The sequence below is a fragment of the Protomyctophum parallelum genome, assembly GCF_964188405.1.
Source record: "Protomyctophum parallelum genome assembly, chromosome: 9".
In the NCBI taxonomy this organism is placed as follows: Eukaryota; Metazoa; Chordata; class Actinopteri; order Myctophiformes; family Myctophidae; genus Protomyctophum; species Protomyctophum parallelum.
Genome location: NC_139706.1, coordinates 2,577,993 through 2,644,516, shown reverse-complemented (window position 1 = coordinate 2,644,516; position 66,524 = coordinate 2,577,993). Strand labels below are relative to the sequence as shown.

Genomic DNA, 66,524 nt, shown 5'->3' with positions numbered 1-66,524 from the left:
TTGAGTCTGGCTTATTATATTAGCCAGGCTAATCAGTCACTGCCTCATCACTGCCTGAGTGATGAGGCAGTGGGATTACACCACCTCTGTGTCTGTCAACAAGGCAGTAGAACAGATTCATGTTCCAGGCTGTGGAGTGACAACATGGCAAAAGGAAGAAAAAGAGAATGATTTAAAGGGGATTAGACTAGTCAGAAAGTTTGGCTTGTATTTAATTTGATTATTTATTTATTCATTTTGGGGAGAGGCGTCCCAATGTCACAGGAAGAGCATTTGGACATTACACAACAAATCTTCAATAGTCTGGCTAATGCATAGCAAGAATTAAAAAAAATGCACCTACGCGTTGTGGCAACAATGCCTTCATCAGGGTGACTATACTATATCATGCACAGGAGAAAAGGGAAACTTGGTAAGAGTATGACGACACCACTCCATGAATTACCAGCAGAGACACAGAGAGATCCCAAAAGAAGTCATTTTGAAACTTGGTAAGAGTATGACGACACCACTCCATGAATTACCAGCAGAGACACAGAGAGATCCCAAAAGAAGTCATTTTGAGTCTTATTGTGATTTTTGTCTTAAAATAAAAAACATTTGATAACAAAAAAAAAGAAGTCATTTTGAAACTGGGCAAGAGTAAGAAATATTCTTCTGCAGACTTGTGTAGCAGATAGTGTGTCGGAGAGAATTAAGTGACTTGAGAAAACATGTACAAAAGAGAAACGATGATGGATGTAAGGAGTGAGTGAGGTAGGCCCTCCCTCGGATCAATGTTGCTTTGCTGGTTTGCAGTGGTGGATGTACAATTACTTAGTTATTACTGTACTTACAGTATGTTCAATTTTGAGGTATCTGTACTTACTTAGTACTATATCTGTACTAAGTAATTCTAATTTTGAATACTTTTACTTCTACTCCACTACATCTCAGAGGCAGACATTGTATTTTTACTTCACTACAATTATTTTGAAAACTTGAAACTTGTTTTTTTTTTTCTTTTTCTTTTTTTTTCTTTTTTTCCCACCACTGCTGGTTTGCATATCCAAGAGAATCTGCAGATTATGTCAACGGTCTATGACTGTACTGCATACGGTACTGTATGTGTGTGGAAATGAATGCATATAGTTTTATATAGTTTTACAGAGCTCTAGACCGGATTGGTACTGGTTAAAAATGGAAATGAAAGCCAGGCTTTCCACGGGTGCTGTGTTGTAACGCCTGGTGATGCAATAAGGCCAGAGGAAACCACAGCCACTTTTAAATAAACTACAGCGCGGTCACGTGGCTCGCTATGAGGACGTCAAACCGTCAGAGAGAGAGATTACATCATTCAGAACAGGGTGCCAAAAACACAGGGCATGTCATGATCTTAAAGTTTTTACAGTGATTTAATACTTTTGTTTTCTAAGAATGGGGGTTCAGGGTTCAAATACCCTGCAGGTTCATGAGGCATGTGGTTTACAACCACCAGGGTGTCAAGAATGCACTTGAGAGCGTACGAGTATGCAGTGGGTGGGTACGGGTAGGGTACACGTGCCTGGCTGTAGCCGGACACTGGACACACACAACCTACAACATGTGTCTGTCTCATAGTAGTTTGTCTAGAGAGAGAGGGGGGCTGTGCTGACGGACAGGACGGACAGACAGACAGACAGACAGACAGACAGACAGACAGACAGACAGACAGACAGACAGACAGACAGACAGGCAGGCAGAGATAGCGCGAGGAAAGGAGCAGCTGCTGTAATGTATGCCTTTCTCACAGAGTATCTTCTACTGTTCACATAATAATAAACAAACACACCCCAAAGCGTTCAAAGGGGCTTTTTAGTTGTTGTTCCATTCTGCCCTCTGGTGGCTGAGAATGGTGACATCATATCAGAGCTGCCGTGGAGGAAGGTGGATGACAACAACGTTACAGATAACTGACTATGTGTCCTTGAGACTCGTCCACCATTTCATCCTGTTCAGACTGGCTGTGTTCCAGCACTGCATGGTCTCTCTCAGGCAGTCTCAACAACCGGTAGTTGGAAGGAAATGTGATCCTTTTTGCCAAGGCTACACAGATTCACTCATGGGGACACGTGACTCATAGAACAGGTGTTAATTGGGCCTACATCTCCCTATAATTATGAATAATAATAAGGCCTACATCTCTCTATAATTATGAATAATAATAACTAGAAGCTCGACCCGCCTGTGGAGGGTCTCGCGTCTAGCGGCCAGCACAACTGAGACGCAATGCACCTCAGTCAGTCAGTCAGTCAGTCAGTCAGTCAGTCAGTCAGTCAGTCAGTCAGTCAGTCAGTCAGTCAGTCTGTCAGTCAGGTACTGTACATGCATGCATATGCACACACACACACACAGCACCGCTGCTACGTATGCGCAATACGCACTGCACGTAGGGCAACACGCCGAGGGGCGGAGGGGCGGGGCAACAAAATGTGCCAAAAAGTGCAAAGCCGACACTCAAAATAATAATTTTCTCTGCGTAATAATGCACGCCCTGCATGTGTGTGCATCCAGGGAGTGTGTGTGTGCAAAGTTTGGCCTCGACCGGGTTAACGGTGCCGGAGATTAGAAACATACTCTCTCCCGATGCCTTCGGCCTGGTGGAGACAATAAGAAGAAATACTCTGTTAATTTTGTTGATTATAAGATTAAAATCGACTAAAATCTTAGGGCTCCATTTTCGTCACCGCTAAACCCCTTATCCCTAAACTTCTTTACCTTTTTTTTCACTATTTAATTTATTTATTCAAAAATGTTTTGCAAAATATAGTAAAACTAGACAAAGTGCCAATCGGCACAGGTCTCCACCAGGGCAGGTCAGGTTGTGGCCTCATGGTGGCGCTATAACAGGCTGTTGAGGAAGATTTGGGCCGGAGGTTCGTGTTGGAGGGATGCAGGTACAATGTTTTTCCATGTGTGCATACATACGTTGTATACAGATCGATGCAGTTATAGCTAAAAACAGGAATTGGCCTGTTATAGCGCCACCGTGAGGCTGATTTTGAGGAAAAAATTGTGGCATGTCGTCCTCGGCCTAGTGAAAATGTGCGTGTATAATTTAACGGAAATTGCACACTGTGTTTGTGATTTGTGGCGTTTTTTCGAAATGGACGAATCGTGTGAGCTTTGGAAGCCAATCTTAGCCAATCAGGATGGAAAATGGGAAATGGTGGCGCTCCGTGTTGATCACATGACTATGGAGATCATGTGTACCGATTTGCGTGAAATTTGGATCAAATCTGAAGGAGTAATAATAGAAAATGTGTTTTACATATGTCGGCCTCCTGGTGGCGCTATAAAGAGCAGATGTGAAAAATTCCAGGCAAAGGTTTTTCCTTGGCCTCTAGGGAGTTGGCATACAAAGTTATCCACAGATCCGTGCAGTTAGAGGTAAAAACACTTTTCGGCCAGTTATAGCGCCACCTTGAGTCTGAGTTGAAATTGTTCATGTGGCATTTCGTCCTCGGCCTAGTGGGAATGTGGGTGCACAATTTCACGGAAATCACGCGATGTGTTCATGATTTGCAGCATTTTGTTTGAAACTGAGCACTCCTGTGAACTTTGGAAGCCAATCTTAACCAATCAGGATGGAGTGTGAGAAATCTGAAAGACCGGTTTCGTTGAATGGCTCTAGAGAGACTGTGTACCAATTTGCGTGATGTTTGGACAAAGTCTGTAGGTGTACTGTGCAAAAACTTGTTTTGCACAAAGCGGCCTCCTGGTGGCGCTATAACAGGCCGTTCTGGAAAGTTTGGGGCAGAGGTTCATCGTTGGCATCCAGGGAGTGTGTGTGCAAAATGTGGCATCGACCGGGTTAACGGTGGCCGAGATTAGCTGCTCACGGACACACGGACGGACGGACGGACACACGGACGGACGGACGGACACACGGACGGACGGACGGACGGACGGAGTGCAAAACATACTCTCCCCACATGCCTTCGGCCTGGTGGAGACAAAAAGGCAAAGAAGTGTAGGGATAAGGGGTTTAGCGGTGACGAAAATGGAGCCCTAAGATTTTAGTCGACTAAGACTATAGACAAAGACTAAACAATTTCAGATGACTAAAATAGGACTAAAACGAAATGGTGTTACTCAGACTAAATCAGAATTTGCTGTCAAAATGAACACTGATGTATCTGTACATAAGAGTGAAGACATAACAATAAAGATCACCTTGAACCTTGAATCTGAGATGATAAAGTCTAGACTCTAAACTAAAGGGATGACCACTAGAGGGCAGTCTTAGAAAGGAGCGACTTGGACAGTCACAGGCCAGTATCTCCATATAACTAAACCTGCTCCCCATTTGAGAGCTTTAAAGGGACACTTCACCCTTTTTGCCAAAAAGATATATATGTTAAAGCGCAAATAACATGCATTTTGAAACTGCTTTTAATATTTAATATCATATTGTCTATGTCCATCAAAGTTATTTCTAATGGTTTGAGCCTCAATCACCACCCTGATATAACCAGGCCTTGTCATTTCTTTCTGGACTTTGAAAGCAGTTTTAGCTGCAGTACCACAATGTCCTGAGGTGGAGAGGGTGCTGATATGCAGATTATTTAATATTTGAGTCATTATAATACTGATGCTAGATAAAACCAGGCTTGTTTCCATTCCATGCCAGCTTGGAAAATCAACAATGGTGGACATTGTAAACAAAGTGGAAATGCAAATTTGAAACTGAAGACTGAAGAAGTTGGAAATATACAAAGTAGTGTGACATTGATGACATCACGATGAGACCAAAATCAGTTGAGCTGTTCCTGAGAGCAATTTCCATTAAAGCACCTATATGATATGAAAGCCTGATTGTTCAAAATTGGTTATTTGTGGGGATATAAAACACATATGGGATCCCCAAAAACACAAAAGAAATTGAAAAAGTTGAATTTTATGTTATTGGTCCTTTAATGTCGTTTAGAAGATTTAATAGAACACTTTCCTAGGGGTCTTGATGTGTGTAATATGTGATTTAAGATAATTTTGATTTTAGCAGTGAGCCCAGTGTCTCTGATGTCATGGACACTGGGCTCACTTCCTTCCTGGACTACAAGTCCCATAATGCTTTGGTGCACTGCTCCTCCTTGTGGATAGGGGGAGGGCTGTCTTACAGAGACGACATGTAGTTCAGGCAGTAAGTGAGCCCCAGTGTCCATGACACCAGAGACACTGGGCTCACTGCTAAAATCTAAAATATCTAAAACCACACTTGACATTTTCCTGCACTACTAGGATGTGCATCTTGCCCATTAGACTGACATAATGCTTGTGAAGATAACTGCTGAGAGACTATAGAATATATTTATTCATACTTTATTCTAGGGATGCACCGAAACTAGGGAAATTCTTGGCCGAAAACCGAATACCGAATATGATTTATATTATATATCTTTTTTCCTACCATTGCTGTCATGGCCGTACCTTAAAGCCATACCTGATTTATGGCAAAATAAATGGTTATGGCAAAACTTAACTTAAATAATAATCACTATTATGGGTCCATAAAACATTTATTCAGCTCTTTTGAATTGCATACACTATTGGGTGATATATTGTCTGCCTGAATAGGCCGAATATTCAGTGCATTCATTCAGAGATAATTAAGACTGGATTTGTTTGTAACCCATTTTTCACCCGGTGCCATTATTGCCTAAAGCTGTAATCCTGGGCGCTACTACTCTCCCTCTGCCAACCCTCTGCCCCGAACTGAGCTCATGGGTGCATCAGGGGTGAGCAGGGCGCTTCCTATCACCCGACAGGGGGGAGTTTGCCTGGTAGGAAAGGAAAGGAAAGGTACTATGTTTACCCAGGGTAACTGGACTAAGCTCAATAACTTGTTTACAGCCAGGCCCTGCTCATAGAACATTTCATGGTAGGGGGTTCAATGCCTTGTCCAAGGGCACAACAGTGGTAATTCTAACGTGCCGGTCCGGGGATACGAACTAGCGACCTTCCGATATCAAGACCGCTCCGCAAACCGTTCGGCCACCGCTGCCCCTAAACGTAGAACGTAGCGCGTGGAAGGAACACGTTATTCCAACCAGTTCCTTTCCCCTCGAGCTGCGTGTGTGTGTGTGTGTGTGTGTGTGTGTGTGTGCGCGCGCACACACACACACACACAAGAATCCACAAACTCTTCATGTACAAAAACAGGCAAGTTTTAATTAAATACTGCAAGAAAATCAAAAGAATTAGGCAAACAATTTCTGTTCTATTTCTATTACATTTGAAAGACTGTTTTTATGCACAGCCATTCGCCATAAAAAGCATTAGACAAAATTTGTAGTTATAATTCTTTCCTCATTCCATCATTCACACATTCACATAATAAAGTGCTTTTCCCCCCCCTCTCTTGTTAAGATAACCTTTCGTAACACACTGAAACACTAGCCTGGCTAATAAGCCAGACTCAAATCACACTGTCGTGTGGTATTTGAGTCTGGAGATGCTGTGTATGGATCTTGTTTCCCGGGGGGGGGGGGGGCGGGTTCAAACATTTTCTCTTTGACGCAATTGGTCAGAGCTACTGTCAGTCAAAGGTCTCAAGCATTGAACGTCACTGTACCAAAGCCCGCCCATATTGCATACCGTCGTGTCCCGATTGGCCACACCAGTTCTCTGGTGTAGGAAATGGGCGTATACAATTGAGCCTCTCCAGACCGTAATCCGCCGGCAGGCATTTATTTTTTGCCAACGGCTGATTGGGTCTGGCTTATTAGCCAGGCTACTGAAATACCACCTTCAGGGTTCTGGAGGATGGAGACCTTATGGACCAGCGTTTCCCAGACAGTGGGTCGGGGACCCATTTGTGGGTCACAGAGCAAGGTTTTATGGGTTACGACACGAGCGGAAAAAATCCCACTTTCTCTCTTTTCCTACATTTAAAAATATATATTTTAGATCTGCTATTTTTCAATAGCTAAAGTATAACATAATGCTTAAAAACAACCAAAAGGGTACTCCCCGTCCTGAATGGGTTATACACAGTTTTAGAATCTATAGCTATGGCTATTGCTTGCTTTATGTTTAATTTATAGAGGTGTGCGTTAATTGGCACCGCCCTCACAATCCAATTGGATCACGATTCACCCGGTAGCGATTCGACTCTACGATGCATTGCAATCCATCACACTTTTCTACATTACCGCACAATGTGGCAATCTTTTCATCAGTCAATACAAGCAGTCAGATATACCGATTTTTTTTTTTTTAGAATTAAATTATAATGTACCGTATTATCATTATAATTATATATTATATATATATTTATTTAGGCTTCGATTGATTGATTATGTCACATTGCTGCACGGTCGAATGCGATGCATTGCCGAATCGATTATGCGTTGCATGCAAGCAACGCATTATCATCTTGTAGATCGGTTCTTTTTAGCAAGTGACACCGTTGTATGACCGAGTAGCACCGAAGTCTGACGTCAATATCGGCAGAGGGCGCAAATCCACAGGTTCATGTACTTTTTATTTGCATTGTAATCCCCATAGGGGGGATTTTAGATCACCTCATATAAGAACTGTGTTTGAAAAATAAACCTTTCATCCCGGCCGCTTCACTCGTATGGATATTCAGAATCAACTGACTGAGAGAAAACGCTAATGTTACTGCTACTGAATTAGTAACATTTTCGCTAGAAGCAGACTGTATCATATAATGAGTGACTGACTGTCGCAAACGATACAGAGACACCTCCCCGACAATAACGCAGAGACAGCTTGTTTATTGTTGGACCACAACGCTTATAGTAGACGATATTAAGATCACCCCATGTTATTCTCCATAGAGAAATTACTTCCGCGAACCAGGGGAATCGTCGGGATGAGCGAGTTACGTCAGGACTTCGGTGCTCTATAGTATTAGGGATTACGCACCACCGGATTCCTTCTAGCACACGTTATGAAATATGTTATGGGACTCGCCTTCCACTATAGACCGATTCAGAAACATCATACTTTAATGCTTAGTATGAGGTAAGTACAGCAGCCTTGTACAAAGATTGGGTATTGGGTAAGACTTATGTATCTTTCAGGACCTTTCACTGCTTTGTCTCAAACATTACTCTATGGCTCTGGTCTCAGCCACCGTGGTAGATATTTTGACATTCGTTCATTTTTTGGGGGGGGAATGTTGCCACTACTGTTGGAGCAGCCATAAACTACACAGGTTCATCTCTACTGTTGGAGCAGCCATAAACTACACAGGTTCATCTCTACTGTTGGAGCAGCCATAAACTACACAGGTTCATCTCTACTGTTGGAGCAGCCATAAACTACACAGGTTCATCTCTACTGTTGGAGCAGCCATAAACTACACAGGTTCATCTCTACTGTTGGAGCAGCCATAAACTACACAGGTTCATCTCTACTGTTGGAGCAGCCATAAACTACACAGGTTCATCTCTACTGTTGGAGCAGCCATAAAGTACACAGTTTCATCCCGATGTTCTGGGCATCTTTGTAATGTCAGTGTTAATAAAAAGCAGGTAAAAGAGTAACGTTTGAGGCAGACTAACATCAGTCACTTTTCCATTCACTGTAGTAGAAGAGGTGCGGATTTGAACCGCAGCTATGTCGTCTCCGCCTACAGGAAATACGTTGCCTGCGACCATGAGACCCGTTTCTGAATCGGTCTCTAGTTGCCCCCGGGTTGTTTTAGTGTCAACTTCAGGGGTTGCCACCACGTAAGTCGAAAGTTGGCGCTTCCCTGGCATGCCCTTTAATAGTTATGATACCATGGCCCTCAGTGATAAATAAATCTAATAGACTTTGCTGGGGAAAGGTGAAATTAAGTAGGTTTGGGGCATGTACGTCAATATTTGACATCTCTTTTTTTTTAATGGGCAAAATGAGGCTGGAGCAGAGAGAAACAATGATTTCTGATTACATCACCACACAACAGTACTGCATGATTATTGAAAACAAAAAGGCAAGGCAAAAAAAACCGCAACAACAAAAATCTAAAAAGCACGTCCATTTTCGCCACATTGGTTCTCTTCATAGACCCAGTGGTTCTCAAAGGTCCAAAGGTCTGTAATTCAGAGAGTCACTCGGCGAGCCTCGGAATTAAAAACTAAGGTTTGAGAAGCGCCGTGGTAACAGATGATAGGAGGAGGGGGGATAAGGAGAGAACCATGTGTGACCAGTGTTGTTTTCGTCAAAGACGAAAAATGTTCGTCGACTGCCTTTTTTCACTGACTAAAACTAAATAAAAATGAATCTATGATGACTAAAACTAAGACTAAATATACTGACAAATAAAAACTAGACTAAAATGTTAGGAAGGGACTAGTGGACAAGAGATCCAGTTTTATGATGGGTTGCATGCTGAAAATAGCAGATATACAATCTCACAACGCGTGAGATTGTATATCTGCTATTTTCAGCATGCAACCAAAGTGTAAAATATGTCATTACAACGACATCAAGGCCTGTCAAAACACATTTTAGTCGACTAAATCAACTGTAGATTTAGTCGACTAAAGTCGTATGGCATTTAGTCGACTAAAACTAGACTAAACACTAGAACATTCCAGGCGACTAAAATGTGACTAAAACTAAGTAAAAACTATTCAAGAGACTAAAGACTAAAACTAAAATAGAAATTTGCTGCCAAAAACAACACCGTGTGTGACCAGTTCCTCTCTCATCCCTCTCTCTCTCTCCCCTCCCCATCCATTTGATTCCATTGGACTCAAGTCTCCGACACTCGGCTTGCTCAGTCAGTACCAATCAAGATGCTGAGAAGCTTGTGAAGGATGACTGACAGTTGTGACAGTTTGACAATCCACAGAGCGGGGATGGAGGCAGCTCGACGTTTTTGATTGACAAGTTCTCGCCGGGCATTCTCCCTCTATGACTGTGTACTGTCCAATAGCAGCCGCGGTAGGCCCTGTCACATGTTCAGAGAAGCTCCGCCCAGTGATTAGGTCTTGCTGTTTTGAGGGACAGGCACTTGAACTCCCTTTTGACCGGCTGCTGTAGACATAGAGGAGAAGCACATTAGTGGGAATCACTGATATAGGACTTCAGTTAACCCTTAGATCTCCATATATGGAGCTGACCTGTCCTGACATTCCATAATTATGTTGATCCTTCCGCATCCATTCCTCCTCGTCAAATGTCTCTCTTTTGACTGATACCTGTCCATTCAAACTCTATAGACGGGCTAGCCCTGTAAACATGACTCTCGTATTCATACGAGAGTCATGACGCAACTTCACCCTGGTTTTTGCAGACGCTACATTTACAAATAATTAAAATATATAAACATTCGCATTTCAAATATAAAGTACTCACAAAGTGTCCCACGGGTGTTAGTTAGTAGCAGCGCCAGCGATTAGAATTTCTGCATACCGCGTTGTTTAATAAAAAGCATTTTTATCCGAGGTGTTATTTTGCCATTGGCTTTCAACTACGCGCCCCTATCGGTCGGGAGGAGGGTGGCACTCGGTGTGTTCGATATAGGTACGCTGACCGCCCTGCCAATACAGACTAATAGGCGAGTGCGCTCCCGGTGTGCAACTGTGGATTTCCCAAACGAACCCCGTTTGAAAAAAGTAGCCGGAGAGCTCGGACAAAAATGCTTTTTATTAAAGAACGCGGGACGCAGCAATTCTAATCGCTCGCGCTGCTACTAACTAACACCCGTGGGACACTTTGTGAGTACTTTATATTTGAAATCTGAATGTTTATATATACGGAAATCTTGTAAATGCAGCGACTGCAAAAAACAGGGCAAAGTTACTGCATGACTGTCATGATAATTATCATGGCAGTCATGTTCCAGGGCTATAGACGGGCCTGCCCCAAAAGTTATTAGTGCAGCCGTGCCCGGCAGCCGGCGAAAACTAGAGTTCTCAACAGGCCCGAAAATTATGATCTGACCCTCCCCCCCGCCCCCCCCCATGCCAAAGCGCCAGGGCTCGCCTAATCTGAGTTCCCAGAAGTTTTATTTTTCGCCACTAGGCGGGCGAGAAAGACTTCTGGGGAAAAAAGGACCGTATCCCTGTGAGGGAAGTACGTTGCGCTCAGAATCTGAGCGGACACACTCCCCTTTCCGGTCTGAAGCACTGTCTGTGCATACCATGAAAATAGTCCGAAGGGAATCCAATTCCAAATTGAATTGTAGCAGGCCACCACCGCTCAAGGAGCAATTGTTTCCCTTCCGTCTTATTTAGATGTAGCGCCCACTCCCCTGTCTTTTGATTCGCATTTCATTTGAAACGCAACGCACTGGGCCACGCCCCTGCTGCACAGGATCTGAGGCCAGTTTTCCTACACTAGGGCTCGCCCAGAAGTCTGCTGTCACCCAGGTGGATGCATGCTTCACTAGGGCTCGCCCAGCAGTCTGCTGTCACCCAGGTGGACGCATGCTTCACTAGGGCTCGCCCAGCAGTCTGCTGTCACCCAGGTGGATGCATGCTTCACTAGGGCTCGCCCAGCAGTCTGCTGTCACCCAGGTGGATGCATGCTTCACTAGGGCTCGCCCAGCAGTCTGCTGTCACCCAGGTGGATGCATGCTTCACTAGGGCATGCTTCACTAGGGCTCGCCCAGCAGTCTGCTGTCACCCAGGTGGATGCATGCTTCACTAGGGCATGCTTCACTAGGGCTCGCCCAGCAGTCTGCTGTCACCCAGGTGGATGCATGCTTCACTAGGGCTCGCCCAGCAGTCTGCTGTCACCCAGGTGGATGCATGCTTCACTAGGGCTCGCCCAGCAGTCTGCTGTCACCCAGGTGGATGCATGCTTCACTAGGGCATGCTACACTAGGGCTCGCCCAGCAGTCTGCTGTCACCCAGGTGGATGCATGCTTCACTAGGGCTCGCCCAGCAGTCTGCTGTCACCCAGGTGGATGCATGCTTCACTAGGGCATGCTTCACTAGGGCTCGCCCAGCAGTCTGCTGTCACCCAGGTGGATGCATGCTTCACTAGGGCTCGCCCAGCAGTCTGCTGTCACCCAGGTGGATGCATGCTTCACTAGGGCTCGCCCAGCAGTCTGCTGTCACCCAGGTGGATGCATGCTTCACTAGGGCATGCTTCACTAGGGCTCGCCCAGCAGTCTGCTGTCACCCAGGTGGATGCATGCTTCACTAGGGCATGCTACACTAGGGCTCGCCCAGCAGTCTGCTGTCACCCAGGTGGATGCATGCTTCACTAGGGCATGCTTCACTAGGGCTCGCCCAGCAGTCTGCTGTCACCCAGGTGGATGCATGCTTCACTAGGGCATGCTACACTAGGGCTCGCCCAGCAGTCTGCTGTCACCCGGGTGGATGCATGCTTCACTAGGGCATGCTACACTAGGGCTCGCCCAGCAGTCTGCTGTCACCCAGGTGGACGCATGCTTCACTAGGGCATGCTACACTAGGGCTCGCCCAGCAGTCTGCTGTCACCCAGGTGGATGCATGCTTCACTAGGGCATGCTACACTAGGGCTCGCCCAGCAGTCTGCTGTCACCCAGGTGGATGCATGCTTCACTAGGGCATGCTACACTAGGGCTCGCCCAGCAGTCTGCTGTCACCCAGGTGGATGCATGCTTCTCGCCCTCAGGCGTCTTACTGGTGATTAACTCCACCTGGGAATTGAATTGTCCAAAAAGGTTTAACCCATTCTGACATGAGATCAGATTCATACGAGGTTTCCACCGGACACACACTGGTCTGATTAACCCATTCTGACCTGAGATCAGATTCTAAAAATGTCAGTCGTTCTTCGATTTTTCAAAAATAGCAGATCTACAAGCTCGTATCGCGCCACTCGGTGGCGCGATATGAGCTTGTAGATCTGCTATTTTTCAATAGCTAAAGCATAACATGATGCTAACACCAAAATGGGTGCCCGGTCAGAATGGGTTAAGGCATAGTGAGGAAGAAACAACAAGAAAGAAGACTGTCTCACCCAATCGGTACTTCTCCTTGGCCTCTGCCCTCTCCTTGGCATCAAAGTACCAGACAGTGATGGCATAGCTGTGAAGACACAGATATAACATGAACGTGAATGAATGAATGAATGAATGGATGGATGAATGGATGAATGGATGGATGGATGAATGAATTAAATAGTGTGTCAGTGTCCAGATGCATGCTAAAGGGGTAGGTCTGCTCGACTCATCAGAAAAGCAGACGTGTGCCTCGGCCGTGGCCTAGCGGTCCAGGCACCTTGGCCCGGTAGTCCAAGTCTGGCAGTGTGCCGTCGGTTCAACTCCCGATCCCCGACGGCCATTACTGCATGTCAGACCCCCCCCCCCCCCCCCCATATCTCTCTCCCCATTTCCTGTCAGCCTACTATACTGTCTGTTCCTCCTCTATAAAAAAAACCAAATAAAATAAAAACGGCGAAAGCCACAAAAAGGAGAAAAGAAAAGAAAAGCAGCCGTGTCATGCCATGAGGCAGCAGAGGTTTAATGTGGACTTGTTTCAGACCCCGTCTCTCCGGAGGGCCTGCATTGTTTATTCCTGTCCCCCCCCCCCCCCCCCCCCTCCACCACCACCACACCCCCAGGGCAGCGCGAGTCTTGCAATCGAACCTTCCTCTCCCATCGTCGAAACCCCCCTCCTACACCCCCCCCCCCCCCCCCCCCCAGGAAACACGTATTTCCTGTCTCGAGCCCCACCTTGCCCCCCCAGCCAGCCGTCGGTCCTAAGCGGAGAGAAGTGAGCTCACGTTCCCAAAAACGCAGCAGCGTCACTCGCTGCAACTCACCACTGAGTCACTGTGAATTATGGAAGCTTTTACTTTTTTGTTTGACGGTATTGCTGCCCACGCTCCCCAACTACAAGAGTTCCCGCGGCCGCCTGTATAGCGTTGCTACCTGGACACCCTTGAACTTAAAATAGAGTGGTTCCCTTTTAACCCATTCTGACCCGAGATCAGATTCATACGAGGTTTCCACTGGACACACATTGGTCTGATTGACCCATTCTAAAAAATGTCAGTCGTTCTTCGATTTTTCAAAAATAGCAGACCTACAAGCTCGTAGCGCGCCACTCGGTGGCGCGCTATGAGCTTGTAGATCTGCTATTTTTCAATAGCTAAAGCACAACATGATGCCAACACCAAAATGGGTGCCCGTTCAGAATGGGTTAAATGAAGGACCTCTGCCCATACATTCATCAGAGTGACATAGCATAAATAGCAGATATACAAAACGATTCAGGAGGAGAAATAGCAGATAGAAAGTGAAAGTAATTCTTGTTTCACAAACAACATTACTGTCATTCTACTGTACGTGCTGTGGAAACTCTCCCTGTGATGGATGGTGGACTCAACAATGCTCTGAGTGCGAGCGAACGGGTGTGTGCTGTGAATGCTTTCCCCCCGTTTCCAGACCTAAGCGGAAAACGTTTTTTTGCGCCGCGGACAGAAGAAGCTGTGAGCAGCTTCTTTTTCCGGGGTTTTTTAGACAGCTGGTGGATGGGGGAAAAAAAACTCCACTTCCGCGGACGACTTGCGCCGGAGGAGAGCGCTTTCCTGGGAAGCTCGTCGTCCGCGGGAGTGGAGCTTTTTTTCCCCCATCCACCAGCTGTCTATAAAAACCCGGTTTTTCGGCTGTCCGCAGCCGAAAACGTGCGCAGCTCTTTCGATAGTGTGGCAGTACCCAGTGTGAGTGAACGGGTGTGTGCTGTGAACGCTTTGTGAGTGTGAGGCTTCATACACACATAAACAGAACACATGTTCTGTGCTCTGCCTGTGTTTCATGGCCGCCCCAATGCAGTCACGACGTGGTTTGACCAAACACTTTTGTTTTTCCAATGGAAGTCACGTAGTTTGACCAAACACTTGTTTGATTTCTCCCCCCAATCAAACAAGTGTTTGGTCAAACTACGTGACTTCCATTGGAAAAGCATTGGGGCGGGCCATGAAACACCAGGCAGAGCACAGAACATTTGTTCTTTATGTGTGTACGAAGCCTGAGTGAATGGGTGTGTGCTGTGAATGCTCTGTGAGTGAGAGTGCCCCGCATGCGCATTTTGTACAACACAGACCCGGTCTTAACAACTTGTATAACCCTATAATCCCTATGTACTATATTGTATTGACTGGTATAACCATAAAAGGACCACTTCACCACTTTTAAGTCCTCACTAATAATCATGATTTTTTTTTCTCCCCTACTCAGTCTGTGTCTCATTTTAAACAAGATTTTATTTTTTACAAAAATGTTATCGTGAGAACGATGGCTTCCATTTCCGCATTGTAACTTTTCAGGACTAGAAAGCCTGACATTTCTATTAGCTTAATTGGATTCCTCATCGATGATGTCACTGTGGACGGGTTTCTGAACTGCCCACAGCCCTCCTATGAGACACAGACCGAGTAGAAAAAACTGTGCCAATTCATCATGATTATTAGTGAGGACCTATTATAACATAATATAGGTCCGATTATGTCATATTATGACGATAGGTTGGAAAGTGGTGAAGTGGTCCTTTAATAGCCGATCTGTAATACTTGCTGTATGTTCAGCGTTCACCTTGTACAGCATCACTAGAAAAGGGCCGCTAGGGTTGTGCGTGCAAAGGTTCTTTTTATTTATTGATACAGCTGCAGTCCCACTCTGTCTTTTATGTTTAGTTGTAGGGTTAGCAGCGGTATACGAAACGTTGCAACTGAAACAAGTCTGTCTGAACGCAGTTACTCCGTCTATAACCCATTCTGACCGGGCACCCATTTTGGTGTTGGCATCATGTTATGCTTTAGCTATTGAAAAATAGCAGATCTACAAGCTCATATCGCGCCACCGAGTGGCGCGATACGAGCTTGTAGGTCTGCTATTTTTTGAAAAATCGAAGAACGACTGACATTTTTAGAATCTGATCTCAGGTCAGAATGGGTTAAAGTACACATCTATGTTCGTTATGTGCATACATAGGTTCTCCCCAGATGATTTCCTGGCTAAACGGACCGTTAGGAGATGCCAGTGCCGTGACAAGCAGACAATACCCTGCCGGTTTTCCCCACCCATGAAGACTAGCTGGGTTTGGTTCCCAGCTGTGTGTTTTTTTTTTTTTACCCATTCTGACCTGAGATCAGATTCATACGAGGTTTCCGCCGGACACACACTGGTCTGATGAACCCATTCTGACCTGAGATCAGATTCTAAAAATGTCAGTCGTTCTTCGATTTTTCAAAAAATAGCAGACCTACAAGCTCGTATCGCGCCACTCGGTGGCGCGATATGAGCTTGTAGATCTGCTATTTTTAAATAGCTAAAGCATAACATGATGCCGACACCAAAATGGGTGCCCGGTCAGAATGGGTTAATTGATTGAATGCTATAGAGCGTCGCAGTCCCGCCCCCCCTTTCATGACGACGCCATGGCCCAGGAGATAATTCCCAATGCATTTCAAAAAGTATTTATTTAAAGACCTTTTAAGCGTCGTATACGAAGCCAACTCGAGTCGTGACAAATCATGACAATAAACACAATATGTAGGACCAAACTAATAATTACAAAGAAGAAAAACAAGAAGAAAGTGCTGTTTTCTTCTTCTTTCTAATTATTTGTTCGTCCCGAATTTTTTTGTTTGTCGTCGTGATTTCTCACAACTCGAGTTGGCTTTGTGCGACGCTTAAAAGGTCTTTAAATAAATACTTTTTGAAATGTCTATGAGGAAAATGAATGGGGACTCATTTCCTGCAACGCTCTATATTAGTCAGTAATGAAAACAGCGCAAGGGACAGTCAGTCATTAAAAGTCAAAGCCAAACACATTTGTATTTATATGGTCCAAAGTTCAATGCCAGAACACTATTAACAGTTTGACTGTTTTTTACGATTAACCCGCATTTTAATCAACCCCCCTTCACTGCCGAGATTGTTGTATTACCTTTAGAGCATACGCTGAATTATTTGGGCTTTTAATCCGCGAAAATCCATCAAAAAAAGATCCCGTGGTTTGTTATGATCTGTGTGTAGCATCCACCATCTTGGTGCACCCGGAAGACGCACACAAGATTGGTTTCAATGAGGCGTTGCAACCAATGCATTTCCATTGGCCTCAATTTCCCAGAAGCCCTAGCAGCCCACAGCATGTGACGATTTCCGGTTTCGTCATCACAGCGAAGCCATCCAGTCTCATACTCCGCGACGAAGACGGATTTTCTTTTGATTCATTACATTACGGCGGATTAAACACATAAAACAAAAGGCGGGTATGTCCGATACGGCAGCGACATTAACCTGGAGTAATCCATTCGCGGCACGGAAACTGTTAAAAGGATTACAAAAAAAAAAAGGTTTTTGTAATTTTTCTTACAAACTTATATATATATATATATATATATATATTATCAATGTACTGACCGAGTGGCGAAGGCTGGCTTGACCTCGTGTGGGTTCCTGCGGTCAGACCAGAAGATGAGCAGCCGGTCAAACAGAGGCTCGATGTTCACCATCACATTTTGGCCTTCAGGAGAGATCTGCAGGAGGCCTCCTTGCTCCTACACACAACAGACACAAACAACAGGGATTAAAGAAAAACTAATCTCACGACTGAAAAGGTTTGGCATTCATTCGTTCATAAACACACACGCGCGCGCACATACACGACGCGCGCATGTCAGGATCTTTGACATATACAGCCTTTTCACACTCTGTTGCAGTGTTTGGGAATAATTATCAGTAGCTGAAAGGAAATAAACTTGTATTGTTTGTTTGTTTGTTTATTTTCACATACAAAAATATTTCGGAAATGACACATGGTCAATAAAAAAAATGTGAAGGAGAAAGCCTAAAAACCCTCCAGGGGGCTTGCAAAGTGGCTTCTCCAGGCATGTTTAAACATTCATAGTTTTTGTTTGTTTAAAGAAAAAACAATCATATTGAACATTAGAATACAGATAAAATACAGGGACAGTGAAAGGACGGAAATGTACTGTATACATAGACTGTAAAAAATATGGACAAAGCGTTCCCCGGGTCAAACATGGACATAAAATGAAGCCTGTTATTCCTGCACTGTAAGTCGCCATCTTTCTAGATCCGTTTGGGCCCAGCTGGCCATTGGCTGGCTCCGTTTGGGCCCAGCTGGCCATTGGCTGCCCAGACAACGAGGCGGGACTTCCCCCCTTCTTCTCCGTTGGTTTTTATTTTGACTCGAGTGGGTGGGGAATCCCGATCATAGACTGTAACGGTAGCCACGCCCCTCAGAACATACGCGACTTTATGGTCATTTATTTTATAAATGGGACCATCATTTTCCAAAAAGAATATTATGACATTATAAATGAGACTTTAAACTAGTGACTGAAAGTATTCATGACCATGTTTATTAAGGTAATACAGTCTAGGTGAAGTTGGGCCCAAATACATGGACTTCTATGGGGCTATGGGTTTTTTTGGGTCCAGTGACAGCGCCACAACAGGCCATTATATGAACTTTCAGGAGTTTCAGGCTTCACAAAATATCTGTCTGACTGCCCCCCTGACTGTATAACAAGAAAGAAAAGCACAATAGACAGAAGTCAGACAATAAAACGGCTATAGGAGAACATTGAGTACACCAGGTTAATTTAGCAGACCGTATGGGAAGTGTACTTGGTGGTTAGGAGAAGTGATTTTAGAGACTTCTTGAATTGATGAAAAGACAATTGCCATAGATGTAAAGGTAGGGAGTTCCATATTGTAGACCCTCTGAAGCCTATATTAAATTGAGATTGAGACGTACGGGCATTTGGAGGTCTGAGGTGATTTGAGCTACGCGTGTTGGATAATCATGAACCTGGGAATTATAACAAAATAGATTATGGAAAAAGGTGTAAGTATCCAAGCTGTCCCCTACTAATGCAATGTCCCCTAGCAGTGAAGTTCCCCAGACAGAGTTTTTATGGTGGTCCATGAATACGTCGTTGCTGTTGGGCAGAAAGCTTGCATCTCCTATTTAGACTTTTTTAATATAGAACCAATGAAAAGTATTAAAATGGTAAAGGGTGCATTTATATAGCGCCTTTTTATCCAAGGCGCTTTACATAGATTGTGCATAATTTCACCCATTCACACACACACATTCATACACCAATGGCGGCGGAAACCATGCAAGGCAACCAACCAGCACATCAGGAGCAATTTGGGGTTCAGAGTCTTTGCTCAAGGACACTTCCGACACTAACTCTGGGGGAGCCCACAGGGTTCGAACTGGCAACCTTGCTGGTTACCATCCCGCCCGCCACTCTACCCCTGAGCCACCGCCGTTCATTAATCAACTGGTGGGTGTGGCCACATAAAAACCCAATTTTACCACTTTCTGTACACTTTCGTTCTCCTAGTATAAGCATAGCGCCAGATGACCATGTTGTGATGGGTGGTGATCCACCTGAACTGAAGCCGCAACCGCCACAGACATTGTTGTACGATAAAGGGGGGGAGGGGTGATATTGTGACATCACTATATCACTGTCATTTCGATTGGGCCTTTTTGGGCCTTCGATTGGGCCCATCTTTAACCCGTTTTGGTGTTAGCATCATGTCGCGCTTTAGCTATTGAAAAATAGCAGATCTACAAGCTCATAGCGCGCCACCGAGTGGCGCGCTATGAGCTTGTAGGTCTGCTATTTTTGAAAAATCAAAGAGCGACTGACATAGAAGACATTTTTAGAATCTGATCTCAGGTCAGAATGGGTTAAGGTTCATAGTAATATTTGTATATGGGTCCACACAGAACCGGTCCAAAATAACCGTCAGTCAGAGTGAACGGTGTGGAGACGTACCTCGATATTCCAGTCCTTGTTGAGATAGTAGATGCAGGTGATGCAGCGGCCGTCGCTGTTGGGGTTGTCAACGTGACGAACGTACCCTGTCCCGTTGCCCGGGTAACACGCCACCATGGCCTGGGGACAGATGAGGAGGAAGGTTAGGTAACATGCCACCATGGCCTGGGGACAGATGAGGAGGAAGGTTAGGTAACATGCCACCATGGCCTGGGGACAGATGAGGAGGAAGGTTAGGTAACATGCCACCATGGCCTGGGGACAGATGAGGAGGAAGGTTAGGTAACATGCCACCATGGCCTGGGGACAGATGAGGAGGAGGAAGGTTAGGTAACATGCCACCATGGCCTGGGGACAGATGAGGAGGAAGGTTAGTGGCGTTGCTGAACGAGAGACATTTTATGGTCTCCTAGGGAGACCATAAAATGTGGCACTTCCGGTGTCTCCAGCAGACCGCCGAAACGCGTTGGTTGTACTGCTGCTCTGCGGCATGCTATGTCAACTGATACAAGAATACAATAAAAGTGCCTTAAAACGAGAGTTCCGTGAGTGCTGGTTTTCTCTTTGAGAAATGTTCCTGTTATGTTACTTACTCGACCGCGCACCCGGTAAAGATGCTCAAAGTGTTTAAAAGCAACTGGAGTCGTGCGAGCTATTAACCCGATAATATGTTACTGAACGAGAGACATGACAACAGACACATCCTCTGTGTCAGACACATCCTCTGTGTCAGAATGAGAGACACGACAACAGACACATCCTCTGTCATTCTTCTACAGTACTGATGAAGATATTGAAAGCATTCTGTTCCCCAGTAATACATTTGAAAATCTAGTCCAAAATGAAAATCTGGGGCACAGATATCAACAGCCTGTTTTTTTAATTGGAGGATGCAAAGAAATAAGAAACAAGACTACTGTGGCAGGCCCAGGCCGTAGCGTAACGGTCTGGGCACCGGACTGGTGATCCAGTCGCGGTGTGCCGCGGGTTCGACTCCCGGACCCGACACGGCCTTTACCGCATGTCATCCCCCCATCTCTCTCCCGTTTCCTGTCAGCCTACTTTCTGTCCCTTAAAAAATCAATAAAAGGCGTAAGCCGCAAAAAAATATCTTAAAAAAAAAAAAAAAAAGACTACTGTGGCATGCTGTCACACTGTCAGAGTACAGACGACAACTTCGCATTCCCAAAGGCCTTCGAATCAAGTTCATTCCAGCCATGGGCCTGGAGGACCCCGAGTTCATGAAGAGGTGGGAGCAGATCTTGAACAAATGTTCACTAGATTTGGAGGTATTGGTCATTGGAAAATGTAAAACCTCACGTGTTGTGAAACTTGAAACAGTTAAAACACTTGAAAGTAAGGTTCACACCCTTGAAAAGACTGAGGAGTACACCCAATTAGAGGAGAAAATGACGAAATCTCTGGAATCATTCAAGAAAGATCTGATACAACTCAAGATGAAAAAATACCAACGTGACTTGAATCATTATAAAGAAGGAAAGGTCTATGAATGGCACAAACCAACCTTCAAACAGAAACAGAGAACTAGGACCAAAACAGGTGGCCCCAATCAATTAGATTACTCCTCTGACACTGGCAGAGCAAGCACACTGTGGCTCTGGGCACACTGTGAGGCGTGAAGGCGTCAGAAGTAGCTGAAGTTTTCTTCTTCGTGGGGTTTTTAGACAGCTGGTGGATGGAAAAGAAGCTCCACCTCCGCGCCCGACGGACGCGGAGGAGAGCGCGTCCGTGAATCTGTCCGTCGCGTCCGTCCGTCGGGCGCGGAGGTGGAGCTTCTTTTCCATCCACCAGCTGTCTAAAAACCCCACGAAGAAGAAAACTTCAGCTACTTCTGACGCCTTCACGCCTCACAGTGTGCCTAGCCCCTCTCGGAACCCTACATAAAGCTTTTCTGAAATTTTGATGAGTTTTATGTAGGGTCCCTGTTCATGACTATATTTTCGTATGGGAATTCTGGAACGCGGACGATAAACTTGCTCTCTAAGATCGAATCTGCGCCGTTTGACGGCCTTTTTTAGTTTAAGTTATTCTGAATTCGGGAACTTTAAGTACCTATACATCCCCTTTGTTTGACCGATTTGGTCGCTTTATTTCTTCTTGTTTGTTTACCGTTTAATGTACCGCCTCCCGGTGTGCGGTTGGCTTGTGCGGCTACGTCCCTGCCTCTGATCTGCTTTGTCATAGCTATAGCGCCACTAGCTAGCCAGATAGGCGGTACAATGAGGTGTCAATAAAGGAAGAGAAGAATCAAAGCGACCAAATCGGTCAAACAAAGTACAAAAATACTTAACGGCTTCCGCGCCACAGGAGATATTCGCAGCGGCATGTATGGGTACTTATACTTCACAGATTCAGAAACCCTCACACGAAAAAATGTCGTCAAAGAGCGCAGACAGGCGTTATCCATGTTGTTTATGTTTTATGAATGTCCGCGTACCAGGTGGCAGGATACTGATGCAACAGGACCCAATGCACTGGGTCTAACAAATGTCAGAAACTTCAGTAGCATTGGGTTCTGCTTGGAGGGCTACAGTGTGCCCAGAGCCAGAGTGAGACTGAGGACCTTCCAACCAGCCAAGGAGTGACTTTTTTTAGACATACCCCGCCCACAACAACGTGGAAGAGGAAAACGAGGAGGGGCAACCGAGGAAAGGGGACGGCCCAGGAGATCCCCAAGACAAGTCAATCCCCGGTAGTAAATCTGTCCAAAGTCCCCCTCACCCTCAGTTCAACCTCAGTTCTAAGCAAAGGCCTCTCATTTGCTGTGACTAACAAAGTCAATGCTTTCAACTTAAAGGTGGACACTTATAAGTGCATGAGACAACTCCATTTGAAAAGTTTATTTTCTCCCCACCATAAGAGTGCACCATATTATACTGCACAGATATCACCTACTGATGAGACTGAAACTGGTGCAAATAATCCCTCTCCTTTTTATGCAAAGTCATCATTTTGCCCCTCAACCAACCTAAGTCCTGTCATTGTGACATTCAACAAACTTGTTGAACATGACATTGAAAAAATGCTTAAGGAAGATAAAGGCCCCAAGTATGCAAACTTAACCTATGAGGAGCAATGTGCACTAAAGGAGTTGGAGGAAAATCCAGAAATCACTATCCGTTCTGCTGACAAAGGAGGTGCAGTTGTTGTCTTAGATACTGAATATTATCATCAAAAAATGCTTGAAAACCTGAACAGCCCCACCTACAGGCAGCTTGTGAAAAATCCCCTGAATGAATACAAATCTGAAATTGACAATCTATTGAAAGTTGCTCTTGAATCTAACTGGATCACAAAAAAAGAACATGCCTATTTGTCCTTGGACGATGCAAAAACGCTAATCCACGCCTTTGTTTTTTCTTGGCTTGACTACTGCAATGCGCTCTTTTCAGGACTGCCTAAGAAAACAACTGACAGACTACAACTTGTCCAAAATGCAGCAGCTAGAGTTGTAACTAGAACTAAGATGAGAGAACACATTACTCCAGTTTTGGCATCACTGCACTGGCTTCCTGTTGTTTTTAGGATTGATTTTAAAATTATTTTACTTGTCTATAAAGCTCTCAATGGTCTCGCACCTTCCTACCTGCATGACTGCCTGCCTAAATATGTCCCAAACCGGCCCCTAAGGTCTTCCACTGCTGGCCTGCTCGCCTTGCCTAAAAAAATGGTAACTAAAAAATACGGGGAAGCAGCTTTTTGCTTCTACGGGCCGTCGGCATGGAACAAGCTCCCACTGTACCTTCGTCAGGCAGCCTCTGTAGACATTTTTAAAGTTCAGCTCAAGACCCACCTCTACAACATTGCTTTTAAGTGATCTTTTATTTATTTTTATTTTGTATTCACGTCCTCACTGTTTTTTAATGTCGTTGCCTTATTTTATCTGTTCTTATCTTTGTACCACTGCCTTCTCCTGATTTGACACTGCATTATTGTCCTATTGTGTTAACTGCATGCCTGTTTTAATGCTGTTTTGTTTTGCTTTTGTTTTTATTATCTTTTCTGCTCTGTAAAGCACTTTGAGCTACATTTATGTATGAAAGGTGCTATATAAATAAAGTTTATTATTATTATTACCTGACTAGTCAGCATCCCATCACGCCCATCATCTACAGTCTCCCAAAAATCCACAAACACCCCACAGAACCCCCTCTCAGACCAATTGTCTCAGGACGAGGCTCTCTCACTGAACCATTGTCAACATTTGTTGACTTCTTTTTGAAAGACTTTGTGAAGGATCTGCCCGCCTACCTTGGAGACACAAAAGATGTGCTCAACTGTCTGAGTAATTGCACTTTGAATCAGAACACAATATTAGTCTCTCTTGATGTTGTAAATGTATATGGCTGCATCCCCCATGAAGATGCTTTGAATGCTGCTTCCTATTACTTGTCCAAGAGAGAAATAACACAAATCCCCCCAAATTATTTTGTATTGGAACTGTTGCACATTGTCCTGAGTCGAAATTACATGCAATATGGATCCAACTGGTACCTCCAGCAATCTGGGACTGCAATGGGGACAGCAAAAGCACCTTCTGTGGCTGGATTGGTTGTGGGAAAATGGGAAGAAAATGTTATCAATGACCCTAATAATAACCCCTACTATTCAAAAATTAAACTATACAAACGATACATTGATGATATCCTGTTATTTTGGGATGGGACACAGACTGAACTAATAGACTTTGTATCATATCTCAACAGCTCAAGTTTCCTGAAATTCACTTGTGAACAAAGCATGGTCAAAATTAACTATTTGGATTTAACCATATCCAAGGATGAAACTGGAATGATTCACACATCTATTTTCAGAAAAGACATGGAACGCAACTCAATTTTGCATGCTACCAGTAACCATCCAAGACACCTCAAGGACAACATTCCTGCACTGTAGGTCAATTTTTGAGGCTAAAACGCAACTGTTCAAATCTTGATGATTTTCACTCCAAACAAACCATTATGAGTACTCGTTTTAAAGACAGAGGCTATTCCTCAAAATCTATTCAGAAAGCCATACAATGTTCTAATAACGCCTCCCGTCCTGAACTTCCATCCAATCCACCAAAAACTAAAAATCCAAGTCGGGCTTGTTTCTCTACTGAATTTAACCACTGTGCTTCACAAATCAAACAAATACTCAACAGGCACTGGCATGTGCTCCAAGCAGAGCCAACATTGAAGGACCTTTGTAAATCCCAACACCTTGTTGCATTCAGGAGGGCACCCATAATCAAAGGTACAGTCATGTACAAAAATATGGTTCTGAAAAAGTCCACATGGCTTGGCTGACAACAACTGGAATGTACAGATGTGGCATGTGTGCCTGCTGCAACAACACATCAGACAAGAAATCACTCAATCATCCCCACACTGGAAAGAAAATTCCTATTCGTCAATTCATTAATTGCAAATCGACACACGTGATTTACATTTACATTTACTATGCCCTTGTGGTCTGGCATACGTAGGGCAAACTAAACGACCCCTCAAACAGAGAATATCAGAACACAAAAACTGTGTCAGAATGAGAGACATGACAACAGACACATCCGCTGTGTCAGAATGAGAGACACGACAACAGACACATCCTCTGTGTCAGAATGAGAGACACGACAACAGACACATCCGCTGTGTCAGAATGAGAGACATGACAACAGACACATCCTCTGTGTCAGAATGAGAGACACGACAACAGACACATCCTCTGTGTCAGAATGAGAGTCACGACAACAGACACATCCTCTGTGTCAGAATGAGAGACACGACAACAGACTCATCCTCTGTGTCAGAATGAGAGACACGACAACAGACACATCCTCTGTGTCAGAATGAGAGACACGACAACAGACACATCCTCTGTGTCAGAATGAGAGACACGACAACAGACACATCCTCTGTGTCAGAATGAGAGACACGACAACAGACACATCCTCTGTGTCAGAATGAGAGACACGACAACAGACACATCCTCTGTGTCAGAATGAGAGACACGACAACAGACACATCCTCTGTGTCAGAATGAGATACACGACAACAGACACATCCTCTGTGTCAGAATGAGAGACATGACAACAGACACATCTGTGTCTCTGTGTCTGTTGTCATGTCGGGAACCCCATGTCGGGAACCCCTTTTGGTGTTAGCGCTATGTTATGCTTTAGCTATTTAAAAATAGCAGATCTACAAGCTCATAGCGCGCCACTCGGTGGCGCGCTATGAGCTTGTAGATCTGCTATTTTTAGAAAAATCGAAGAGCCACTGACTTAGAAGACATTTTTAGAATCTGATCTCAGGTCAGAATGGAAAACTGTCAGGATGTAGAAGACATTTTTAGAATCTGATCTCAGGTCAGAATGGAAAACTGTCAGGATGTAGAAGACATTTTTTTAGAATCTGATCTCAGGTCAGAATGGGTCAAGTGTGTACTGTATCTAAATTCTATCATACATACACACTCTCAAACAGAAGCGTGCGAGTCTTGAGTAGAGCGAAGGTATGCAGACTATGCACCACTACGTCTGACGCAGAGAGGGAGTGGGCTATGAAGAGAAACACTAAGTTAGAGGTCAGCCCGTCATGCGTGATGCAGTATCAATGCTGAAACAATGCTTCTCCTGCTTGGTATTTCCCCTGTGTGAGCACTCTGTGCTAAAGGGAGCGTTCTCGGTGGCGACGGTGTTGGTATTTCCCCTGTGTGAGTAGTACTCTGTGCTACAGGGAGCCTTCTCTGTGGCAACGGTGCATGGGAACCATTCTTTCAGAGTCAGACACCTAATTAATCTCAATTTATTTGAGACTTTTTTTGGGGGTCTCAAATTATATATTGCGATTATGATACATGTGGACTGGACTGTGCTTTTTTGACAGACGCAAGGTTCCTAGTACTTGCGCCAGCCAGGGAGATCAAATTAAATTAGATTCTAATCTACACTTGTAGACTGTAGATTAGTCAATTTAGCATAATTTTCGTATCTACAATGCAGCCGTGTTGAGGATCACAAAATCAAACCATACATTATTAAAAGTGTTTCAACTGGTCAGTCAAATTAGATATTGGCAAATAAGTGATATTATACTAAGTGTACATATATGTTCTTGAGGTAAATTAGTTTATCTCCCAAAATCTAATTTGATCTTTGGGATACACCCACAAATAAGTAGGTGTGTCACAAATACGTTGTTACTGCACTTTGGCTTTGTAGGGTAGTATAGTATATGTCCACTAGGTCATACAGAAAATAGCAGATCTACAAGCTCAATACATGTTGCAGTGCGACCCGTTTTGAGCTTGTAGATCTGCTATTTCTTTCCTATGACAGTATACTGTATGCAATGTGGCCCCTCTGGAGTGAGTGTGGAAATATATAGTGGCCCTCTCTATGGTCAAAGTCGCCCACTCCTGCACTCATAAACACCATACAAACCATACACCATCCAGTCATAAACACCATACAAGGCCCAGGCCGTAGCGTAACGGTCTGGGCACCGGACTGGTAATCCAGTCGCAGTGTGCCGCGGGTTCGACTCCCGGACCCGACACGGCCTTTACTGCATGTCATCCCCCATCTCTCTCCCGTTTCCTGTCAGCCTACTGTCTGTCCCTTAAAAAATCAATAAAAGGCGTAAGCCGCAAAAAAATATCTTAAAAAAACAAAAACAAAAACACCATACAAAAGTGGAGACCAGAACCTTTTAATACTGCTCTTCATGACATAAACCATGAGCCTATCACGTCCCTGCTCTGCCTCATCCAGCTGTCTCTTTAAGCAAACAGAAAAGATCACGCCATCATCACTCTAGAGCTGATGATGGGGGGAGAGAGCTTTGTATGGTTGATGATAGTAGCCGTGGGGTAATAACTTCTTCTATCTCTGGAGGCCGCCAACGACCCGGAGCTCCGTCACCCTGCGGGGGAAGTGAAGGGACACTTTTACACAACATCTCTCCAGTCCTGTCTGGTTTCACCTCGTCTTTCCGGGGTTAACAAGAGAGACGTGCATATAAATACACGTGGAAGCTCCAGGGACGAGTTCTGCACGGCTACCATATTGATCTAACGTGCCAGATCCCATCCTTCACGCTGTGCGTTTACTACGGCATGAGAGGACAGATCCCCAGATCCCATCCTTCACGCTGTGGGTTTACTACGGCATGAGAGTCTCTCTCCCCCCGAGAGACCAGAGTCTGCCCACGTGGGGCAGCGGTGGCCGAACTGTTTGCGGAGCGGTCGTGATATCGGAAGGTCGCTAGTTCGTATCCCCGGACCGGCACGTTAGAATTACCACCGCTGAAGTGCCCTTGAACAAGGCATTGGACCTCTACCATGAAATGTTCTATGAGCAGGGCCTGGCTGTAAACAAGGTTCTTGAGCTTAGTCCAGTTACCCTGGGTAAACATAGTACCTTTCTTTCTTTCTGTACGTGTCACGTCCACACTTTGTTTCAGTCGGAAATACATGATCTGTACGGAGAAACTCTGTGCTGGCAGAGCCATCTACAGTAAGGTTAAAGGTATATTCAGTGATTTCACTTCATTCAAATATCACTTATTTTGTTGTTTTGTTGTGATAATCCTCCCTACTATAGAGTGTGTTGACCATATAAGGAGTTCCTCCCTGTCCCCAGTTAACCCTTGCCCCCCCCCCCCCCCCCCAATGTAGTGCGTGCATGTGCACATCTTGTTACCCAAATCACTTAATGCTCCTTTAAAAGGTACCGTATGTGAGTCTGTCTGTTGGTTCTGCCCGGAGTTAATCACTGGATCAATCACTGGATCAATCAGCAGCAACATTCTGGTACAAACTGCCAGTAGGCCGAGGAAGTAAGACCCTGAAACCCACTCAGGCTGAAACATTTCCCCAATATAGAGGGTATGTGTGCGACATCGGAGATCAGAGATCGTCAGGTCAGTGCCATTTACTCCTGCGCTCTGAGCCTCTGCTCTGAGCCTCTGACGTCACTAAGGACGCCACCTCTGCACCTGTCCTGTCCCAGACGATTGTGTTAACAGTTTGAGGGTCTGCGCCGCCTGCTTCCGTTCCGCACCTCGCTCACCTTACACTCGCTCCCTCCGTCTTAAACATCCACTTCTCGTCACAAATCGTAAATCTGGCAACATGGACACAGCATTAGTCATGTCACGGGGGGAATAAACAGCCACCGTATTGACAACATGACATTTCCGAGCTTGCGGGATTCGAGAAACGGCCCACCATTAAATCTGTAACGAAGCTAATAAATCTGTTTCCAGCCCAGCCCAACTAACATCTAGTTAATTGTTTTATACGGAATATAGCTGACCTACCAGCTGACAAAGCGTTGCATCGCAACATGTTGAGAGCTTGTAGAATCTTTTGGCAATTTCTCCATGCCACCATTGTACAACACCGTAAAAAAAAAAAAAAAATCCTATAATTCTTTGTTATTACTTTTTTAACGTATATGACCTCGCGGCCGTTGTTTGCGTTCGTTTTCGACATGCTTTTGTTGGTTCATTCACTGTGTTTTGTTCTGTAGCTCCAGTTAGCTCATAGCATTAGCCGCTGTAGAGTTATGGAAGTCTCCTTTTTGCAGAGCCTGGGTTTCAGCCAATCCATGAACCAGGTCCTCAAAGCCAACCCGAGAGAAAATAAGCTTCACCTGGACCTATTCTTTGAGGGTCAGTCAGCGTGCACCACTCCTCACGTAGAGCCAAGTGGACCTGAGTGGTGTTAGTGGTTTGTGTGACAGCGCTCACCCAGCCCCCCCATTGTCACCTCTCATCATTGACAAACGCTCACAGCCTGAGCTCATTAACCTTAGGAACCCCCCCCCCCCCCCACCGTCTCTGGCCTCGGAACTGGCAATCAGACCTGCTGTGCACCGAGGGGTGTTCAGAACGCGTGTTCAATGGGAGTCAAGTGGTTTTGACAGAACAGCTCTGCTCGATGGGAAAAATAAAATAAAATGCAGTTTCCCTGAAATTGGCTAATTAAACCTGAAGGCCTTCGTTTCAGACCGCATGTTGCAGCAACCATGCGGTCTTTTTTGGAGCATCATGTAAATTAGCTTGATTTCGTTATTTAAAATATCATAGAATAATTAAAACAGACCCAGTTCAAATGTATCAACCGAAGTATGGCATTTGTTTTAATGTACCACTGCGAGCACCATGCCGCAGGTTTGTAGGCTACCCATCGTCATGTGTCCAAATCCAAAAGAACAGATATGTAAACTGTCGACACGCAATGTCTGTCTATTCTCATGGACAGTCCGTGAAGCAGATTACGGGTATGGGCTTGAGAGCAGGTTCGGCGCCAGGATGAAAGACTGAGGGGGCAATTGAGATTTTGAGGGGGCACAAAAGGCAAAGAGGTTGATTTAAGGGTGCAAATATCCCCTTTGCCCCCCCCCCCCCGTGGTGCCGGGCCTGCTTGAGAGGCAATTATTGATGTAAACTGCTAGCCAAGCTTGCACAGTGCCGTGCCGTGTGCACTGAGCGGCTCGGAGCGGAGGACAGTTCTCGCTCCGGAAGTCAATCTGACCCATTTAAAAACCCGCTCCGCGCTCACGTCAAAATCCCCTCGCTCCGCTCCTCGCTCAGCTCACATGCTCTGCTACCAAACAACTCCCCAGGTCATTCTTCAGTGCATCAGGGTGTGATCATTATGGTTTTTGTGTGAATATGTGGGCCCTTTTCCACTTCCGGCATCTCTTGACCTTTCTTTCTCTACTCACATTTTTACAACATGGCTCTATTCAAAGTATGTGTATTAAGCAATATTACACGAGAGGGTGTTGTTTAACGTGATTATTGCCACGACAGGGATGCGGTCAGGAACGAGACGAAGTCGAGTTCCGCAAGCATCACTGAAGTGGCAATAATCACGTTAAACAACACCCTCAAGTGTAATATTGCAATTCTACAACAGTTACCCTTAAAACAAAGAAAATCGCTGAAAAATATATATTTTTTAATGACAGATGTAGTCATTACGACCACAAATGTCCAAAGAAACTAGCTAGCCTAGCCACCGAGTTTGCTAGCGCTCTGGGAAAACAGAGCGGCTGAATTCTTTGTTTTGATTAGGTGGTGAACAGTAGTGGTTTGATCAACGGCTAGAAACCGTTTCAACCAATCAGATTGCTTCCTCTTAACGACCTGTTGTAGAATACTGTATAGTATAGTATATTATATATGTATAGTTTATATACATATAGTTCCATTATGTAGATATATTCCACTGTTGTGTTCTTAGCTTACGCATGTTTCATGATAACTACTTTTTATGTATATGATGTATTGCCATGCTTTTTGTTCTTGCTTAATGTAAGTCGCTCTGGATTAAGAGCATCTGCTATAAATGCCTACAATTGTAATTGTAGAACAGTCTACGAGAGGGTCTGTGTTTATTTGCACACAGGACTAATATCGCAAACTGCTGGACCGATCGGCACCAAATTCCTACTCACATTGCCAGCAGGTACGTAGGCCAAGGGAAAAGATGGATTTTTCCCCACGTATGCTTTATGTCAACAGTGAAATGTTTAATTCTGCCACTACAATGACGACATTGTCATCATAACACTTTATGCAGGAAAGAAAGAAGAGAAATGTGGACCCCAGTATGGCCTCATAACATATTTACGATATATATATAGTTTTGGCCAATATTGCGTACTGCCAGGTAAAATCTATATTTTACGATGAATAACCCATTTTGGGGCGGGAACCCCTTTTGGTGTTAGCATTATGTTGATTGATTGATTGATCATTTTATTAGACAATATCAAATGCAAAAACAGTACATGGTACAGTCAAAAGCACATTTATCCAAAAGGATAGCACCGAAACAAGACCTTGCGGTCTTGTTTCCATTCGGGTCCCCCAATGCATTCATTCACACTACAATGATGACATTAATTTAAGATACCTCAAATCATTATTATACCAGATCATTATTTATACTCCCTCTAGTGTTGTGGCTGTGAGAGTTGCTCACCTTTGTGAGGTAATCGGTTAAGTAAATGGGGACTGAGGGCACAGAGGGCAGGGCTGAATTTACCATTTTGAAAGTCAGCCCCATTTTCAACCGCTTGACTCCGTCTTCTACCCGGAGCCATCCTATGCCATCAAAATGTGTTGCATAAAGGTGGGTCATGGGCTCTAGGCCTAGGAGGAGGAGTCGAATTAGTTTGTTCTGGGAGGTTTGAAGCTTAATCTTTTGTGACCTTGAGATGTTCGAGAACCAGGAGGTACAGGCGTAGTCAAATATGGGCTGAATAAGAGCTCCAGCTAATGTCCTGAGAGCCCTCTTGTTTACAAAGGAGGAGATTCTCCCCAAGAATCTTGTCCTTTGGTTTACTTTTTTGATCGCCCTTGTTGCCATGCCTTCACCTGTCAGCTTGTTGTCCAGGATACAGCCCAGATATGTCATTTATTTTTTACTAGTAGATAGATAGATAGATAGATAGATAGATAGCTTTATTGTCATTCAGCAGATACATAAAATGCATAAGAGAACGAAATGTCGTTTCAGTGGCTTTTAGTATGCTAGTTAAAAGAGCTAAAATACTATTAAAATCTAAAATCCACTTAAAAACAAATAAATTAAAAGCACCATTAGTTCATTTGGAGACAAGATATTGCACAACAGGAGTCCTTATAGCAGCATATAGGGGGAAAGGTTAGGGGATATTGCACGTGTTCAAAAGTCTGATGGCTTGGGGGAAAAGGCTCTTGGAGAATCTTGCTGTTTTACTCCCAATGCTTCGATACCTTCTGCCAGAAGGCAACAGAGTGAACAGTCCCTGGTGTGGGTGGGTGGGGTCATTTCTGATGTTGTTGGCCCTAGACAGACAGCGGTTGTGCGCAATGTCCTTGATGGAAGGCAGTGATGTCCCGATAATTTTCTCCGCTGTCCTCACTACTCTCTGTAATGTTTTCCAGTCTGCTTCTTTGCAGCTTCCAGACCAGACAGAGATGCAGTTTGTCAGGATGCTCTCTATAGTTCCCCTGTAGAACGTAGTGAGGATGGGAGCGGGGAGTTGGGCTCTTCTCATCCGGCGCAGAAAGAACAGCCGTTTCTGGGCTCTCTTCACAAGAGAGGACGTGTTATAATATCGTCAATTCTGACACTGAAATCATTTACCCTACTAAGGGAGTGGTTAGACCCAAAGAGAATAGATTCTGTTTTACCAAGATGTAATGAGAGTTTGTTATCCGTAAGCCAAATTCTGATTTTGGTGAGTTCCGAACTGAGCATCTCCTCAACCTGAGTTTTATCTTCTCCCGATATCAGGAGCGCTGAGTCGTCTGCAAACAGGAACAATTTGCAATCACAGGCGGCGCTCATATCATTAACCGTTTCAGTTCATACGACGCATGAGGCCGTCATAAGGATCCCGAAAAATTAGTGCCTACGACGTCTGAGGACGTCCTAGCGACGTCCTAGTGACACGGGGCGAGATAAGAATATTCCGATTTTTTCCTATTTTTTTTTTTGGCATTTCGCTTTGCGCTTTCCGTACGCTAACGCTCAGTGCAACTATTAGCTTGTCATTGACTCCCATGTTAGCAGGGCGGAAAGAATGACTCGTATCTCCTAATCCAAGGCGCACTCCGTGGTGATGAATGGATCGATATGCTGGCGCTTCATTTCTGCTCCTCATCCGTCTCTCCCGCAAAATATGAACGCTTTTTGGAGCGTAAAAAAATAAATTAAGATGATCGGGGATGTGAGGTCACTTAGTAAAGTCAACTTTTTTTAGGAAAGTGTTTCCGGTTCACTTACTGATCGAAACCTATCGCCTCCAGTTTGTCTAGTAGTATTGAATGGTTTACGGTATCAAACGCTTTTTGAAGGTCCAACATGACCATGCCGCAGTATTTGCCCGAGTCTACCTCGCGTTTGATGTAGTCGTTCAAGAACAGTAGGCATGTGTCAGTGGAATGGGATGTTCTGAAACCAGATTGGAAATTGTACAGCAGGTTGTGTTTGTCTAGGTAATTGCTGATCTGTTCGTAAATTAGTCTTACAATGATTTTAGATGTGGAACACAGGATGGAAACAGGTCGGTAATTTCCAGTGTCCAATTTGCTTCCTTTTTTGTGCAGAGGGATTACACGTGCCATCTTGAGTTCCTGTGGAACTTGGCATAGACTGATTGATAGATTTCTAATATGAGTTATTATTGGGGCTATAGAGACAGCTGCGTCTCTGAGGAATCTGGTGGGGATTTTATCAAAACCGGTGTTGTGCTTTAGCTATTGAAAAATAGCAGACCTACGAGCTTGTAGGTCTGCTATTTTTGAAAAATTGAAGAACGACTGACATAGAAACATAGCTTTTTCAGAAAACTGTCATTTTTAGAATCTGATCTCAGGTCAAAATGGGACAGATTTGGAAAGTCCCCGAGGCTGTAACAAATGGTTGCTTTGTTGGGTATGAGGCGTTATATTTGTGTGTATGGGGGACACCATTAGCATTCTGGCAGATACAGTGTGGCATCAAAGTACAAATACCAAAAAATATTCTGTCACCACTGCCAGGGGTTGGAAATGGAAATCACTGCAGGTCTATTTACCCTGGTGTTGCTTAGCAACGCAGCACAGTAGGTAGAATGAACACTGCAGATGCACATTTATAGACTCCACAGGGATTCTAAAAGAGCAAGTCAGTTTTTCAGCAGCTTCGGCCAAAAATATGTCCTTGAAAAACCTCTGCAACCTCAACGTATCCCATAGCTAATCGATTACTGGACGTACAGTATAACATAAGAAAAGACAATACTATTATGTACATATCAATCACTTTCCCTGGCTTTACAGTGATTTACCCTCAAATAGAGGTGATATGGCCTGGGCCGTGGCTCAGCGGTCCATATTTTGAGATGGGGGGTCCGCGGCCCAATAGAGATAATTCTGGGGGTCCTTGACATGAATAAGGTTGAGCACTACCGACACTGAGAAACATGGGTTTTTCAGAAAAATGTTAGGATTTTGAAGCCTTTTTTTTTAAATCGACGTCAGTCCAAAATGGGTTAATTGTCATCCACTACTCCCCCCCCCCCCCCCCCCCCCCCACCCCCCGTTTCCTGTACTGTCTGTCACTATCATTAAGGCTCAGAAAAGCCCAAAACATACTCAAAAGTAGTAGTTCAGCCAAGCAATTACACACAATTACACCCAATTACACACCCCATGAAGCAGGGGAAAAGTTACCCCCATGACACCAGTCTGTTTGGAAACAGCTACCAGTCTGCCAACCGCCCGCATTAATGGCTTAACCCATTCTGAACGGGCACCCATTTTGGTGTCGGCATCATGTCATGCTTTATCTATTTAAAAATAGCAGATCTACAAGCTCATATCGCGCCACCGAGTGGCGCGATACGAGCTTGTAGGTCTGCTATTTTTGAAAAATCGAAGAACGACTTGACATTTTTTAGAATCTGATCTCAGGTCAGAATGGGTTCATCAGACCAGTGTGTGTCCAGTGGAAACCTCGTATGAATCTGATCTCAGGTCAGAATGGCTTAATAGGCGTGCGGAGTAGATAACGACACTGCCAAGGACGAGGCGATGGCCGTGCAACACAGAACGCACTGTTCTGGACAAGAATGAAAAAATAAATTGCTGCACGCATATTACGATAAGAGACACACAGCGGAGGAGGGGAGGGGGTCAAGATAAGGCTGAACAAATACAGGTCCTGCTGCCATTACTTTACTGGAGCAAGAGTGTGTGTGTGTGTGTGTGTGTGTGTGTGTGTGTGTACGTGTGCGTGTGTGTGCGTGCGTGTGAGACAGTGAAAGTGACGGAGAGACAGCAAGGTCGTTAGGTTGCTGCAGCGGCGAGTTAATTTAGCTGTAATTCACAGGCCGCTAAAAGGCTAACCCTGGGATCAGAGCCAAGAATAACAAATGTTAAGTTCCGTGACGCATACAAAGAGGTGCACGATGATGATTAACTTTGTGTTCTGTTCTGTTGTGCCATGCAGGGTTAGGGCAGCTAACACAGCCTATAGAAGACAAGGAGGTGCATCTGGGCTGAACAGCTGTGCCGTCTGCTCAGATTCCATATGTTGAGAGACGTGCACACGCCCAACACAACACAGATGGTTAAACACAAGCTTGTTAACCCCACCTGTGAAGTTGGACAAGGCTTATGTTTTCAACCAATTCTGCTGGTCATTTAACTTTGAGAAAGAAACGGCCACATTTTGATGAACCTTTGTGGGGGATCATCAGGGAATGATCAGGCCAAAACCAATCAAGAGAGAGCAGGACATCTGAATTGAACTACAGCTGACTGACCATGAATTATGGTCAGACCATTGCCAGGATCCAGGTAGATCAGTGCTTTTCAACCTGTGGACCGGGGACCACCAGTGGTCCTTGAGGGGGTTCTAGGTGGTCCCCAGCAATATTATGGAAAGTTGGTAACCAAATGGACACCATTTTGGGGTCTGAGAGGCTACATGTCATCAGATGGTGTACCGTGGCTCAAATGACGAAAGGAATAATGGACCGTGATATGAAAAAAGGTTGAAAACCACAGAGGTAGATTAATGCTGCAAAAATGTCCATCACCAACTTTACTAGAATTCTCAAAAACGTTCTGTTCTAACATAGAGCTGGGCAATTACCTGGAAATATTGAAACCCATATTTAGAACCAATGACCTACTTCACCCTCGAGAAGCAAGAAGCAGGTCAAATATTTCTTATACAGTACGTCAACGAATCAAATGAGACATTTTAATAGATTTTTATAATCGACTAAATCGACAAGTTTGGGTTTTCTATCAGTAAGCAAATGAAATGATTGGATCTGCATGAAGGTCAAAATGACATCATCACTAATATCTCAGGTTACAGAGCTGGTGTATTTATTGTATGTTGCCTCAAACAATTGTCTTAAAAAAAGGGGAAAAAAACTGAAGGCAATGGCAGAGAATTGAGAATACAGAAAATATTTTTATATTATATACCTTCTCTGATTGCAATTTTGCACTGATCTCTTGTGATACTCTTGTGATACTTATACTTTGCTGCTACTGTGTATTGTCTTTTGTGTATTGTCTGTCTGTTTTAAAAAGTGTTGATGTACTAATGCACTTTTGCCCAAGACAAATTTCCCCTCGTGGGACAATAAAGTATATCTCAGCTCATCATCATCATCTCATATCTCATCTCATCTCATCATTGAAAGGTGTTGAACGGTCCATGAATCACTACAGTAGCCACAGGCTGGTAGGCAAATAAGATATACTGTACTAGGGGTGATACGATACATGGTTGACGATACGATACATGGACGATATTGGTTCATTATGGCGATCCAATACGATACAATGATTTGAAATCGATACAGTAACCATTTAAAATACATTGACATTTTTTTAAATTAAGTAATTAAGTAAAGATTATTAAGTAATAATCTTTTTAAATTTTCTTCAAAAAAATGCTAAATACCACACACACAAACGTATAGTATTGATACAATCGATTAATCGCATAGCAGAACGATTCGATACCGATTATTTCCATTGCAAAACCGATACGTTACGATACATAGTCAACGTTGCCGTTTTCATTTTGATATACTATATGGATTTTTCGATGCAGTTACTATATCGTTACACCCCTAAGATATACAGTACCAGCGTAGCAATCATTATTAGTTTCCATTTGGTTACGGCGGAGTGCACAGTGATGAGATGGAAGTCTGGATCCTGATCAATCATGACCAGACAAGACTCATCCAGTGATTTGTCACCATCATCCAGCTACTGTAAGCCCTGCGTTCCCCCTGGTAGATAAGCACAGCTCTACTTATAATATGCTGGATAATGGTCTGTGGGGGTGATGCATCATTGACTAATACTTAACTGTACTCTCTCTGTGTGTGTGTGTGTGTGTGTGTGTGTGTGTGTGTGTGTGTGTGTGTGTGTGTGTGTGTGTGTGTGTGTGTGTGTGTGTGTGTGTGTGTGAGAGAATAGAGACACAAAAAAGTGGTAAAATGGTGCTCAGCCCCGATGAGTCAATCCTGCCGTGAGTCACAATGGTTAACATTATGTACAGTATGAGTCACCCAGAAAGTTCTGTGGTGTGTGTGTGTGTGTGTGTGTGTGTGTGCGTGCCTGCGTGCCTGCGTGTGTCTGCATTTCTGGTAATCTAAGAGTGCAGAAGTCTCAAATTGTATTGTCAGCTGGATTCCGCAACTATGAGCACAATTAATGATTAAGCAATATCACACTCGCGGGCCGGCTGTTATGCTGGATTCAAGCACGTCTGCGGTTTGACATTCAAACGCACCTGAAGGTAATAATACAACCCAGAGTAATCTAGTAAGAGTATGGTGACACGCTTTGATCTCGCCGCAAAGCGGGTGCCTATGGGCGATAGTTCCAAACATTGGAACTATCTCATTGAGACAAAGCGGGTGCATATGGGCGATAGTTCCAAACATTGGACCTATCTCATTGAGACAAAGCGGGTGCATATGGGCGATAGTTCCAGACATTGGAACTATCTCATTGAGACAAAGCGGGTGCCTATGGGCGATAGTTCCAAACATTGGAACTATCTCATTGAGACAAAGCGGGTGCATATGGGCGATAGTTCCAAACATTGCTCCTATGGCTGGAACTATCCCATTGAGATAGAATGAGCACTTCCGCATTCCATTGTTACAATGAGAGTCAACGGGAGTGTCATTACTCCCTTACTAGATTACTCTGATACAACCAATTGTGGATTATATGGTGTGCTTGTTATGTGCAATGATGTCTTGGCCTTTGTATTTAGGGTTTCTTCCTGGAGGTGGAAACCTTGACAGTGTAGAAAATCACGACACTCCATCTTTAATTAACCCATTTAGGCCTGACGTCGAAATTAAAAAAAAAAAGTTTTCTAAATCATGACAATTTTCTGAAAGATTTGAGGCACATTTTAACGATTTTTCAAAAATAGCAGACCTACAAGTTCATAGCGCGCCACTCGGTGGCGCGCTATGAGCTTGTAGGTCTGCTATTTTTCAATAGCTAAATTATAACATAATGTATGTAACCACCAAAAGGGGTTCCCGCTCAAAATAGTTACTGTGTACAAGCATTGACAATGACAACTGTCTGCCAGTCAACTTATGCACACAAACTGAAACTCATCATCATTACTACCTTTCTCTGGACGTGTTTTTACACATCAAAATGTCTGCTATTAAAAAAGGGTCCTATTCAGTCGGATAGGATAAACATGATAATGTCACATCAAAATCAAATAATATTTTTCTTCCTGTCAATCAAAATATGCTCACTGATAGGGTTGAAAACAACCAATTGCAACTGAATCCCTCCAAACATTAACCCATTCTGACCGGGCACCCATTTTGGTGTCAGCATCATGTTATGCTTTAGCTATTGAAAAACAGCAGATCTACAAGCTCATATCGCGCCACCGAGTGGCGCGATACGAGCTTGTAGGTCTGCTATTTTTGAAAAATCGAAGAGCGACTGACATTTTTTGAATCTGATCTCAGGTCAGAATGGGTTCATCAGACCAGTGTGTCCCCGGCGGAAACCTCGTATGAATCTGATCTCAGGTCAGAATGATAGATACCTCGATCCACTCCAGTGAAGTACGTCACGACAGGGACGTTTCCCCACGTGGACTTCAACGTGGGGAAACGTGGGGACTTCAACCTTTAGCTGGATGTGGCCTCTGCTCTGACTTGGCATTGTACTGCATACTGTATGAGGAAATCATTTGAGAATTACGGTAACTGCCCTGTGGTTTTCAACAACTTCTCTATGGTGCTTTTATGCCCGTGTGCTTACGTGCGTGCCGTGCGTGCACGCGGGCGTGTCTCAGCAGTCAGCACAGTGATTCAGGCATTACTGGTCAGCAATCTAGTTGCTGTGGAATGGAATGGAAACGTGCCAAGGCGTAATGCACAAAATGCCTTTCAGTGCGTGTAGATCACATAACCTAAAATCTAAATCAACGTGTAGACAAAGATCTTTCATTTCGCCCAATTGATACGATAAGCCGATGCTGTGGTTAATGTAAATTAATGTTAATGTGAATAAGAGGAAGTCGATGAGTGCAGAAAGCAGGGAAGTTGATCATGTAGAGAGAGAGAGAGAGAGAGAGACCCTGTTTTTAACCTTTTATGATAGATATGTTTTTAACCATGTAGCACTCTGGGATTCCTTGTGAATGAAAAGTGCAATATAAATAAAATTCATTATTATTATTAAGATAAAAACAGCTTAGGAATATATTCCTTTGCATAGCGAACACTTAAATGAATCACGACAGCCAATAACTTGAATGAGTTGACACTCTCTTCAAGACGAGTCATTTGATGGTCGTTGCCACTAAAGCGAAAGCATCTGCCACTAACGGCCCGCCGTCAGCGAGGAACGCCTGTCACAATTATTACATCATCAATTTGAGATAATCGCAATTATATTCACAATTTTCAAAAATATATGTATATAAAAATGGTCTATGTTAAATCAGTGATTTAAGTCATTTATTTGGCTTTATATCTGCTCTGTGCACAATTTGTGATTACAAAGCCTAAAAGCCAAACAGAAATACAAATTCTGACGTAGCCCAATGTTCAATACAAAAAAAAAAAAAAAAACAATTAAATTGTTAATCTCAATTACTTGTGTGCATAATTAATCGTCAGCTTAAATAACAGCTTGTCATGGTGAGGTGTGCAGTTGCAGTGTGGGTGTTTGAGAGTGTGTGTCAGACAACAGGGAGGGGGGGGGGGTGGGGGCACCTGAGGACACACTGCAGCAGACGTTTGCATTGAACAGCATCTGCAGTGTGGGCTCTCTCTCTCTCTCTCTCTCTCTCCTCTTGTTCTCAGTGCAGTGTGGAGTCTCTCTCTCTCTCCTCTTGTTCTCACAGTTCAGCTCCTCACATCGCACCCCTATAGCTTAGCAAACTGGTTCCCAAACACTGGGTCGGGACGGGAGACCCATTTGTTCCTACATTTTGTTTTTAACCCATTTAGACATGAGGACGATTCTACAAATGCCTTCTAAATCCTGACAGTTTTCTGAAAGAAACATGCTTCAGTCCCCAAAATTATATGTAATTGCCCGCCGAGCCCCATCTGAAAATATCTTGTTCCAGGGAGCAAGAAGCAAAGATTTGAGTTAAGAAACTGTTCTGAAATAATATATTATATCACGATTGTTTTAAAATAGCAGACCTATACCATAGACTGTAAAAAATATGGACAAAGCGTTCCGCGGGTCTAACATGAACGTAAAATGAAGCCTGTAATAATATGCTAATTCCTGATGTAAGTCGCCATCTTTGGTACCAGCTGGCCATTGGCTGGCTCCGTTTTGTATACCAGCTGGTCATTGGCTGCCCAGACAACGAGGCGGGACTTCCCCCCTTCTTCTCCGTTGGTTTTTATTTTGACTCGAGTGGGTGGGGAATCCCGATCATAGACTGTAACGGTAGCCACGCCCCTCAGAACATACGCGACTTTATGGTCATTTTTTTAATTAATGGGACCATAATTTTCCAAAAAGAATATTATGACATTATAAATGAGACTTTAAACTAGTGACTGGAAGAAGAAAGTATTCATGACCATGTTTATTAAGGTAATACAGTCTAGGTGAAGTTGGGCCAAAATACATGGGCCTCTATGGAGCTATGGGGCTTTTTGGGTCCAGTCCAGCGCCACAACAGGCCATTATATGAACTACCGATTTCAAATGAGGCTTCACAAAATATCTGGCTGACTGCCCCCCTGACCTATACAAGCTAGTGAGATCTGCCATTTCTCAATAGCTAAAGTAGAACATAATGCCCAAAAGGGGTTCCCGCCCCAAAAATGGGTTAATTATTTTTTTATTCAAAACATTCCCAAAAAAGCTTAACATTTTCCAAAGATGTATTTTTTCCAGTAATGTCATGTCAAGAAATAAAAGAAAAATCAAAGATGTTCCATAAATTAGAAAACAAAATGTTTAAGTAGTGAAAATAGCCAAAAGAAATAGAAGACACATTGTGAGCTTGTAGCTCTGCTATTTTCACCAGTTTGAGCTAAAAGGTTTGCAAACCACTGCCTTGATGTCCAGTCCTCATCACTGTTTTCTTCCCATATCCACACCTTTTCCATTCATTTGTAACATCCTGTTGTATAGAAGGCACTGCGGTGACTATACTGATAAATGCTGCTGGTCTATGCTAAGCTTATATACGTACATTGTACAAACAATGATAATCTTTCCCTTCTTCTTTTACTTACGTATGCTGCTATATTGTCTGAAGCCTAACAACTCTGCACAAGGTATTATAAGAATAAGGTATACAGCCTTGAAGCCTTCCCACTTCCCCATCTCCTTTAACACCAGCATACTACCATGCTGCTTCCATAAGATAGGGTCTGTGGTTTGCAGCGATATGAGTCGGAGCTGGGTTGACATTATTGTTGGCACTGCCAGCCCCTCTCTCTCTCGCATGCCATACACACACTGCCAGCCCCTGTCTGTCTGTCTGTCTGTCTGTCTGTCTGTCTGTCTGTCTGTCTGTCTGTCTGTCTGTCTGGTATACACACACTGCAGAGCAGAGCTCCTCTCTGCATGGGCCCGTTACCAAGGAAACAGTTGGGGAATATTTCGTCTGAGAAGCTAGTGAGGGAATGGTGAAGGTGAGAGGAAGAGGAAGACAGGGGCTGAGGACGAACGAAGGTGTTTTTGACGATATTTTCTAGGTGTGACAATTGACGATGGGCTTAGCTGGAAAACACACATCACAAACGTAAAATATAAAGTAGCTAGAAGTATAGCAGTCATAAATAAAGCAAAACAGGTTCTAGATCTTAAGTCACTTCACACCCTCTACTGTTCCTTATAGTCTTGCCATATTTCCATTACTGTTACAAACTACAAAACATCAATTCATTCACTTGTCATCTTGCAAAAGAGAGCAATAAGGACTATTCACAAGGTTGGTTATCTGGAACACACAAATCCACTTTTTATACAATCAAAATTGCTTAAATTCACAGACATTGTAGCGTACCAGACAGCAATAACAATGTACAAAGCCAAGAACCATAAATTACCAGCAAATATTCAAAATCTGTTTCATGATCGATCGGGAGGGGGGTTATAATCTGAGGGGAGAACTCAACTTTAAAACTTTAAATCGTAATACCACATTGAAAGGTTTCTGCATTTCCATTTCTGGTGTAACACTTTGGAACAGCTTGAGCAAGGAACAAAAGCAATGTCCAAGCATCAATCAATTTAAAGCAATGTACAAAAACATGATATTTTCAAGATACAGGGAGGAAGAAAATTGATTTTTAAAATTGAGTACTCAAAATATATTATATTTATGTATATTATATTATATTATATTTGTGTAGAATGTTTTGTTATATTGTATTGAATTGTCTATATATTAAAATAGACAATCTTTATATATGTATAATATGGATGTATGTGTAACTGAAAAGTAATTTCAGTTAACCCATTGACGCCTGGTGCAACGTATACGTTGTTCTACCCTTGATGCCGGCGCGCTCTCTGTGTCTCATCAGCTATTGCTATACATGTAGCAACATAACTATTTTAAAAGAAATCATCAGAATTTGAAGGTTTTCAGAAACCTTAGGTCAGGCCCTAGAAGGCGTTCCCAGATTCGGCCTCAGGCATCAATGGGTTAAAGAGGGGTGTTTATAAGTTTTTACTTCTTCTCACTCCTTTTCGGATATGCTTAGATTTATTTCTTTTATTATTTTCCTTTTATTTCTTCTTGATATTTTTTTTTGTTAACTATTTTATTTTAATTATTTTTCATTGTGAAATGCAAGGAATTGTTCCGTTTATTGGCATATTCGAAATAAACATGACAAACAAGGTGAAGGTGCAGTGGCGTGCACAGACATTTAGAGGGGCAGGTGCTCAAGTGAAAAAAGGGCACCTTGTGCAGCGCATTTTGGGGCGGGAACCCATTTTGGTGCTTTAGCTATTGAAAAATAGCAGATCTACAAGCTCATAGCGCGCCACCGAGTGGCGCGCTACGAGCTTGTAGGTCTGCTATTTTTCTTTAATCGAAGAACCACTGACATAGAAACATAGCTTTAGATTGTGGGGGCCTAAATAATATAGTAGAAGCGTTTTTTTTAATCAAGATAAAAAATAAATAAAAAATCTTTTTTTTAAGAGCAAAATTGCCAAAAGGGCAGGGGGTGCTCTAGCACCCCCTAGTGTCTATCTGTGCACGCCACTGTGAAGGTGAGAGGATGAAGAGGACGGACATCCAGGAGAGAGGGAATAAAAGGAGGAATAGACAGGGAAGACAGGAGGAGGAAAGATAAAGCTATTGTAATATAGGGATGGCCGTCGATATGACATTTCTGGCCGATGTCCGTTATAAATAATTGCTGTTGATAACCGGTATAAACAGATGTTGATAATTGATCTCATTCTGTATTAAAAATGTAAGTATAATCATTCTGAAAAAGGCATATAACCCATTCTGACCTGAGATCAGATTCATACGAGGTTTCCACTGGAAACGCTGGTCTGACGAACCCATTCTGACCCGAGATCAGATTCTAAAAATGTCAGTCGTTCTTCGATTTTTTTTCAAAAATAGCAGACCTACAAGCTCATATCGCGCCACTCGGTGGCGCGATATGAGCTTGTAGATCTGCTATTTCTCAATAGCTAAAGCATGACATGATGCCAACACCAAAATGGGTGCCCGGTCAGAATGGGATAAACACCGTTATTGAAATGTTGGCCCATATCCAGCTTGAAAGTAAGTGTGGACCATTTTAAAAGCTTCCCCAGAAAACACTGCTAGAATCTGCCGCCTTCTTCATCGCAAAGGGCTTTTTCAGGATTTTATTTTTCAAAATAATAATAAAATTAAATATCGGCTAAAACCAATATTATTCTGATATAGGTTCGATACCAATGTTGCACTTGCCGACAGTCGTACGGATACAGAGGCTACCATATCGATACGGCAGGAAATGCTGTGTGACACGGCTTTAACAAACAAAAATCAGTTTCTGTTCCGACAGTGGCGATATAATATACGATTACATCTTTTGCATTTAATCCTTTAAAACATTTTTGTATTAATTTAACCTTGCTTTTTGTTTAAATGTTATCAACTAAGTTTTTCAAAACTCTTTTTGGAAACCTTGTTTGAGGGTTCTTTTTTTGACAATTATATTGGTCAAAACATCGGCAATCGATGGTCTAAGATTCTGCAAAAGTAAAATTAGTATAGGACACACTCAGGCCCCTTTTCCACCGGTTGGGAACCGGTTCAGTTCTTTTTGGTTCTTAGTCCATGAGCCAGACCTCCAAAATTGGAATGTTAATTATGAATTGAGCGTGCAAAACCATACCTATATTAAATTGTATGCAAAACCATACCTATATTAAATTGTATGCAAAACCATACCTATATTAAATTGTATGCAAAACCATACCTATATTAAATTGTATGCAAAACCATACCTATATTAAATTGTATGCAAAACCATACCTATATTAAATTGTTATCACCATGAAACTTCCCCAGTTGATTACTTACACAAAGACAATGATTTATTGTATTACAAATCTTAAAATTTTAAATATGAAAATTAGGCATCATATAGGAAAACATGCAAAAAACATAAAATATGAAAAAGCTACTATACTGTGAAGGGTTATCATATATAAATTTACTTATATTGATCCTATAAACAATTTAATATAGGTATGGTTTTGGTTTTGCTCATGGACTAAAAACTGGTTCTGAACTGAACTGGTTCCCATGTGCAACCAGTGGAAAAGGGGTCTCATTGAGCCAGAAGGCAAAGCTCTGCGTCTACCGAGCAATCTTCGTTCAGGTCAAGTGTGGGTCATGACCGAAAGGATAAGGTCTCGAATACAAGTGGCCGAAATGAGTTTTCTTCTACGGGTGGCTGGCATCTCCCTTAGAGATAGTGTGAGACGTTCAGTCACCCGAGAGCGACTCGGAGTAGAGTCACTGCCCTCCATTTGGCTGCAGTGCACACTCATCTCCTCATCTTACACCCGCTCCGGTACGCTCTTTACAGAGGGCCGTGTCAGGATAAACTGTGTATGGTAACAAACTATAGTCAGACTTTGTTTTTTTCTTTAAAGGTGGGGCATAAGAACGAGCGTAGATTGTATCGACTGACGGTGCAAATCATCTTGCAGGAGCCAGTTGATAACATCTGGGTCACAACTACAGTACGGAAAGGTTATTTAATATAGGACCACCATATTTGACATGGCCAAAGCATTTCCGGGGGTCCCCAGCCCCCCTCCCCTCCCCCAATACAAACTGACTGCAACAATAACCTTAATAATAGAGAAAATATAAATGAATACTGAAACCAGATATAATCATTAAGGAACGTTTATGCATGCACTATGTGTAAACTCTTGATTTCCATTTTTCCAGCCATTCAGTTGCAAAAAAAACCCCCAACAAATATTATTTTTTTTAATAATTTGGGGACCCCCCACAATAATTTGGTGCCCCCCCCCCCCCCCCTGAGGGGTCGCGATCCACGGGTTGAGAACCCATGCCCTATAAGACAAAAAAAAAGAGACATGAAATGACCAATCACGGACGTCCTTAGACCAATCACGACTTCAGTTACGGCCAATCAGAGTCCATGGCAAAACCCTGACATGTTGACTGATTCAAATGGGTTGCATCTGACTGATCATGCATCTCTGATCATGTGACATTATTGTACAGCTGACTCACAATACTGTATCCATCCACACTGAGAACCAGCATGCAGTCCATGATGGAACAGAGTAATTAGGAGGCAATATTAAAAAAAAAGACAATTTTCACCAGCCTTAAACACATAATGTCTTCTCCAGTCTCAATAAGAATGCATAAACTGCTGACTGTAACTTTCCTACCCGTCTGTAATGTCACCGCGACAGCATTTAATAGACAGCCTTCGACCTCCAATCGCCAAAGGCCGCTCTCTTAAAGCGGAGCAAAGGCTGCTGATAGGGGAGTGAGAGCTACCAGTCCTTGTTTGAACACAGAAGATGGGGTAATAATAACACAGTACAAACTGATAAGACTGTCTGGCAGATACACTACATGTGCGTGTCTGTGCCGTCTGTGTGGCAAAAACAAAACCTCTTAACTCCATTGGACGCTAAAAACTGGTCTGCTAAAGCAACCAACTCCACCACCTCTTCCCCTCTCATGCAAGTAATTGACGATATATACACATTTCAAATTCTAGTGAATTTATCAACCACCACCACCCCTATATCTTTTTCTTCCTCTACTTGATGAATCACTAGATCTCCGACTGTATAATTAGCAAGTTAGCCAAGTAAGCTCGTATCGCGCCACTCGGTGGCGCGATATGAGCTTGTAGATCTGCTATTTTTAAATAGCTAAAGCATAACATGATGCCAACACCAAAATGGGTGCCCGGTCAGAATAGGTTATAGTTGTCTCCACCAGCCGAAGGCATGGGGAGAGTATGTTTTGCACTCCGTCCGTCCGTCCGTGTGTCCGTGTGTCCGTGTGTCCGTCCGTGAACAGCTAATCTCAGCCACCGTTAACCCGGTCGATGCCAAATTTTGCACACACACTCCCTGGATGCCAACCATGAACCTCTGCCCCAAACTTTCCAGAACGGCCTGTTATAGCGCCACCAGGAGGCCGCTTTGTGCAAAACAAGTTTTTGCACAGTACACCTACAGATTTTGTCCAAACATCACGCAAATTGGTACACAGTCTCTCTAGAGCCATTCAACCAAACCGCTCTTTCAGATTTCTCAGACTCCATCCTGATTGGTTAAGATTGGCTTCCAAAGTTCACAGGAGTGCTCAGTTTCAAACAAAATGCTGCAAATCATGAACACATCGCGAGATTTCCGTGAAATTGTGCACCCACATTCCCACTAGGCCGAGGACGAAATGCCACATGAACAATTTCAACTCAGCCTCAAGGTGGCGCTATAACTGGCCCACAAGTGTTTTTACCTCTAACTGCACGGATCTGTGGATAACTTTCTATGCCAACTCCCTAGAGGCCAAGGAAAAACCTTTGCCTGGAATTCTTCACATCTGCTCATCCTGGTGGAGACCTGTGCCCAGTAGGGCACTTTTTCTAGTTCTAAATATTTTTGTGTCGTACGCAAAGAGGTAGGCATCGGATTGTATCTCCATCTCTATCTCTATTGTACTAATAATCAAACTAGAAACTTTTCAAAGTGTTCAAATAAATGTAGTGGAGTATAATTAGTAGAATATTCACCTCTGAGATGTAGTGAAATTGGAAATACTCCAGTAAAGTACACACACCTCAAAATTGTACTTAAGTGCAGTACTTAAGTAAATGTAATTCGTTACTTTATACCACTGAATGGGTAAAAGTGTCTAGACAGGCCTGTGATGTTTAACTCACGAGGCCATGGAGGGCAGGCACCATTCAAGAGTCCAGAACGATCAGACAGCGCATGTGAGAAACAGACAGGTCAACCGTGTGAGAGACAGACAAACAGACAGGTCAACCCGATAACAGAACAGACAGGTGGATCGATCGATGGCAACAAAGGGTGTCAAAAATAATAGGAGTATAGCTTAATTTTATAAGAACACCTGGGATCATCAATCAATATCGTTTGACGAAAACCATACGAAATCATATCGACATCGGTAATATCGGTTATCGGCCATAACAATTAATTATATCGGATATCGATATACGCAAAAATGTCTCATCGGCTCATCCCTACAGATTATTGATTTTCTTAGAGATTATTTTATCCATTCCTTTGTCAATTAATCGAATAATCGATTAAGCACTCAAAATAGTGAAAACAGCAGGTCTACAAGCCACTGAAGCCAGGCAAGCTCACAACGTGTGGACAAGTTGGAAGCTTGTAAATCACATCGGCCATTTTCACTTTTTTTCTATTTTTAAGATTTGAGATTTATCGCCTGTAATGACGTGTAAAAAATAGTGATGAATTATTAATTGATTATTGCATTAACATATTGGTTCTCTATACTCTGTGGATATACAGTGTGAACTTAACAATGATAAATGAATATGATAATACCTTTTATATAATCACCAACATGAATTATGTTTGTTATTTACAGCTAGGTAGAGTTTGAGTAGTGTGGCGAGATGGAAAAGGGTACCCGGGCCGTTACCACACAAACCAGGCTCAGATAACCCTAACCTAAGCGGGGTCACTTTACCAAATACCAACTAGTAACATTACTACAGATACAATCCAAACAAACAGTTTATTTATGCTGTGGGGCATATTCACTTGTCTCATGAAGAGAAAATAACTGATATGGGGGGAAAGCAAGCAAATGACATATACACACACGCCATGCCAACGTCAACGACGCCTTGTTTGCGTGTACGGTACAGGAAACGAGATCGAGATAGAACGTCATCTTCAAAGCCACGGAGACAACGATGGCAGAAGAGATACCTACAGCCATGCAAGCGAGGTGCCAACGACAGTGTTGTGGCAGCGACAGGGGCAGGCTGAGGCAGGCCTGCAGGGTGCCCGGGCACAGAGCCAAGGCCACAGGAGCGCCAGGTTGGCGTGCAAACTGGAAATTTGTCATGCCGCTATGAAGTTCAGGATCTGAAACCAATGGGTTTTTACTCTGGCGTACTGCCTGTGTTCTGGTACGTAACAAATACAATCTGGAATCTTAGACTATAATATCGATGTCAGGTTTTAAGCCATTGTGTGACCTGAGATCAGATTCTAAAAATGTCTGTTTGAAAATGACAGTTTTCTGAAAAAGCTAGTTTTCTGAAAAAACTATGTTTCTATGTCGGTCGTTCTTCGATATAAAAAAAAAAAGCAGACCTACAAGCTCGTAGCGCGCCACTCGGTGGCGCGATATGAGCTTGTAGATCTGCTATTTTTAAATAGCTAAAGCATAATGTAATGCTAACACCAAAAGGGGTTCCCGCCCAAAATGGCCAGAGTGCCAGACTCACCCTGACAATTACACTACCTACACCTGCTCTGTGTGTGTGTGTGTGTGTGTGTGTGTGTGTGTGTGTGTGTGTGTGTGTGTGTGTGTGTGTGTGTGTGTGTGTGTGTGTGTGTGTGTGTGTGTGACTGTGTGTGTGTGTGTGTGTGTGTGTGTGTGTGTGTGTGTGTGTGTGTGTGTGTGGACTGGAGGAACAATACAGACACAGAAGACATTGAGAGGAACTGGTGGCGATGTCATCAGACTGACATCAGACACTTTCGTGGCCTATAATTTATACCAGCTTTGCTTTGCTGCAATCACCCTCCCCCGTCTTCCCAGATGTTTGGTGATCACCCCGCCACCACCGTAAATCCAGACTATGTATGAGCCTTAACCCTTAGTGATAAGCCATCACCTCAAACTGTAGTATGAATGCAGCTTCATGCGTTGGGAACACAGCATTGTTTCTCACCTTAGTGCGACCGTTGATGACGCAGTTCCCCAGCTGTCCACCGGCGGCGCTGTGCATGATGGCCTCGTCGACGTGCGCCAGGAGCTTGCCGATGCTCTGGCAGCCCGCCTCGTGTCCTTCTACCCAGGCGATCTGGTCGCCCCGGATGTTCCGCGACGGAATGTTCTTCTGGCTGACCAGCTGGCCACCGCGGAACCGCCCGGTGCTGTTCAGCACCTCCACCTCCTCCAGCACGCGCTCGCCCAGCCCGCGGCCCAGGAAGTTGTCCACCAGGCAGATGCCGTAGTGCTTCAGACAGGGGACGATGTTCTGCTGAGCGACGCGCTCCATCGACCAGCCCGACCCGGCGGAGACCTGCAGCGACGGCGGGATGGCGCCGGCCTCCGCGGGGGGGGAGGCCGCCTGGCCGTCGGAGGCCGCAGAGGGCGGGCCGCCGCCGCACGACGCCGGCTCATATCCGCCGCCGTGGTGGAGCCTGGTGGTGTCGGAGCTATGCGGTTGAGGTGCGCTATAGTGCAAATTATTGTTGTGGTTCATTCGGTCGCTGTGGATCATGTCATTGGCGAGAGGCGCGACAACCCGGGGCGCACCTGAGGATCTGTGGAGGATGTCGTCCTCCGCAAGCCGCCTCCTTTTGAAATCTGCAGTCGGCGTTGAGTCTCCTGGGCAAAACGTCAGCGCCACAGAAGGACTTCCTAACCCCGATGACCCCGATAATAACTCCATGTGACCGTTGATAGTATCTGACTCTAACCCCGATGACCCCGATAATAACTCCATATGACCGTTGATAGTCTCTGACTCTAACCCTGATGACCCCGATAATAACTCCATATGACCGTTGATAGTCTCTGACTCCGGATTCTCCCCACCTCTCCGTTTCTGCTGCTGCTGCGCCTGTCTGGCCTGTCTCAGCTCGCCCTTGTTGACACTCGTCTCTATCAACGAATCACATTCGTCGGGACGTCTTCCGTCTCCGTTCTCCATCACGCATGCTTTGCTGAAAAGGGGGTAACCGCGACGGGGCGCCGCCTCCGCCGCGGTCCCTTCCAACGGCGGAGGGTAGCCTTTGGGCATTTGTTGAGTCCAAACGCAACTGTGGCTCCCTTCCAACGGCGGAGGGTAGCCTTTGGGCGTTTGTTGAGTCCAAACGCAACTGTGGCTCCCCTCGATGCCGGAGCACGGGGACACCACTCCGTTACAGTGACCAATTCCCAGTTCAGACGGCATCCGCACGACCGTGAACCCAGTACTGGGAGCGCTTTGGGAGGCGAGGCCCGGCAGTAATGATTCGGACGCCGCTGCGGGACTGGCCCCCGGCGGCACCACCACCGTGCAGTAGCGCTTCTGTCCCATGTTCTCTTCTCGGTGATGTGGCCGAAGCTCACGCGGCTTCTTCAGTGTCACTGTCGTCAGTCTCTCCTGAGACGCCGAGACGCTGACTCTGGCTCTGTGGTGGGAAGAGCTGCAGGGCTCTAAAAGGTCCATGTGTTCCCACCTCTCCATTTCATGGCTGCTGCTCGCTCACGTAGCTCACGTCCTCCTGGCTTCATTGGCACCGAGTCACAGCGCGAGTGCAGCACACGACCGCTGGGGGAGAGAGGAGCGGCAGCAACGCTGCTGCTGCTGCTCCTTCTGGAAGTTTCCCGTTGAGGACTTCTTCCACTGGGCTTTCTGTCAGCCATCAAAGATCTGGACTAGACTCCCATGCATTTAGTCTTTATGTCCTGGGTGGCATTGAAGCAAACATGAGAACACAAAACAAGATGTTAGTCTGATTGATAGAAAACAAGGATAATCATATTGCTCCAGAAGCTTTTATTTAAAGGTAGGATATATATATAGATATATAGTCAATACAGACCACTTCTTGTTCTAATGATTAGATTCTAATCTAGTGAGTAGTGACCCTACTACTCTATACTAATTAGGCTATTTGTATGATATTTTCTGAATAATGCCAAATCTTGAGGATGTGACTTTCTGTAGGCTATACTTAAGGTGAATTTAGTAGCAATTAAATGTTTTTTTTTTCTTTCCCAAATTGAAATATGAATCGAGTATATGCACTGAAACGCCCAGGAGGTCTTCATGTCATGATGTCCATCGAATTTATTTGATTAAACAACAATTTGGGTTGGATATAAAACTGTATAAGATCTTAACAAGACATAGCCTACACAAGAAAAAGAAAAATATATACGATATAAAAGAAAAGTCATGGTGCAAAGCGTTGTCAGCTTGTATAGTTGTGCGTTTAGTCCGTAGTACCCACCACAGACTGTAATACATAAGACTATATAATGTAACATAAGGGGTCTTACCATGGGCAGAGCTACAGCAGCGTACGTGACCGTCCGCGGGTAGTGGGTACGCATGTTCCGGGATTCCTAATGCCGCTCGTCATCCCATGCTATTTTTATTTTGTTTTTTTTTGTTTTTCGCTCGGTTATAAATAACAGAGAAACCGACACCGTTTACTCTTCGACGCTCACGCTGGTATTATATTAAACCAGGGAAGCGTCGGTCCAGACCGGCGGGGGGTACAGTACAGTACAGTACAGAGACACGCACACACGCACACACTGACACACACACCCCAACAACAAACAGAAAGTCCGATATCGTTCCGCCGAACGTGCGTCTCTCCCTCCCCTGTTAACTCCCACCACACTCCACAGTATCCTCCTATCTCTCTCTCTCTCTCTCTCTCTCTCTCTCTCTCTCTCTCTCTCTCTCTCAAATGCAATTCAATTCAATTCATTTGAATTCAAAAGAGCTTTATTGGTATGACTCGTTTACATTGCCATTGCCATCTCTCTCTCTCTCTCTCTCTCTCTCTCTCTCTCCATTCCATAGTGCTCCATTCCCTCTGCTGTCAGTTACACGTGCACAGAGGTCACGTGACGTGTTTCTACTACAGCTCTGTACCACAAAAGTATGGCTGGCAAAGTGGCATGCCTCCCCTTGATTCCATGTTTTCAACATATATATATATATATATATATATATATATATATATATTTTTTTTTTGTATATCTCTGCTGTCTGGAAGAAACCACCTAACTCCAAAAATGTTCATTTATCAAGAAATGAAAAAAAAAAATAAACCATCCAGCTCAAGTGGAGTTTAATAGCAGGTTTGATTGATTGATTGAAGTATTCATTAACAGATTGGAGAATTACAGTATACATTTCAAGAGCAACTCAATACAGTTTTGTGTCGACGCGCTTCTTAATAATCATTGGTTACATTTCTTTAACCAACAAACAGACATAAAGTGTGTTCACAATCATCAGAAAAACACTAAACGGGTGGAGCTAGCTGGTTTGGCAGATAGTTTGAGGATCCAATGGAGTTGTATCAGGTACGGTTCGCCCCTAAACCATCTTGCCCCTCGCCGACCTCAGTCATTTTGTTTTTACTGAGAATAAGGTTAGAAATACCAGCCTTGTGGTTAGAGTGTCCGCCCTGAGACAGGGAGGTCAATCCCCGGCCGGGTCATACCAAAGACTCTAAAAATGGGACCCAGTGCCTCCCTGCTTGGCACTCAGCATCAAGGGTTGGATTGGGGGTAAGTCCCTGTGACATACTAGCGTCATGTCCAGGGGGTGTACTTGTACATCAAGCCAACGGCGTCAACTCTGCGGGTGCGCAGGAGCAGAAGCACCCACTGGCAAAATAATAAGCCAATATCAACATGCAGTATATGCACCCACTGTCCTGACTGAAATGTCCCTTCCACAGTGGTCATGTTGTCATGCACGTAGTCAGATGCCTTTACGGGGGGTTGGGGGCGCTTGGGCCAAGATAGGTGTTGGGCCGCCGCCCATGGGCATTCAAATGCTAATAAGGTGGCTTTTGTTCTGCTGCCAGGTAGAGAGTATAAATGTTGACTCTGACAGCACTATCAGCGCCAACACAAAGAGCTCTTTTAAGAGCTAATAGCAGCCAGCCGCCGCGCAAATATGCCCGAAAATATCAACCCATCTGGAAAGAGACATTTACCTGGATCACGTACGACTAAAAGACAAAGTGTTTTGTAGCATCCACAATGGGACAAGCGAGACTCAATCACCTTGTTCTGATAAACTGTCACAGCGACATGGTGCAGGAATTTAATTGGACATGGATGTTATAGCCAACGAGTTCATCAGCCGTGCAGCTGTATAAGGAGAAACACTTTCCTCGTACGTTAAATGGTATACGTCAATAAGCGACCGCCACAAAGCGACTGCTTTACTGTTTATCATTGATCATGCTGAAATGCTGAAACAATTTAATGTGTTCGTTGTGAACTGAAACACTGTGTTCATTAGCAAAGTGTAAATAAAGTACCAACCGAAAAAACAAAAAACGTTTTTTTGACACTGCTGGGGGGGGGGGGGGGGGGGGGGGGACCTTCCGCCTCTGCATCAAGCTGCCTCACGCTATCAGAAACAGGAGATAGGCTCCTGCCCCCTATGGGCCTCGATCATGGCTCGGCAAGGCTACTTATAAGGTTAGAAATGCGTTTAGTGTTATATAGGCATAGTTTTACTGGGGTTAAGTTTAGGTATAGGGTTAGGTTTAGGCATAGTTTTACTGGGGTTAAGTTTAGGTATAGGGTTAGGTTTAATACCAGGCCGTGCAGTTCCCCCGGCTGTATGCCGGCTGTTTGGTATTCCTGAGAACCACTGTAGATGCTTTGACGAAAACCTCCTAACGTCATGAATACCAAACAAGTCGCCCCTTTACCAACTCGCCCCGGGCGTACAACCGGGCGGAACTGTGCGGCCTGGTATTCCTATAAGTAGCCTAAGTAAATTATGCTTAACCCATTCTGAACGGGCACCCATTTTGGTGTTAGCATCATGTTATGCTTTAGCTATTTAAAAATAGCAGATCTACAAGCTCATATCGCGCCACCGAGTGGCGCAATACGAGCTTGTAGGTCTGCTATTTTTTGAAAAATCGAAGAACGACTGACATTTTTACAACTGATGAGTGCCCGCGGCCGTATCCTACCAGCCGCGCGCACCCCCAGACCCCAGTACAGTGTGTACGCTACTCCACACAGCTGGTTTATTTACCTAAGTATAAATTCCTTAGAGTACAAGTACCATTGCTCTTTATGTCATGGCCTGAGTGTACAACAATAAAATTAATTATTACTTGTGACCAACCTACCGAATTACATTAATTTTATAGACCACCACCTTATAGAGCAAAACCTAGAACCGTGAACTTTAAGACAGAGTTCTCGTTACGGCAATGCACGCACACACGAACCCACTCGCTTGATCTCAAGAAAGTCCTCTCTCTCTCCAATATCCGGTGTTCCCCGTTAACACCAGTTAACATGGGCTTGATCTAAGAATACCCTGATGTCTGTTTAGACTGCGAGACCTGCAGGATGCAGCTTAATGTCAACGACAGTCAATCATCATGCGGTACCTTATTCTCGATCAAGGGATGCCCTCGAAAGACGTCCTGCGCCTCTCGGCAACACCAATACACTTCCCTATAACCAGGGACTGAGAGTATTCACGACTGTGACATGTAAATATCTATTTACACTCCAGTACTCACTCACCAACAGGGTAATTCAGAGGAAACGGCGGAGGAGAAATACACACGCTTAAATGGTAAAATGCATGGGAGTCAGACAAAACTGTTTAAGTAGAGGTAACAGTTGTTTTAATATCCATAAGAGTTCATTACAGAAAAATATAGCACAGAGGCCAAAGCCTCGAAAGTAAAAAGAGTATACAATACAAAAATCTGTATTAAGTTGTCAGCTCGGAGGAACCAAGGAAGAGAGACCTCTCTCCCCTTATCATAAGCATTTATACTTTGATGCTATATGCAACTTTCCCCGCCCTGCCCGGATGTGCCGTCGCTATGGTTACATTTCAAAACACCTCTAAGCATAAATTTGTGCTAAACATTACAGTTCCTATACATATCGCCCTATATGGGCCTTCAGTATTGGTTAACATACAGTTACATCTCCGATCACCCTCTCTGTACCACAGAGAGGGCCCCTGGCTTCCCGTCAGTTTTAACTGCCTTGCCCTAACCCGACTATGCATCTACTTCCTGTCTCATACAATACAGGCAGCTGCTATGACATTTTCACGTTAACACATTTCAGGTTAACCAACGTAAATCCATCCAGTCTTCGCAGAAGGGTCGACTGCTGCGTGCGAAGACCCCCGCCCTTGGTTCGGGCCACTCAGCTTGCTGGGGCGGTGGAGGTGGCGCCCTCAATGGCGCCATCGATGCTGGATGAGTTGGAGGGGACGATCTATTGATACCCTCATCGTAGGCCCACCTCGGCCCATTCTGTGGACGGTATACTGCTCCGTCCATTGTCCCACGAGTCATCTCGTGAGCTGAATAACGGGGGGAAGCCTGCGCCCCTCGTCTCCCTCTGTACGCACCTCTGTGCCGATGGCTCTGTCCCCCTGCTCCACTCCTGTTTCCTATATGGGAGGGAGGGGTCGGGGGCGGCTTGGTGGGTCCTTTTGGCTGTGACACACGGGGCTATTTCTGAAGTCGGGGCCGGGCCGGCCGCCCTGGCTCTCAACACTAACCTTATTCGTAACCTTAACCTCAGTAAAGCTATGCCTAAACCTAAACCTATACTATACCTATACACTTAACCCCAGTGAATGCCTAACCCTAAACTTATTTCTAACCTTATTCTCAGTAAAACAAAATGACTGAGAATCACGCCGAGCGGTCGGCGTGAGGTTAGCGGAAAGAATCGAGGGGCGAGATGGTTTAGGGGCGACCGTACCTGATGGATGGTTTAGGGGCGACCGTACCTGATAGATGGTTTAGGGGCGACCGTACCCGATACCTATATTTGTTTAAGGGGAAGTGAGGTGAATTGTGCCGGACACAGTATTATCCAGCACAATGCCAGGAATGGGGTTAAGTTAGTGGATTATTGGGGCCCACACTGAGGGCTTACTATAGAGGAAGGGGGAGGTCTTTTTTGACAAAAGGTTGGTATAGTACGCACTGGTCGCATGCTATACATTCATTCAGCATGGACATACAGTACGTGATTGGTCAGAGAGGCCGACGTGGACTACGTGCTGGATCAGTAGGGCTTCTCACACCTCAGCAAGCACACACATGCACGTACACACACACACACAGTCGCACACACACACACACGCATGCACACACGCACACGCGCGCACACACAGCCAGCCAGCCAGCCAGCCAGCCGGCCAGCCAGCCAGTCAGTCACTTCAACTGATTAACCACTTAAACCCTATAGGAATCATCTTGTGAGCTATACGTTGAGCTATTTCTGAAAATGTGGACATTTAGGGATACCAAGTTGAAAATGGTTTACTGTATTCATAAGAAGAGTCAGTGACAGTGAGTGTTCACTCAAAGACATGAGATCATGGCTAACGGATTGTGTAAATAGATAACAGATCTGTTGTGAACTTTGGTATTGTGGTCTGCAAGAGTCTAAAAGAAAGCTTTACATATTGTGCATTACATTCACCCATTCACACACACACACACACATTCATACACCGATGGCGGAGGAAGCCATGCAAGGCACCAACCTGCACACCGGGAGCAATGAATTAGGGGTTCGGTGTCTTGCTCAAGGACACTTCGACACTAACTGGGGGAGCCCGGGTTCAAACTGGCAACCTTGGCAACTGGCAAACTTGCGGTTACCATCCAGCCACTCTACCCCTGAGCCACCGCTGCCCCTCATAGATCCACTGTTCTCACTGTATATATTTCTCTGTGTCTGTCTAATAAACGTCTGGGTTTCCGAGGCTACTTCGACACTCACTCTGGGGGGAGCCCGGGATCGAACGTCCAGCCATCCAGACGCTCTACCGGCCACTCTACCGCTGAGTCACTGCCGCCCCGTGAAGTTATCTTCACAAGCGTTCGACTTTTATGAAGCTTTTATATTATATGGCAATTCAGACAAAATTGTAAAAAAAAAAGAAAAGAAAAGAAACCTCACGCTCATCTGCTGGAGGATTTCAGTAAGGTGCTGAAGGAGGTCAGTACTAGCAATAAATTGATTGAGCACAGATTTTTGTGTGCGAGGCCTCCCTTTATATTCCCTTCCCCAATTCCTTCCATTTCAGTAAGGCTCTAAAAATGTACAGTATACAGTCTGTCAGCCCAGTTGGACTCCACTCCATCATAATATTTGCCATTGTCAATCATCTATCTGTAAGATACTTTATTGCTGTACACTCTTTAAAAAGAGTGTAACACACACACACACACACACACACACACACACACACACACACACACACACACACACACACACACACACACACACACACACGCCACTACAATGTTATTGATGCACTAATGGAGCCTATAGGGACTCAAGGAGTAAACAAAATCCATGAAAATAAATAAATCTACATGAATCTGAATGTAATGCACACTCTATGTAAAGTGCCTTGGATAAAGGCGCCTTGGATAAATGCACCATTTACCATTTACGGCTGAATATCCAGTGCCCAAATGCAAGGGGGGGGGGGGGGGGGAAGCCACAAAGTCATATCAGACAGGAAAATCACCAAAACACCTCAGCCATACTTCCCGTCTGTTGACTATAGCTGACACTTAATCTTGTAACGCTTTTTTTCTCTCTCTCCTTTTATTCCAGGAACTGCAAAACAGTGCAGTCACACGCCAAGGTCAGTACTCCCAATGCAGCTGGACGGGAATCTCCCAGCCTGCTCTACAGACTAGTGCAAATCTGCACGTATACACATTTCCTCCTCCTCCTCCTCCTCCTCCTCCCTCCCCCCCCCCCCCTCTCTCTCTCTCTCTCTATCTCCCTGTACATGAAGTCGCATGTTCATGTCATCGAGATTATTCATTAAAAAAAAACATTGTGGAGGATGATGGCGTGAGAGAGGGTCAGCTGCTCATCAGATCAAAGTTTGGACCCACCCCCATGCATAAACTTCACACACACACGCACGCGTCGCAACAAAACAACTGTACAAACATTTCTGAGGCTCGTGTCCAGCTCTCTCTGTGCTGATAACACCAAACAATCAGGTATATGATGGGTGTGGTCTTCTTGGGTCCCTGGGGGCCTCTGGGACACAAAAGACCCTCTGGAACTGGCTTCACTGAGGACAGAGGGCATGCGCGGTCGCACGCACGGTCGCACGGTCGCTCGCACGCACACAAGCACACACACCACGAGAGACTTTGCGCATTATAGTCTAGTTATTCTCACAAACACAAGAAAAGCCATGCATGCACCAGACAGAATAAACCACAAAAAGAACGCTATATCTGACATAATTGATTCTGCAAACAGTCAACCCAAAAACAAAAGGAATTTGACTCTAATTTGCCTCCATTATTTGAGTCTAAATAGTACGCCTATACCTGAGCACTGTGACCAGTCCAAAAATAAGGAAAGCTTGCTTTGACTATAGGTATACAGACTCGGTGCACGTGGGTGAAATCACCCCTCAACGTCTTCTGACAGACATACTAGGGGTTGGAACATGCATCCAGCAAGCCCAACCCAGTATTGACTTTGAGTGGCACCACACAAAGCCACAGGTGAACATACTGTATGTCAGACATTACTATTACTAACCCATACCCCAAACATAAACATGACATTACTATTACTAACCCATAGTCCATACCCCAAACATAAACATGACATTACTATTACTAACCCATAGTCCATACCCCAAACATAAACATGACATTACTATTACTAACCCATAGTCCATACCCCAAACATAAACATGACATTACTATTACTAACCCATAGTCCATACCCCAAACATAAACATGACATTACTATTACTAACCCATAGTCCATACCCCAAACATAAACATGACATTACTATTACTAACCCATAGTCCATACCCCAAACATAAACATGACATTACTATTACTAACCCATAGTCCATACCCCAAACATAAACATGACATTACTATTACTAACCCATAGTCCATACCCCAAACATAAACATGACATTACTATTACTAACCCATAGTCCATACCCCAAACATAAACATGACATTACTATTACTAACCCATAGTCCATACCCCAAACATAAACATGACATTACTATTACTAACCCATAGTCCATACCCCAAACATAAACATGACATTACTATTACTAACCCATAGTCCATACCCCAAACATAAACATGACATTACTATTACTAACCCATAGTCCATACCCCAAACATAAACATGACATTACTATTACTAACCCATAGTCCATACCCCAAACATAAACATGACATTACTATTACTAACCCATAGTCCATACCCCAAACATAAACATGACATTACTATTACTAACCCATAGTCCATACCCCAAACAAACATAAGCGCAAGCACGTCGCAACACGACCAAAGCAAAGCAAAAGCAAACTTAACTTTATCCGCAAAACAATGTTGTTTGCACTTGATGATATGAGCAGGATTCGAACCCACTCAACCCAGGAGATACAATGATGGTTGCATATAGCATAATTCTATTACTGAACATAGACAGAGAGTTAAACGGTGTCAGTAAAATGACTACATGGAAGGTCATCATAGGTCACCAGGTCAACTAGTGGAAAGACATAAAGGGACCACATGCAATACCTCCACGGACCACCTGTTGAAAACCCCTGCTTTAGGTGAAAAAGGTTATTTAGGCGCAACAGGGGACACGTATCACTGCGCTCTGGATGTGTGTGTGTGTGTGTGTGTGTGTGTGTGTGTGTGTGTGTGTGTGTGTGTGTGTGTGTGTGTGACTGAGAGAGAGAGAGAGGGTGTGTGATTGTGTGACTGTGGTGTACTTTGAATCATATAGCATATTCATAACTACTTGGTTAGTCATAATTGCAAGCCGCTTCTCCCTTCATCCCATCACAGTGTTTTAACTATTTGCATATCAATTGTTCTACAGGCAGGAAGCCTTGTGGGCTTCACTCTTTGACTTCTCAAGATAATTCTTTGGGAGTGATCTTTTGATCTGATATTATCTTTAGGGTCTCCAAACTAGACCACCTGGGGCTTTAGGCCTTCCTGTTTTAGCTGATAAGTGACAGAGCCATTGTTTAGGGTTACAGGAGGCTACAGTTTGTCTCCATGCATTTTTATGAGTATTACAGGGACTGTCACAGTTGGGGGTCTTTGATTAGCTGTTTCCCCTGACACACACACACACACACACACACACACACACACACATCTACATCTACATCCTCCTGGAAGAAATGACACGACAAGTGGCACCCGATGTGGTTTTGCTGGCGTGGAGAATTCTGCGGCACAAAAACCGAACCTGCGAAGTATCTGTGGATTTTGTGGATTTACCTTAAGTTCTATTTTTTTTGGAGGGAGTTCTGCGGACCCAAGGACTGACAAGAATTCGTAAGCTAAGTGTTAGGACCATAGTGTAGGTCAGTGCACACTGTGTTAAGAAGTTTAGGGATTGAGCGTGTGTGCGTGGTATGAGTGAGCGACTGTGTGTATGTGCTTGGTTTGCTTGATTTTGTCTGTGAGTCCATGTTCATATATGTGTTAGTGCTGGTAGAGCATCTTTGTGAGCTGTGATTGAATGCCAAATAGTTCTCAATTAAGTATTTTGTTGCCATTTTTAATTGTGCAGTCACTGGTAATTTTGGTTAGCTTGGCTGTATAACTTGCTGTTGTTCAGTGACTTACGCGGTTTTTGGGTGTGATTTGGCATTTATTCATTGTTTCGCGTTGCTCTACTGGTTTGCGGTGAAGAGGGACAGTCTGAGGCTTTCTTTGTCTCTGTGACAAGTGTGACAATGGTGTGCTAGAGCGGGGGAGGATTTAATGCTTTAGGCTTGGGTATTGTTATTTGGGCTGGCCTATTGGTATTTCTGTAACATGTGAAACATGTTTCAGAGGGGGGAGTAATATTGATATTAAATTGGGGATTTAATTCAGGTCTAAAATTAAATTGGCTTTAATTTGGAGTCCAAGCTAAATGTAGGAGGTAAATGAGAATACATTTCTCATTGTAAATTGATCACATTTAGGATATTTCATATCCTTTGTAAAATTAGGTATAGGTTAATTTGGATTGTTAAGCCTACAGGTTTATTTTAGTCAAAATATATAGTCTGCATATAAGTGAGTTGACCTTAGGGATCGACGAAACCACTGGCACTGTTGCTTAGATGTAAATGAGCTAGTGAGTACATTTGACATGCTTTCACTGAAGTGATCAAGGGGGGTCTGTCTAAAAGAGAAGATAGAGGCATTTCTATATTGCTTTCTTAAATTGCAGACTAAGTATAGTTTGTCTATCTCATTTCTTTATTTTACACTTTCCCGTGTGAATGGGGATAAGAAAGTATTGCATGTTTTACTTGAGTGAGTTTGTTGACTATCTACTCATTCTGAGGGGACAGTATGCAAATGAGTATGCATGTCTGACTGTGTGAGGTGAGGAGACATGCATGCGTGAGTGTGTCACCCAGAATGAGTGACAGTTAGTGAGATTATCTACAATTTAGTAGTTATGGCCACAACGCGTACTCCAGTGCAGATTGTGCACAAGAAATACCCATCTAAGAATATTTCCAGCATTTCAGGAAAATGGCATAAGCGTTGGCCTCAGATTGACAGGCCATGGCCAAAAGAAGGCTCTTTCGAGGTAGAAGACCTTTCATCTATAAAGGCGGAGGTGTGTACACATAGAGAAGATCAGACAACAAAAGAGAGAGAAATGAAAAGGAAAGAAGAACTGTCAGTTTTAGACTTGTTTTGTGAAGAGGGTCGGATTCGAAGATTGAAAGAAAAAGTGAAAATGGGTCCACAGGTTGTCGCACATATAGCGAGCCATAGGCCTACTGTCAGTGAGGAGAAGATGTCCGCTGATTGCAGCACAGACAACCAGTGCATTGACATTGTGGGTCACAGCGACAACTCAGCACAGACTGAGGTGGACTTTCGGGAGAACAGTGACATGAGGGCATCAAAGCAACGGCCAGACGACACTCAACGCTCTGTTAAGAGGGAGCTGGAGCGGGTACGTTCCCTGAAAGAGGACTTGACCAGTGAATTAAGGACACAGAGACAGTCTATGCGTGCTATAGAAACACGGTTGAGTGAAATTCTGATGAAAGAGGCACATCTGATCCTCGACTTGGGTGACCTGCATGATGAGGCTGCACACAGCTACAGAGACAGTTTACAGGGAGGTGAAAACATCTACAGAAGGGCAGCCCGCCGCACAGACATGAACATTGATTCTGACACTGAGGATGACAGTTCTACTCAAGCCCGCAAGAAGAGAGACTTACAGCATTTGAGACGAAATATGAGAAATGTGGGGACAAAGACACTGCACAGAACTTTTTGGAAAGTATTGCTACAATTGCTAGGTAAGAAGTTGACTTGACCGCAGTATGTGAAGCTGCTCGAGAACTGGACAAGCTGAAAAGATTGCGGACCTTGGTAGTATGCCTTTGGAAACCTACACAGACCATATTGCTCACTGTGTCGACCTGGTCCGGGAAAAACAGGAGTTACAAAGACTCGAAGATGTGGACCTTGTTCGTCAAATGAATGAGAATACAGTGTCACTACAAGCAGACAAAGATTCAGGAAGAGAGACTGATTCAACCAGAAGTTGCACCTTTGCAGCAACCGCAGGACAGCGCAGACCATCAACAAGTGCCACCATGGAGAATGAGGGCACCACCGAGTCAACAACCGGTGTCATCCTATCAGTGGGCAGCACAGCCCTATGCTTCACAACGCTGGCGGATGAAAGGAGTTTGTCAACTGTAGGACACATGGTCATTTTGCTGGACAGTGTGATTAGAAACCGCAACGAGAGACTCTAAGAGGCTGCACATTGAGACGCCCTTCTCTGTGCTATTAAAAGCACGGCTTTTGAGCTGTCACCTAGCTGTCATCTGACAACTGACTTTTTCTAGACTCCATCTAAGTGCGCTGAGGAATAGTGGAAATCTATTGCTTCCATGTTGATGTATTGATGTTTGATTTTCATGTACTGTATGTTTCTTCATTCATTTATTCTTGAGATTGAGATTGCAATAGTACAGTTTGATTGATTATTTTGTTTTGCTTTTGGTTTAGCTGATTTAGTTTTTGAGTTTTTGTGTTAATTTGCTGTTTCAGCTTTTGAATATAGTGCCCAGGGGGGAGGAGGGTACTTATCTTACAAAGGGATTCGGTTTCAGGGTTAATTGAGACATTAATTGGGAATTTGAACATTTGGGGATTTTGGGGAGGAAAACATTTTGAGCCAAATTATGATTCATATTTTAGACTAATAGTCGTGAGGACTATTAGTAGGGGGGATGTGTGGTGTACTTTGAAGCATATAGCATATTCATAACTACTTGGTTAGTCATAATTGCAAGCCGCTTCTCCCTTCATCCCATCACAGTGTTTTAACTATTTGCATATCAATTGTTCTACAGGCAGGAACCTTCCTGTTTTAGCTGATAAGTGACAGAGCCATTGTTTAGGGTTACAGGAGGCTACAGTTTGTCTCCATGCATTTTTATGAGTAGCCTACTACAGGGACTGTCACAGTTGGGGGTCTTTGATTAGCTGTTTCCCCTGACACACACACACACACACACACACACACACACACACACACACACACACACACACACACACACACACACACACACACACACACACACACACACACACACACACACACACACACACAGGTGTGACCCACTGCATGAGATAGAGGTATAAAGGGATGGTTTGGGAGACTGGTGTAGGATGTTGGGGAGTTGGGAAACGGAGGAGGCCATGAGGACAGGCTTGACCTGGTCTGAATGTGCAATACCATGATAAGATTACTTTGCTATGCTTTTAACCTGATGTAACTATGGGAGATGCCTTGATTGAATAAAAGAAGGACTTTTGCCTGGAAAACGGAGCTCATTTCTCGTTATTGATACAGTAGGAAAATAAGGTGATAATCTACAGACTCCTGGAAGAAATTACACGACATGACTGAGTGACTGAGTGAGTGAGTGACACCGTTTTCTAAGTTGCAATGACAGCTCTGTTTACACGTTGCTGTATTCCTTCAACTGTACAATTAATATCTTAATTTTTAATAGTTTTTATTGACACTTTAACCGTTTGTTTTCTATTGGCAAGAGTCTTGCCAATAAAAGCTCATCTGAATCAATCGAATTTACGTATAGTCTAGTGTCCTCTAGCGCCCCCAAGTGAGATAAACATGACATCACAATGCTGTGTTTCAGAAAGTATTTTCAGGCGCATTTAAGGCAAAGTCAAAAAGGAAAGCGGATTGATTTGATTGATTGAGAATTTGCGCCACATTGATCATTCATACCAAAGAGGAATTCCACCACCACAACCCCACTCATCTTGAATAATCCATCTTTCATGAATTAGGCCATTTTATCAATCATAGCCCTACATAATAATATGATGTGATATATCACATCACATCATACTTTCTCACCAACCTTACCGTCGGTGCTGTGCACTGGCATCTACTGATGAATGCTGACGGTTATGTAATAGCCTATATGCCATGCATAATACATTGTGTGCCTATGAGCTATTTTTAACTATCCCGTTAGTATTTCTAGTATAAAATTACTGACTTTTTTGCCATTATCTGGCTTCCTCTTTCTGTCTTTTTTTTTCTTAACTAGTAATTATCATTACCAATTCCTATTATTGCTACATTGTTGTCTGAAGGTAGCGTTACAAAAATAAGTTGCAGCCTATAGCCTGGTCTGTGCAGAATTAACCTTGATGCTTGAACCTTGGCGTGAACCGCAGGGTGGCGCTATAATATTCCCGTTAACCTTTTCAGAGAAGACCAGGGGCCCTCTTCTCACTGTTGCCATGTCCGCTTATTATAAGCGACTATGGACTTGTTTTTCTGTAAAGGCATACTTGTAAATATTTATAGTTGCAGGTTGCATTTTTTGGGGGCTTGTTTCCTAATGTTGTTCAAACACCAGTGTTTCATTTTCCAAGTCAAGGACCCACAAATTAATATACCGGTATAGGCCATTTGTCCGAGAACCCCCATCCGAAAACATATTAGGACCCCATATAAGATTTGGGTTATTAAAATGTTTAAAATAAATATTCCACATTTTTCAAATGTTCTTTTTTTAATGGCCTATGCATGTAGGTATGTACGTTAAATTAAAGGACCTAGGACTCACTTCTTATTGTCTCCACCAGGCCGAAGGCATGGGGAGAGAGTGCATGTGTGAG

General features: G+C 44.0%; 1 protein-coding gene across 3 annotated transcripts; it reads right to left on the bottom strand.

Annotated features, from left to right (window-relative positions):
• Nucleotides 1-9,426: 9,426 nt before the first annotated feature.
• On the bottom strand, nucleotides 9,427-52,816 carry egln2 (egl-9 family hypoxia-inducible factor 2). 3 transcript variants are annotated; one of them, XM_083773552.1, is made up of 7 exons: nucleotides 52,570-52,816; nucleotides 51,683-51,972; nucleotides 50,246-51,628; nucleotides 19,744-19,863; nucleotides 17,342-17,478; nucleotides 12,934-13,001; nucleotides 9,427-10,014 (listed from the first exon to the last, which is right to left on the bottom strand). In XM_083773552.1, the coding sequence occupies exons 2-7, from the start codon at nucleotides 51,749-51,751 to the stop codon at nucleotides 9,962-9,964; spliced, it is 1,830 nt and encodes a 609-aa protein (XP_083629678.1). In that variant the 5' UTR covers nucleotides 51,752-51,972; nucleotides 52,570-52,816; the 3' UTR covers nucleotides 9,427-9,961. The 3 variants fall into 3 exon arrangements, with proteins under 3 accessions (XP_083629678.1, XP_083629676.1, XP_083629677.1); XM_083773550.1 differs by having other exon boundaries at nucleotides 50,246-51,972; XM_083773551.1 differs by having other exon boundaries at nucleotides 9,427-10,011; nucleotides 50,246-51,972.
• Between the last annotated feature and the right edge of the window lie 13,708 nt (nucleotides 52,817-66,524).

What these genes read in the sequence shown, in the direction of transcription:
- egln2 (XM_083773550.1), bottom strand. Translation starts at nt 51,751, where the DNA reads ATGGAGAGGTGGGAACACATGGACCTTTTAGAGCCCTGCAGCTCTTCC. An exon ending in AAGCCAGCCTTCGCCACTCG is followed by an intron (nt 13,002 to 17,341) that starts GTCAGTACATTG and finishes GTGTCTTCACAG; the next exon opens with CTATGCCATCACTGTCTGGT. An exon ending in CAAGGAGAAGTACCGATTGG is followed by an intron (nt 10,015 to 12,933) that starts GTGAGACAGTCT and finishes CTATGTCTACAG; the next exon opens with CAGCCGGTCAAAAGGGAGTT.